This window comes from Zingiber officinale, chromosome 3B, assembly GCF_018446385.1.
Source record: "Zingiber officinale cultivar Zhangliang chromosome 3B, Zo_v1.1, whole genome shotgun sequence".
In the NCBI taxonomy this organism is placed as follows: Eukaryota; Viridiplantae; Streptophyta; class Magnoliopsida; order Zingiberales; family Zingiberaceae; genus Zingiber; species Zingiber officinale.
This window is the reverse complement of record NC_055991.1, coordinates 13,591,539-13,663,627: the sequence shown is the minus strand read 5'-3', so window position 1 is coordinate 13,663,627 and position 72,089 is coordinate 13,591,539. Positions and strand designations below refer to the sequence as shown.

The following is a 72,089-nucleotide window of genomic DNA, read 5'->3' as shown; positions in this document are numbered from 1 at the left end:
TGTATCAAACACATCCAAGTCAATTTTGATGTGAGATATGGGTTTAGGTCATCTTAAGCTAAGTTCTCATGCATTTTCTAAACAACAATTAGATCTCCATATCAAATTGTGTTTTTATCCTTAAATCAATTTAATTGATCATAAATGCAAGAGATGATGACATGGCATAAAATAATATCATAAGTGGAAACATGTGCACATGTCATGATGTCATGTCATCAAGTATGAAACTTAAATAAGGTATGACATATAACTAAACTAAGCATTATCATGACATTTCAAATGATAATAAAATAAATATGATGTCATGACATGACATATGACAAACAATGTATGACAAATAACATATAAAGGTATAGAAAATACCTAATTCTAGCCTTAGTTGTCATTTTTGATAATTTTGATCATTTTACCATAACTTCTATATTCCTAAGTGTAATAGACCTAAAATCATATACTAAATATTTTTAGATCACTATGTGCCAATTAGATTGACCCTAGAAAACTCCTCAAATGTGGTTGACACATCCTAATCACCTTAGGAATAATTTTTAATTTCATTTTCAAGGCTTGATTACACCTTGAAAATTCCTAAAATGCCACCTTTTGCCATGAGTAGGTTAACTACCTATCCAATTAAGGTTGGCACACCCTAAACCATCTAGCGTGAAGGAATCACGCTCCTAGGAACCCAATACCTATTTGAGCTCATTAGGTTCACTAAATATTCACTAGGGATGACTTCCCTAGCAACCCTCCTAATGACCCACCTAGGCTTTAAAGCCTTGGTCATTTGGGATTCATCAAGATCAACTCTAGGGGTGACTCCCCTTGTGACCTTGGTGATGGTCTTCTTAGCCCTAGGTCTTGTTCCATAATCGAATGGAACATTATGATAAACGGGCTTGACCACTTGAGACTTAGGTTTGTGACCCAAACCTCTCATGTCCTTGGGATTTGATTTTTGACCCTTAGACCCTAGAATTGACTTCTCCAAATTCTTAAGAGCCTTTTCTAAAGTGTCAAGTCTTGACCTCAAGACTTGATTTTCCTTCTTTAATACCTCAAGCTTTAATTTTCCATTTTTCTTTGAGGTATTCCTAGGCATATGTCTAGTTGTTTTGGGATTCCTATCTAGGTTTTCCTTAACCTTAGATGAGTTAACTCTAGGGTTGACATTTCTAACATTTTCCTTATCTAGGCTAACATGTTTGGCACCTAAGCACATGTATCGGTTTCTATGGTTCTCATGCTTATCATTATTGACAATTGCAATAAAACTACTAGCATGTGTCTTATTAGAATTGCAAGAATGTGACTTAAAGGATACCTTAGGGTTTGCCTTAGCTCCCCCCATAGATGTGCTTGGTCTCTTGTCCTTGTGAGGTTGCCTCCCCCTTGGACATTGACTCCTATAATGTCCCCTTTGCTTGCATTGGAAGCACATCACGTGCTCCTTGCCCTTGCGTATCGGGACTCCGGCTTCCTTGACTTTTGGTGACGGTGGAGTCTTCCTAATCCTCTTTAGACATTTACTTTTGTAATGCCCATATTCCCTACACTCAAAGCACATTATATGTAATTTATTTGAAATTAAGTTGCTTGAGTTACCTAGGGTTGAGGATGGATATAAGCTCTCTCCTTCATCTCTTCCGAAGGTAGAGGCTTCTTCTTCTTGCTCCATTCTTGAAGAAGAACTCTCCTCCTCTTCTTCCTTAGATGTTGAGTAGCCCTCAACTTCTAATTCCATACCTCCATGATGTGAGCTACTTGGCTCACTTGACTCCTCTTCATGACTTGAATTGGAGCTCTCCTCATGGAACTTAGCCAAGTTGTTCCACAATTCCTTGGCATTATTGTATCCACCTATCTTACACAAGATATCATTAGGTAATGAAAATTCAAAGATTTTCGTTACCTCGTCGTTGATTATGGATTGGTGGATTTGTTCCTTCGTCCACTTCTTCTTCTCGAGAGGTTCTCCTTCTTTATCCATCGGAGAAATAAAACCTACTTGTACACAATTCCAATTTACTAGGTTAGTCATAAGAAAATACTTCATTCTTACCTTCCAATACGTGAAGTCGTCGCGATCGTAGAAGGGTGGAATCGTGAAGTCTTCTCCAAGTTGATTCATTCTCTAGCTCGTGCTCCCCCGGGTGTTAATCCAATGAAGAGCGACCTCGCTCTGATACCACTTGTTAGGACCTTCGGATGCGGCTAGAGAGGGGGGGGTGTGAATAGCCGACCCCAAATTCACGTTTCTTCCTACAATTTTAGTTAGCGCAGCGGAAATAAAAGATAGAAACGAAACAGGAGAATATCAAACCTCAAACGCGACGATATAACGAGGTTCGGAGATGATACTCCTACTCCTCGGCATGTCCGTAAGGTGGACGAATCCTATCAATCCGTCGGTGGATGAGTGGTGTCGGCCTTTTAGCATGTCACGAGGCGCTCCAAATTAATTAAATTTGACACTCATTAAAATTAAAACAATGTGTTGTAGTAACGAGTCCCAAGTCGTATTTTTCTCCAAGGATGACTAGTAAGTGTGTTCAACTTTAGAATTGGTTTCAATCAAATTACTACATCAACAAGATCAATTAAACTTCTCCATTTGATTCACATTGCAAACCGAATTCTTTTACCATCAAAAATAAAATCAAAGAAGGTTCCTTCTCATCTAAACTTGATTTCATTCCACCTCATCAAGTTGTCCACAATTAAATTCGGATTCTTAAGTTTCATCTACTAAATGAGTCAATTAATAAACCTTCTATTCAAATCACAGTAACTAAGCATTCAACTCTCATATTAACAGTAGCATTTTAAATCTCAAGTCAAGCATTCATTATACTAGCATGTTCACAATTACAACAACTTCAACATTTGACTCAATCACACATCTTCAAATCATTCTCACCATCAACAAAAATGATACAAAGGTAAATCATGAAGCCCTTCTCGTGATCAATTCAACACCTAAACTACTTTACAGTCACTAAAATTAAAAGTCAATCCAACACTATTAAAGGAAAACCTAGTTAGTAGCTAGAAATTCAAATCAAAACACTAGCTAACACTTGTTAGTAACTAAACATTAATTAGTTTGAATTGAAATAAGGAAATCAGAATAGGAGATAGATTGAAAGACTAAATTAGTAGCTGAACATGGGGTTGAGAATGTAGAAATTCAAGAAATCAAAACTATAAGCAAGAAAACAGAATTGCAGAAAACAAGAAGTAGGAAAGAAATAGCTAGGAAAAGGAATCCGAACACAAAATCTGAAGAAACAAAAATGCAGAAATAATAAATTGCAGAATTAAATTCTAAACCATCTCTAATCTAATCTACTCTTCTAATGAGTCTTCCCTTGCCGTCACACAAGGAATCTGAATAGTGAAGGATCTCTCGATCACTGACTCGGTACCATCTCGTCCAGCACCGAAGAAATGCTTCCCGGAAAAGCTGGTTAAGATTAACACTGCCGAGCTTGAAATTCTGCAGATCTGAGGAATGCAGTCTCTGGATCGATGCTCTCTGATGGAGGCGAGCCACTGTCACCAAGGAATTCCTCCGATGATGGCTGAAACAGAGGAAATAATCGCACAGATCTGAGCTCCGGAGAGGAAATCGCTGGCGCGTGCAGAAGATCGAGACTTGGAAGCCAATGGATAGAAGCTCCAACGCCAACGAGAATCACTGAAAAGTAGATCTGGAGAAGGATGGGGAGGCTGCGGCGTTGCGCAAAGAAGATGACACTGTGCTGGAAAAATCGCGACGCCGAGCTCCCTGTAGCTTCTCACGCGAAGCCCCTTTTAAATCTCCTCAGTTCAGATCCAACGGCCGAGAATCATCTGAGCTTGATCAACGGTGGAAAATGTCTCAAATCTGGATCCAAGTGTACTGATCTTCATCTACGGTCCAGATATGCTTGATCTTCAACGGACGGTCCAGAACACTCCAAGGCTTGATCACTTCGTTTAGCCCTAGATTTGAGCCCAAGTGTGGAATGATCTGATCTGGTCCATGACCCTTTTGATGCCTACAAAATAATACACAAATATTAGCACCAAATACCATGAAATTAAACCAATTTGCAATTAAGTCCAAGATAAAATGAAATTATGAAATAAAGAATGAATATGAATTTAAGATATAAAAATACCATTAAAAACACGCATTACGAATCAAGATAATATAGCCAAAATCATGGTTATCAATGAGACCCCGGAAAATCGGCTAATAAAAACTCCTTCTGGGTGGAGAAACCTCGCCACAATCTCTCTTGCAACAGCAAGATCAGCGTACAAGAAATACAGCAAGAAGCCAAGAACAATATGAATGTAAAAATACTAGTTTGCTTGCCTTCTTGTCGACTGTTGATGAAGCAGTAACTTCACGGATGCCAACCACATCAGCAACTGATCAGTTGGAGTCCAGCCGAGGGAAGCTCACACGAAGCTTCAACAGTGGAGAGCTCAACAAAGCTCAGATCGCAAGGAGGAAGAATAAGTCAACATCACTATTGATGTAGAGGCCCTCCACATCGATTTATATCCTGAACCTGCGAAGAAGACAAAGAAGAAGCAGAAATCTAGTCGTTGTGACTCAACGGCTAGGTCTGGACCGATCAGGCTCCACCCTGATCGGTCCAGGGCGGATCTGATCGGTCAGGGGACCGATCAGGTCCTACGCTGATCGGTCAGGGGACCGATCAGGTCCTACGCTGATCGGTCCCCAGACCGATCCCAACTCTCACAGAGAGTTGGTTGTGATCCCTGATCGGTCTGTGGACCGATCAGCCTATAGATGGATCGGTCCACAGACCGATCCCCTATTGTTTTCTGAATCTCATCGCTTCCCCTATTGTTTTCTGAATCCCATCGCTTCTTACTAATCGGTCACCAGACCGATCAGATAACCCACAGAGAGCTACTGTGTGGTTACTGATCGGTCACGAGACCGATCAGATAACTAAGGTATCACTGGATCGGTCAACAGACCGATCCAATGCCTCTGTTGGTTTTAGAGCTTCCTAGCCCTAAACCCTAACGTCTTCCTAGTCTAGAGAATGGGCTACCGAGCCCTCTCTGACCTAGTCCAGAGAACGAGCTACCGAGCCCTCTCCGACTTCATCCGGGTCAGAGAACGAGCTACCGAGCCCTCTCTGACCTAGTCTGGAGAACGAGCTGCCGAGCCCTCTCCGACTTCGTCCGGTCCAGAGAACGAGCTACCGAGCCCTCTCTGACCTAGTCCGAGAATAAGATCTGCAGACTTATCAGGTCAACATCAACCCACAGACCTAGTTCGGAGAACGAGCTGCCGAGCCCTCTCCGACTTCGTCCAGTCCAGAGAACGAGCTACCGAGCCCTCTCCAATTCCATCCAGTCCAGAGAACGAGCTACCGAGCCCTCTCTGACCTAGTCCGGAGAACGAGCTACCGAGCCCTCTCCGACCTCCCATGCCAAGCTTCCACACTTGGACTTTTCCCCGTGCCAAGCTCCCTGCTTGGACTTTTCCTGTGCCAAACTCCCTGCTTGGACTTTTTCGTGCCAAGTCTCCATACTTGGACTTTTCCCATACCCAAGAAGGCCTAGAGCCTCGCCCTGACATGGGAATCAATCTTTGAAATATTTATTTAATTGACTAATTGGAAAACCTATTTTTAACTCAAATGTAAGTTAATCCTTAGAAACTATTTAAATCAAGGATAACCATCTCACAAAAATACGTAAGATTACCTGTTTGATAACTTAGAATCGGGTGAGATGGATCTAGGTTAAACTTAGTCTTAAACAAATTCAATTTAATCGAATAAAACGACTTAATTATCTTAAAAATCCTTTGAAAAATTAATTTCAAAATTATTTTAAAAATCCTTTGGAAAATTAATTTCAAAATTATCTTGAAAAAACCTTTGAAAAATTAATTTCAAAATTATTTTAAAAATCCTTTGAAAAATTAATTTCAAAATTATCTTGAAAAATCCTTTGGAAAATTAATTTCAAAATTACCTTGAAAAATCCTTTGAAAAATTATTTTAAAAAACCTAATTATTTTAAAAATCCTTTGAAAAATTAATTTCAAAATTATTTTAAAAAACCTTTGGAAAATTAATTTCAAAATTATTTTAAAAATCCTTTGGAAAATTAATTTCAAAATTATTTAAAAATCCTTTGGAAAATTAATTTCAAAATTATCTTAAAAAAACCTTTGAAAAATTAATTTCAAAATTATTTAAAAATCCTTTGGAAAATTAATTTCAAAATTATTTTAAAAAACCTTTGGAAAATTAATTTCAAAATTATTTTAAAAATCCTTTGGAAAATTAATTTCAAAATTATTTAAAAATCCTTTGGAAAATTAATTTCAAAATTATTTTAAAAAACCTTTGAAAAATTAATTTCCAAATTATTTTAAAAGCATTTAGAAAATTAATTTCAAAATTATTTTAAAAATCCTTTGGAAAATTAATTTTAAAATTATCTTTAAAATCCTTTGAAAAATTAATTTCAAAATTATCTTAAAAATAATTTGAAAATTAATTTCAAAATTACTTGAAAAATCCTTTGAAAAATTAATTTCAAAATTATCTTGAAAAATCCTTTGAAAATTAATTTCAAAATTATCTTTGAAAATTAATTTCAAAATTATCTTGAAAAATCCTTTAAAAATTAATTTCAAAAGTACTTTTAAAATCCTTTGAAAAATTATTTCAAAATGACTTTAAAAAAAATATTTGAAAATCATTTTAAAAAACCCTTTGAAAATTAAGTTAAAAAATTACTTGAAAAATACTTTAAAAATTAATTTCAAAAATTATTTGAAAAATACTTTAAAGTAATTTCAAAAATTATTTGAAAAATCCTTTGAAAATTATTCCAAAATAATTTAAATCATTTCTTATACTTAGAATTTAGAAGAAATTTTGTTAAATTTTTTTAAAAGAAATACTTAGACTTTGATGAAAAGCTATGTGTTTACTTCAGTTCTCATTTTTTTTTCCTTCTTCCCTCTTTATTTTGATATATGGCAAAGGGGAAGAGTATAAGGAAATTCAAAGATAAGGAAATTCATAGGAAACCAAAAGGTATCAAAAATTCAAAACTAAAAGAAAACAGCTTAAGGGGGAGCTTCCATTAAGGGGGAGCTTCAATGTGCTTAGATTTTATTTACCTTTACTGCATTTTTACTTAACTTTGAATTTCGGTTGCCATAATCAAAAAGGGGGAGATTGTTGGTGCGGGAAGCATCCGACGATCGAACCTTAGTTTTGATAATGGAAAAGGGATTCAAAGTTAAGTTTAATTGTTATCTAATGTGTATGACTGAGTATTTCAGGAAAGTCCTAGCTGCGGTTAGGCAAGGTGAAAATCGTAGGGGGTGGTAACCCTAGGTCATAGGGGGTGGTAACCCTAGGTCATAGGGGGTGGTAACCCTATGCGGGAAATCTTGGCGGGTCGACGCTTCGGGCAAAAATCCTAGGGGGTGGTAACCCTAGGTTAAAATCCTGGCGTCGCGAACCAGGTAGAAGTCTGGATGGGTCGAGGACCGGACATTCAGCATGAAGACCGGAAGCATCGGATGCTGAGCAAAAGTCCAGTCGATCTGGAGGATCGCACTGGCAAAAGGTAAAATCTCCTGAGTGGAGTAGGTGAGGACGCGTTCCCCGTAGAGGGAACAGTAGGCGTCGGGTCGACCTAGGGTTTCCGGTCGGAAACTTAAAGTCAGACCCGGTCAGTCCGATGACTGACAATTATATTTATCGTGTTATCTTTTTTGTGTTCTAACTCTGTTTTGCAAGTAACTAACAGTTTTATGCAGGGTTAGAACTGACCAGGATCGGTCGACCGAACCTTGGGATCGGTCGACCGAACCTCCAAGCTACCAGATCAGATCTCCAGAAGCAGGACCGGGTTCGACCAGGGATCGGTCGACCAGACCTCGGGATCGGTCGACCGAACCTGGGATAGGTGTCGACTGGATCAAGCCGAGGTGTGCGGGTCAGAGGAGACTGATCGGTCGACCGAACCTGGGATCGGTCGACCGAACGCAGGGATAAAGTTTGACCAGATCGAAGCGGAGCGACGGATGGACGGACCAGATGAAGTGGAGATCATCTGATCGGTCGACCGATCCGCTTCGGGTCAAATCTGATCCCGAGACTTGGGGATCTGGATCAGACCTTGCAGAGCTATAAAAGGAGGCCTCGAGGTGCAGCTCAGATCATCGAACTTCGAACAGAAAACTCTGCTCTTCCGTGTGCTGCTGCTAAACGCCTCAACAACGCTCTGCTACTCCAACGAATCACACCAAAGTTCTCTATTCTCTTTTTTTGTTTGTATAGTTTTCTTTACTGCACTTATTTGTACTTATTCAATTGTAAAGATTTGCGCTATATAGTTGTTGCCCACCGAAAGCGGTCAAGGACCGCGGGCCTTCGAGTAGGAGTCGAGATAGGCTCCGAACGAAGTAAAACACTTGTGTCTTTTGTGTTTGCATTTACTTTCCGCTGCGTTTCTACTTTGTGTTTTAAATCGTTAAAATAGCCACGAGCGTTATTCACCCCCCTCTAGCGCTTTCGATCCATCAGAAGTTATTGTAAAAATGCATATATGTAGGAATGATTTTGTGCCAAATTACTACAATTGGTACTGTCACGAAGAACCTTATTTGTATGAACCAATTGAGTCCTCCAGTGGTTCATCATCTAGCACAACTTTTACTGTGCATGACTCATCAACTTATGATATTGGAATGCAATCAATGGTTCACGATGCAATGAATACCGCAGTTGATTATTCCAATATAAACGAAAGACCAACACCTGAATATTAACAGCTATATGAAATGTTAAAGGCTAGTGAAAGAGAAGTGTAGGAAGACATTCCCTCAGGTCACTCGCAATTATCAACTACTACAAGATTATTGAATATGAAAGCAGAACATCATTTTTCTGAAAGATGTTATGATGATATATGTCAATTGATGTTAGAGTTGCTTCCTACTGACAACATAATGACAGATAATTTTTACAGTACCAAGAAATTGGTTAGAGGTTTAAGTTTGCCTGCAGAGAAGATTGATTGTTGTGTAAATAACTGCATGATATTTTGGAGTATTTGTTATCATGATATGGATTTATATATTTGAGCACGGAAATATTGTGATCTATATATGGATGCTTTGTTTATATTATGTTTGTTTCTATATGTTTTATATGTTTGGAGTGTTTGTTTCTATATGTATGTATTGTGTTAGTTTGTTTGTATCTATATATGACTTGTTACGATTTGCATTATGGTGATTGTATGAATTGTTAGTATATGTAAAATATGATTATGCGTATGGATTGTATAATAGATGTTTATATGTATGAAACACCATTAATTGTGATGGTTTTATATGGATATATAATTTGTATACACGGTTGAATGGGAATACAATTAGATACTGTCAATTTTTTTTTTATTTTCTGACGGAATACCGACGGAAAATGTATTTCGTCGGTATTTTTGTATCATAAATTACCGACGGGCTTAGCTTTTCCGTCGGCAATTGCCAACGGAAATACCAATTCCATCGGTAATTTACGATACAGGGCCGGTATTTTTTTCGATACAGAGTACCCCTGGCTTCGACGGAAGTTATATTTCCATCGGAAAACTTGGCGACAGCTGTCCCACGGTATTTACCGACGGGATTATAATTCGTTTTATTTCCATCGGAAAAATAGATTCCGACACATATCCTCGCAACCGATTATTTTATGTCAAAAATCCATCGGTAAGACCTTGTACCGACAGATCTTTCTGTTGGTAATCCTAAAAATTTTTGTAGTGGAATAAACACTACGACCAAAATGAGATACTCAAATGATGGATAAAGTTGCATAATTGTAGTTAGTTTATTGATTTGCAATTGGACAAGAGCACAAGCTTGTAAACCATTGTCGCTCTCAAAAGCACACATGTAAGAGAATTTACTCGAGTACGTACAAAAATAACAATTGTGTGGTCAAACAATGAAAAATCATTCACATGCAAGATATATATCGTACTTGGTAGAGCCCATAGATGAACAACAAGAGTCCATATATATATATATATACAAAAGTGATATTTTGCAGGACTTAAGATGTGCGACTGTGCGTGACGTCGACGCGGCATGCCCTCTGGACCGATCAGGACATATCCTGATCGGTCTGGGAGGCTTCTGATCGGCCTGTGGACCGATCAGTCTATAGGCTCCGCATGCCGCGTCAACGTCGCGATCCGCCAACGAAGCAGGCGCGCATCTTAAGTCCCGCAGGATATCACTTCTGTATATATATATATATATATATATATATATATATATATGGTGCTATGCTGCGGACAAAGCCGTGCGAACCGCTGCGGACATGCCTTCTTGATCGGTCACCAGTCCGATCAGGGAACCTCCTGATCGGTCTCTGGACCGATCAGGGAACCGATCATTTTCTGATCGATCCAGAGACCGATCAGTCGGTTCCCTGATCGGACTGGTGACCGATCAGGAAGGCATGTCCGCAGCGGTCCGCACGGCTTTGTCCGCAGCATAGCACTTCTATATATATATATATATATATATATATATATATATATATATATATATATATATATATATAATTTGTTCATCTCAAAATCCTCGTTAATCCGTCTTTAAGTTAAGGCAGAGAAGATAAATCATGAATGACTACTGATCATTAGTGCAAGCGACCAAGGCATAGAGGAATGCATGCTCAGACGAACCGAGTTTAATTCGATCCCAAAATCTCATATGGCAACACTCTATATTTTAATTACCGTATCATCCCGAGGGGACGACAATGAGAGTCCACATGATTCTACTCTAAGTTGCACGAGTTGATCATTTTACAACCCTTGGTTGCCATGCAGTCTCTCGACCCATGAGGTATTGAGTGAGAGTGATTTCTCTTTGGAAAAGGCATTTAAATCGCCTCTTTAACTTGCACATTGACGAGAGAAAATGATACCTTGACTTCCCTCTTGAAGTTTATTTCCCATTTAAATTTGAAATAATGGGTAACATTCTTTTAGTTGTGATTTTTTTTACTATATTCCATCCCTATAAAAAGGAATCTTCCTCTTGCATCTCATTCCATCAAAAAAGATTAAAGCAATTATGCATCTCCTCTCCTCCTGTTGAGTAGTCTCTTCGCTTATTGTGAGTTTTGAGGAAAAAACAACTTGTTGATCTATGAAATTTAGAGTACTACTATTCTACAAATGAGATTATTATATAATAGGAGATAACTATATACTACTATTCTCCTATTGAGTAGCTTTTGAAGTGGTTGAAGTCATATAGGTACAATCGATTGAAAGAATCTTTCAATTTACGGTAATTTATCAAATCATGTACCTAGACATCTTAATTGACCAAAAAGTGTATACTACTTTGGTATTTATCAAAAGACACACTTTTTCAAATGCACTTCCCTTTTTATCCTTCTGACAAATCAAATTTTTTTTTTTTGTCATTTTTCTTTTCTCCCTCTTCTCTTTCCTATCTCCTCTTTCATCAACGACATTTAAAATTGAGTTAATTTTTTGATAACATTTTAATACATTAGAGAAGCTAAAATAAATTATGAATAGCAAATTTGAACTCCTTGCAACATCAGGAATCCACAGGAACTTAAATGGGTGTAATCTGAGGTCTCTAGGTCCATCAGTGGATTTCGGTCAAAACCCACTGATGGACCTAGAGAGTTCCGATTGCACCTATTTCAGTTTCTATAGATTCCTGGTGTTGCAAGGAGTTCAAATATGCTATCCATTATTTATTCTGACTTTTAGAAGGTGTTAAAATACAAGAAGAAAGAATCAACAAACAAATTTCATATCAGGCCTAACGTGGAGCATTTTTGCTGATTCTTTCTTCTTATATTTTAACACATTCTAAAAGTCAAAATAAATAATGGATAGCAAATTTGAACTCCTTGCAACATCAGGAATCCACAGGAACTGAAATGAGTGTAATCTGAAGTCTCTAGGTCCATTAGTGAATTTTGACCGAAACCCACTGATGGACCTAGAGACCTCAGATTACACTCATTTCAGTTCCTGTGGATTCTTGATGTTGCAAGGAGTTCAAATTTGCTATCTATTATTTATTTTGACTTTTAGAAGATGTTAAAATATAAGAAGAAAGAATCAGCAAAAAGGCTCCACGTTAGGCCTGATATGAATCATATCAGGCCCAATATGGATCTCACTCTGTTAGGAATGCTCAATTGTTTTAGGAACTCTTCATTTTCAATGTAGCATTTTATTTTGACTTAAATCTCAGTTCATGATGTATGTCTTTGTTGGGGGTTTGAAAAATTATGCACATTGGAAAAGCCTTAACTGCTGAATACCTCTTCAAATATGTTGGATTGAATATTGAAAAGTAATGATTTTTGCAATTCCTCTGCCTTTTGCTTGGTATCTTTTTCCCATTTAAATAATTGACACACTTTTCTTTCAGCCTTCAGAATTTGGAGTGGTGTCTCTTTGTCCTTTTCCCTTATTTCTCGTAAGTGATCTCATTTTCTTGATTAATTTTCTTTTACAAAGAAAGAAGAAATAAGTGAGTCATGACTTATTTGCAGTTACATGCTATTAGAAGAATTAGGTCTATCTGGTATTATGTCAATTCTATTTATTGGAATTATACGTATCTTCTCTTTTTTTTCAATAACTATACACTATGACTATTTGTTCTAAGTGTTTGCATATGTATTTCTTACAGGTAATGAAGCATTATACATTCTCTAATTTGTCAGAGAACTCTCAACGTTTTGCTACTGCCTTTTTCCACTTGATTTCATCACTAGCTGAAACATTTATGTAGGAGGATATGCATTGATGCCCTTATCTATTTTTCTACTTAGAGCAATCATAAATACATCCATTATGAAATGAAGAGTTCCTAAAACAATTGAGCATTCGTAATAGAGTGAGATCCACATTGGGCTTGATATGGAATCATATCAGACCCAACGTGGGCTTAATATGATTCATATCAGGCCTAACGTGGAATCTTTTTGCTGATTCTTTCTTCTTATATTTTAACATCTTCTAAAAGTCAAAATAAACAATGGATAGCATATTTGAACTCCTTGCAACACCAGGAATCCATATAAACTGAAATGGGTGCAATCAGAGCTTTCTAGGTCCATCAGTGGGTTTTGACCGAAACTCACTGTTGGACCTAGAGACCTCAGATTACACCCATTTCAGTTCCTATGGATTCCTGATGTTGTAAGGAGTTCAAATTTGCTATCTATTATTTATTTTGACTTTTAGAATGTGTTAAAATATAAGAAGAAAGAATCAGCAAAAAGACTCCACGTTAGGCCTGATATGAATTTTTTTTGTTGATTCTTTCTTCTTATATTTTAACACCTTCTAAAAATCAAAATAAACAATGGATAGCATATTTGAACTCCTTGCAACACCAGAACTCCATAGAAACTGAAATGGGTGCAATCGGAGCTCTCTAGGTCCATCAGTGGGTTTTGACCGAAATCTACTGATGGACCTAGAGACCTCAGATTACACCCATTTAAGTTTCTGTGCATTCCTGATATTGCAAGGAGTTTAAATTTACTATTCATAGTTTATTTTATCTTCTCTAAATGTATTAAAATATTATCAAAAAATTAACTAAATTTTTAATGTCGTTGATGAAAGAGGAGATAAGAAAGAGAAGAGGGAGAAAAGAAAAACGACAAAAAAAAAATTGATTTGTCAGAAGGATAAAAAGGGAAGTGCACTTGAAAAAGTACGTTCTTTGATAAATACCAAAATAATATACGTCTTTTGATCAATTAAGATGTCTAAGTGCATGATTTAATAAATTACCGTTCAATTTATTGATACCGAATCAACTAGGCAGTCAACTCAAATAGAATGTCACATAATATTTCTATTCAGGGGTTTCATTCTACTGATGCCTAGTTAGTCTACCAGTGTTCCAAGTTATTTGACAAATGAACAACGAAAAACTTGGAAGAGAACTATTGATTTGACATCAATAGGCTACAATAGTACTCAAGTGATCTACGAACAATCATCAATCGACAAGGTTGTTGTGGTGCAATAGGCTGACGATTAATTGTCAACACTTGATTGATTAAAGATTGGAAAGTTGTTTGAAGGGTGAAAAAGAGTTCCTTGTGCTCATTTCTCACAACTCTTTTTCTTCTTATATTATTTTTTTTATAAGAAGAGAATAAGATATTTCTCGACAAAGCTCATTGAGAAAAATAATGGTTTGCAAAGGACAACTCACAGACAAGTCCTAGGTTGTGGAATACACGAATTGGTGGTTCTGAATCATGTTAAAAGTTCTTGCTTAATTTCTTTGATTTGTCTTTCCTATTGTTTTTATATTTCTACTTCACTAACTGGATTCATAGAAGCAAGGATGAAAATAAATAATTAACTATTTTCAAATCTTTTGTAATAAAAGAATAAGATATTGTTAGAAAAAAAACAATCTACGGAACATATTTGGAACTTTATCGAATTTAAATTATATGAAATTAAATTCAACTTATATGTAGAGATGACCTGAGCAGATAATCTCAAGCAATTAGTAGGGGTTGATTTCTGCTAATTGCTGAGTGCAGACCGAGCTCCGAGTCCGAGCAGCAAAGTCTGAGTGGATTGAAAGACCGGGCGGGCAAGCAATAGATTGGCCGACTGGGCAGATAGGTCAAGTGGACAATTAGCCTTATAGTGAAAGGCAGGGTGGCCTAAAGGCAGAGAGGCCGAACGGTCTAAGCGAGCGGTCAAGCGAGTGAGAGACCTCGTTGGGCGAGTGAGCGACCGGACAGGCGAGTCACAAACCAAGTGACCGAACTGCCAAGTGAGTAAGCGACTAGCCGAGCGAACTGACCAAGCGAGCAGCTGAGCGAGTGATCGGTCGAGCGAACCGAGTGGCTGAGTGAGTGATCGGCCGAACAGACTGAGCCAACGGTCGGGTGAGCAAAGGGGCGAGCGAGTGTGCGACTGGATGGGAGAATTGGGCGAGCAATCGACTGACCAGGTGAGTGAGCGGTCGAGCGAGCAAACTAACAAGTGGTCGGACAAACTGGGCAAGCGGCTGAGCGAATTGAACGAGCGAGCTATTGCCGATCGATCGTGCGGCCATATGGACAAAGAGGCAGACCAGGCAGTGGGATCGGGCGGGTGAGCGTACTGAGCCTGCACTGGACGCGATTTCCTTGAAACATATTCGCTCCACCTCTGGTTGTGCTTCAAGATTTCCTCAGGTCGTCTATTTTCTAAGATACAACGATGAACCGTGATTCCCACCAAGCATTGATGGTCACATCGAACTGAGAGACACCCGATTGTTATCACAGACTTTTCGTCGAGCAAGATATGCACGACAGAGGAGAAGGAGAACGTAGCTGGAGTGCTTCAACTTCTTGAGCGTGTAACCTTTTGGCTATAATCGCAACCTCCTTATATATGAGCTCAGACCAATGACAGTCTTTAATGCATCTGTTACAGAAACAACAAAAAGGTTTTCGCACACGAGTCAACTTGGTTCAGTGCAATCCGGTCCCTGGATTTACACTCCTCCCCTGTGCACCCATGCGTAAGAGAGAGTCTATCCCCATGCATTTGTTCATATTATCAAAACATATGAATCAATTTTGTTGGATCGTAAGTGTTCGATAGAGGGGGGTGAATATCGATTAAAAATTATCGAGAATACGCAGCGAAAAATAATAAAGCGAATGAAAGAGAGACACAAGTAGTTTGACTTGGTTCGGAGCTGTGTCGACTCATACTCCAAGACCCGCACGCAAGGGTACTTTTGATGGGCAATTTACTAGTAATTCGGAATAGTTGTTTACAAATGAAGTACAAGAATGCTAATAAAAAGAAATAATAGTGACAAAAAGAAGGAATTAAAGAAACAACACTTTGTCAGAATATCTTCGCAGCGTCGCAGGAGCACAAGAGAGCGAATCGTGAGTTGTTGTTGGAGCTTCAGGCTTGACCCTCCTTATATAGGAGGTTCGGAGCACCTGGAACCTCCAGGGCGCCCTGAATATGACATAGCCGAGCCAACCAGGGCGCTTCGCATGGCGAGATGACGTTGTGGATAAAAGTTCACCTCCGGGCGCCCGGAACCATCCCGGGCGCTCGAACCCTCATTTTTCAGCAGATTCCTTCCTACAAGAAAACGTTAGCCCGGAGGCAAATATAAGATATATCCTGCAACATAGAGTATTAGCACAGTTTAAAATTAAGCAGAATATTAATTAGATTCCGTCTCTCTGAGACAGGAATCTAGTCAGGATCTTGACTTAGAGTTCCAAAATAATTTTAAGTCGGATCGGCGCCTAAGTTCCCTTCCCAAGAACACGTCCTCACAGTCACTCTCCTCCAGTAACTTACCTTCACTTACCTGCCAGACGTCCGGTCACCCCTTCGACCCGTCTGGGCTTCGTACCAGCTATCCGGTCAGTCGTCGACCTAGTTGGACTTCGTGCCAAACGTTCGGTCAGCCCGTTGACCCATTTGGACTTCGTGCCAGCTATCCGGTTGGCCCGTCGACCTAGCTGGGCTTCGCGCCAAACATCAGGTCAGCCCGTCGACCTGTCTAAGCTTCTCCTGCACACTCGATCAGAGTGTTAGATAACAACAAAACTAACTTAACCTATTTTGTTATTCATCAAAACTTGAGTTACACCGTTGTGCTAACCTGACCAACAATCTCCCCCTTTTTGATGCAATCACAACCTGATTAAGTTAGTGAAGAGATATGCAAGTAAAAAATAAGCATAAGGTTGTTAAGTTTAGCTTTTAAATTTTGTTCTGTTTGTTTAACTAATTTAACCACCTAACCTCCTCCTTTGGTATTCATCAAAAGATTAACATAGAATAACTTGAAATTGAAAAATGCAAAGTAAAAGCAATCTAGAAATGTAAGTCAGATTGTCTTGGGAGAGTATAGAAAAGTGACTTACAAAGATAGTAAAAAAATATTAGGGTTAAGTTCAATTTACAAGTCAAGTTTTTAAAACTAAGTAGAATTAAGTTTGAGTTTGATTTGATTTTAAAAGAGGTATTTTTCAAAAATTAATTGAAAGTAAGTATAAAAAAATAATTAACCTCCCCCTGAACCTGACATTACAAAATCTATCTAACCAGTTAGTTACTCACTACTATTAGAGGATAACAGTTTTCACTTGGTTAGTCAAGTTAAGCCTAAGCATCAGTTAGTGTTTGACTACACTGAATGACTTAACTTGATTAATATCTGTTTGATATTTAATGCCCAAACTTATATTGATGCACTGACATAAGCATCTTAAGTCTAGGCAATTTGCCTACGCATCTCACCCCTTTCTATGTTTGACAATCACAAACAAGGGAATCCTAAGGTGTTGGTGAGATGCTCAAGTACTAGCCCTAGGGGAACATGCTTTCTAAGAGATTATCCTAGTCTAAGGCTAAAATTGTTTTTGAAATTCTAAAAATAGGAAATTTTGAAAACATAAAAGCATTTTACCTTAGAATTTGAAAATAACCACTTTTGAAAACAATTTTAAAATCCTTAATCTATTAGACACATCCCTAATTTTCTACGTAGATTGCTAAACTCACTTTCAGGGAGGAGTTTAGTAAATATGTCAGCTAAATTAGATTTTGACTCAATGTACTTGAGTTCAATATCTCCTTTAGTGACATAATCCCTGATAAAGTGATGCCTAATTTCAATGTGTTCGGTTCTGGAATGATGCACTGAATTTTTTGTTAAATTAATTGAATTAATATTATCAATTAATACTTTTGCATTTGTAAGGTTTAAGTTAAAATCTTTTAAAGTGTGCATCATCCATAATAGTTGTGCAATACATTCTCCTATGGCTATATATTTTGACTCAGTTATAGATAGAGCAACACAGTGTTGATTTCTACTAAACCAGCTGACAAGTGATGTACCTAGTAGTTGATATCCACCACTTGTGCTTTTGCGGTCTAATTTACACCCAACATAATCTGAGTCAGAATACCCTATTAATTCAAAATTATTAGTTCTAGGATACCAGATACCTACATTTGTTGTTCCTTTAAGGTATCTAAATATTTTTTTGACTTCAGTCAAATGAGATTCTTTAGCACAGGTTTGGTATCTAGCACACATACTAACTGCAAATAAGATATCGGGTCAACTTGCAGTTAAGTACAGTAAGATACCTATGACACTCCTATAGTATTTTAGGTCAATTGATTTTCCATTGGTGTCGTCATCTAGGATTGTGTTTACTGCCATAGGTGTTTTTATTTCTTTAGTATTTTCCATTCCAAATTTTTTAAGTAATTCTTTAGTGTATTTTTGTTGATAAATATAATTATCTTCATTTGTTTGTTTGATTTGTAATCCTAAAAAGTAAGTTAATTTGCTTACTAGACTCATTTCAAATTCTTGCTCCATTAGATTTGTAAATTCATCTAAAAATTCTGAATTAGTTGAACCAAAAATTATATCATTTACATAAATTTGGGCTATAAAAATATCCTCGTTTATTAACTTAACGAATAGGGTTGGGTCAATTTGACCTTGGTTGAACCCTTTGGATATTAGGTAAGAAGTTAGCCTTTCATATCATGCCCTAGGTGCTTGCTTAAGTCCATATAAAGCTTTATTTAATTTAAATACGTAGTCAGGATGTTCTAGATTTTTAAACCCAGGTGGTTGTCCTACATAGACTTCTTCTTTTATTAATTCATTTAGAAAGGTAGATTTAATGTCCATTTGATGAACTCTTTATGGGCTGCATAGCTGAGCAATATTCTAATAGATTCTAATATAGCTACTGGGGCATAAGTTTCATCATAGTCAAATCCTTCTACTTGACCAAACCCTTTAGCAACTAGCCTAACCTTATTTCTAGTAATTTCTCCAGTTTCACTTAGTTTATTTCTAAATACCCATTGTTTCTATTACTTTTTTATTTTTGGGTGGTGGTACTAAATCCTAAACTTTATTTCGCTCAAATTGAGCTAGTTCCTCCTGCATAGTTATGACCCAGTCTAGGTCACGTAAGGATTCAGCTATGGTTTTAGGTTGGATTTTTGAAATTAAAGAAATTTGACTTAGGTTTCTAAAGGATGACCTAGTCTAAACCCTTAGGTCTGGATCACCAATTATCTGGTCAATTGGATGGTTTAGGTTGACTCTTATGGTTCTAAGAGGTTAATTTTCTTGAGTTCTTACTCCCTCTTCATAATTTAAGTCTTGATTGGTTCTTTCTTGATTACTATTGCTTTGAATGAACTCAATTGGTTGAAGTTGGGTTTGATCTAAGTTTGGTTTGGATTCCTCAAATTTTGCATTGGTGGTTTCTTTAATTCTTAATGTAACCTTATTATATATTCTGTATCCCCTACTGTTGAGTGAATATCCCACAAAAATTTCATTTTCTACTTTAGAAGTAAATTTTCCTAAACATTCCCTTGTGTTTAAGATGAAGGCTGAACACCCAAATACTTTAAAATATTTTATATTGGCTATAATAAACTTCGAAAAAGGTTTTATTATGTACTTTATTTAGAGTTGTCCTATTTTGCACGTAGCAAGTTGTACTAACAGCTTCTGCCCAAAAATATTTGGGAAGATTATATTCATTTAACATAGTTCTAGAGGCTTCAAGTAAAGTTCTATTTTTTTTTTTCTACAATCTCATTTTGTTGAGGAGTTTTAAGACACGAAAATTCGTGATGATAGCCATTTTCAAGATAAAATTTATTAAAGTTATGATTTTTAAATTCTTTCCCATTATCACTTTTAATTCTCTTAATTTTAAGATCTTTTTCGTTTTTAACTTGTTTACAAAAGTTTATAAAAATTTCAAAGGTTTCATCATTATTTTTTTAAGAATTTTACCCAAGTGAACCTAGAGTAGTCGTCTATTATTACTAGGCAATATAAAATGCCATTTATTGATTTGACTCCATGAGAATCAAATAAATCTAAGTGTAGAAGTTCTAGTATTGAGTTGGTTTGAGTTTGATTAGTTGGTTTGTGAGTAGACTTTGTTTGTTTACCTTGTTGACAAACATTACATATTGTTGAGTCTAAGTTAGGTAACTTTAGTAGGCCTCTAACTAATCCATTTAATTTGCTTATATTTCTGAAATTTGTGTGTGACATTCTTCTATGCCATAACCAAGTTTCTTCTTTTTGTGTTAAATAATACTTAATTGAAGAAGTGGTTAAGTTAATTACATAGATATTGTCTTTTCTAAACCCTTTTAGACTTACCGTAGGATTATCTAGGTGTTTGATTAAGCATTCTGAGGATAAGAACCTAACATTATACCTATTGTCACACAATTGACTGATACTTAAGAGATTATATTTGAAATTTTCAACAAGTAGAACATTTGTAATAATAAAGTCAATTTTAAGCTCAATATTACCTATACAAATTACCTTGAGTTTGCCATTATTTCCAAAGGCAACTGTTCCTAAACTTTTGTAGGTAAGTTGAGTTAACTTGGTGTGATCCCCAGTCATGTGTTTGGATCAACCACTGTCCAAGATCCACTTTGTTTCCTACAATAATTAGGGGCTGAAAGTTAGTTTAAGTTTTGATTCTAATTTTGTTTAGGTAAAACTACTTATAAAATTTTAAAGTTTTTAAAATGATTTTTAAAGTTTTTAAAAGAATTTTTAAAATAATTTTTAAAGTTTTTAAAAGAATTTTTAAAATATTTCAAACAAATTTTTAAAATAATTTTTAAAGTTTTTAAAATAATTTTTAAAGTTTTTGAAAGAATTTTTAAAATGATTTTTAAAGTTTTTTTTTTAAAACAAAAAAAATTTAAAATAATTTTTAAAATGATTTTTAAAAGAATTTTTAAAAGAATTTTTACAGTTTTTTAAAAGTATTTTTAAAAAGAATTTTTAAAGTTTTTTTAAAAAGAAATTTTTTTTTAAAAGTTTTTGAAAGAATTTTTAAAATAATTTTTAAAGTTTTTAAAAGAATTTTTTTTAAAAAGTTTTTGAAAGAATTTTTAAAATAATTTTTAAAGTTTTTAAAAGAAAAAAATAATTTTTAAAGTTTTTAAAAGAATTTTTTTTTAAAGTTTTTGAAAGAATTTTTAAAATAATTTTTAAAATAGTTTTTAAAAGAAAAAATAATTTTTTAAAAAAGTTTTTGAAAGAATTTTTAAAGTTTTTAAAAGAAAAAATAATTTTAATTTAATTTGATTTGATTTTAATTTAATTTAATTTAATTTAATTTAATTTAATTTTAATTTAATTTAATTTTAATTTAATTTAATTTAATTGAGTCCTTAGTCATCTCACCCGATCTACGTTTTCAATCAGGAATCCTATAATTTTGTGAGATGGATTTAGTTCAGTTTTAGGGTTTGGTTTAACTTTGTGTTAAATTCAGGTTTAGTTTTGGACTCAACAAATAAGCATTCTTTGGATAAACTCTTGGGCTATGGGGAGTCACTTGGATATCATTAGAGTAACCATGCCTTCGAGATTTTCCAAATAGTTCTATCTACTGAATTTAATACAAAACCTTGATTTAACTGGTTAGGATCCATAAAGGGTAGCTTCGGTCAGTTCCACTTAGCCAAATGCACCAGGTTGAAGCCATATCTTCCTAGACATGCATAGACTAAGTTTCCCTAACGTACTATCATCCAAAACTTCACCAGTACCATAGGTTAAGTTAAACTTGGTCCCTTTTCTAATTAGTCCTAGTTACCCTGCCGGGTATGTTAGTTTGGGTTACCCTGTCGAGTAGGTTAGTTTTGGAGGTGCCAGCTATTCTGGAGCTTCCCCCTTAATTATTGGCCTTTATTTTTTTATTTTTAGTTCTTGGTTTATGTCTATTCTTTTTATAGTTATAATTTACTTGATGATATTCTAAGTCTTGGCGGGGTTTAAAATATTTGGATTTTGAATTTGTTAGTCTAGGTTTATATTTTTGTTTTTGAGTTGATTTATTTGATTTTATATAATATATATTTTCTTTGGGTATGTAGTATCGGTTAAGTCCTACTTACATGGTTAAGCACGCTTTTGGAACCCAAGCTTTACTTGATTGTTTGTGTTGAGTTATTAATGATTTAAATATTTTATTCGAACTTGACTTGTAGCCAAGTCCGATTTTGTTGTAAATTACTTTTTAATTATTTAATATTAGATCTAAATTCTTAGATCTAAGTTGTAACTTTTTCTAACATTTCTTTTAATTTATTAACTTCCATTTTTAAATTTTCTTCCTCAAGTGTTGGGTCTTGAGTCAGATTTGAAATTTTGATTTATTCCTTGAGGTTTTGATTTTGCTCAAGGAGCAATTTATTTTCTTTTTCTAATTTAACTAATTTACTATTCAGACATGCAACAATTTTAAAAAATTTTCTATTTAAATTAAAATTTACCTCGTCGGGACTTTCGGAAACGAGTACGGACTCGTGGCTCGATTCGGGTTCGGATCCGTCTTCCGATTCTTCGTCCGATTCTTCTTCGAGGGCCATCAGTGCGAGGTGGCTCTGGTGCTTCTGATCTTCGGCCTCCGATTCCTCCGAGGAAGAGTCGTCCCAAGTTGCTTTGAGAGCCTTCTTCTTGGATGTCTTTGTCTTGTCGTTCTTCAGTTTCAGGCACTCGTTCTTGTAGTGACCCTTATTGTTGCATTCGAAGTACGTTACGTTCTTTGGTTCGGGGGAGTTGATCTTTTGCAAGTCCTTGCTGAAGCTCTTCTTTCTCCTGGTGAACATTTTCCTTAGCAGGTTCACCAGGTACTCTTCATCTTCAATCTCCTAGTCAGACTCTTCTTCGAGTTCATGCTTGTTTTTAGATTTTTCCTTAGAGGAACTTGCAAATAAGGCAACACCTTTCTCGGATCCAGCGTTAGTCTACTCATGTAACTCTAACTCACAAAATAATTCATCTAATTTTAATTTGGATAAATTTTTCAAAATTTTGTAGGCATCCACGATAGATGCCCACAAAGTGTTGCGTGGAAAAGCGTTTAACGCGTACCTGATTAGATCTCGATTTTCCATCTGGTGTCCTATCGCGTGGAGTCCGTTGAGGATATCTTTAATCCTCGCATGAAGCTGACTCACCGTTTCTCCTTCCTGCATTTTAATATTAAATAATCTATTTAATAATAGATCGCACTTCGTTACCTTGGCGCCCCTTGTCCCTTCATGTAGTTAGATCAGTTTGTCCCACAATTCCTTTGCGTTCTGGTGCGGTCCTACCTGGTTCTATTCTTCCTTCGTCAGTCTGCACTGGAGCGTGTTGAGTGCTTTGAACTCCGTTGATGCTTTCTTCTTCATATCCGGAGTCCACTGTTCTGGGTCCAGTGGGATTCCGGAGTTGTCGACTGGTGCTTTGTAGCCTCTTGTAATGCTGAATCATTGGTCGAAGTCCGTCTTCAGGTAGACCTCCATCTGCTTCTTCCAGTACGAGAAATCATCCCCGTTGAACAGGGGAGGACGTACTGTGTTGAAGCCTTCAATTTGAGACATCCTGAACACAAGTAAAGAAAAGGACAAAAAAGGTCCCAAGACTAGGTCTTGGATTAGTAGTGCGGGATAAAATAGAAATAATTTAAAAATTGAATTAGTGTTGCACCAATTCAGATTGATTGCGACGAAAAAAGTTTCCAAAAAAGTAATAGTACCAGTTTGGAAAATTACAAAAATCTGAAAACCGAGGAAAGAAAGAAAAAGGAAAAAGAAACTAGTTTCACGAATATCTTCGCAGCGTCGCAGGAGCACAAGAGAGCGAATCGTGAGTTGTTGTTGGAGCTTCAGCCTTGACCCTCATTATATAGGAGGTTCGGGGCGCTTGGAACCTCCAGGGCACCCTGAATATGACGTAGCCGAGCCAACCAGGGCGCTTTGCGTGGCGAGATGACGTTGTGGATAAAAGTTCACCTCCGGGCGCCTGGACCCTCATTTTTCAACAGATTCCTTTCTGTAAGAAAATGTTAGTCCGGAGGCAAATATAAGATATATCCTGCAACATAGAGTATTAGCACAGTTTAAAATTAAGCAGAATATTAATTAGATTCCGTCTCTCCGAGACAGGAATCTAGTCAGGATCTCGACTTAGAGTTCCGAAATGGTTCTAAGTCGGATCGACGCCTAAGTTCCCTTCTCGGGAACGCGTCCTCAAAGTCACTCCCCTCCAATGACTTACCTTCACTTACCTGCCATACGTCCGGTCAGCCCTTCGATCCGTCTGGGGCTCGTGCCAACTATCCGGTCAGCCCGTCGACCTAGCTGGACTTCGTGCCAAACGTCCGATTAGCCCGTCGACCCGTTTGGACTTCGTATCAGCTATCCAGTCAGCCCGTCGACCTAGCTGGACTTTGTGCCAAACATCCGGTTAGCCCGTCGACCCGTTTGGACTTCGTGCCAACTATCCGGTCGGCCCGTCGACATAGCTGGGTTCGTGCAAGACATCAGGTCAACCCGTCGACCTGTCTGGGCTTCTCCTGCACACTCGATCAGAGTGTTAAATAATAACAAAACTAACTTAACCTATTTTGCCATTTATCAAAACTTAAGTTAGACCGTTAGTGCTAACCACACCAACAAATATAAACCAACTAAAATACCTTAAAATTCCTAATGTGGGACTAAAGTCCTATTCACAATAGAGTTTTTTCCTTTTTCCACCTCTTCTCTATTTACATATATCTAACAGATAATTTTTCACCTCTCAAAGTCCATTGAGAAGGAGAAAAAAAATAATGAATTGCAAGGGGTAACTCATGGTGGCAAAAGACGATTATGCTCGCCCTTCTTCCCTCTTCCACATCTTCTCTATTTACATATATCCAACATATAATTTTTCACCTCTCAAAGCCCATTGAGAAGGAGAAAAAAATAGTGAATTGCAAGGGGTAACTCATGGTGGCAAAAGACGACTACGCTCACCCTTCTTCCCTCTCTATTTACATATATCCAATAGATAAAGTTTCACCTCTCAAAGCCGATTGAGAAGGAGAAAAAAATAGTGAATTACAAGGGGTAACTCATGGTAGCAAAAAATGACTACGCTCGCCCCCAACGCCCCCATCAATCCATCCCAAGGTCAACACGGAGGAGGTAAATCACGGGTAGCTACTAATCTTTGGAAGAGTGACTAGCACATGAGGGAGACATTTACCTTGATTGTGTTAAGATTCGAATTTCAAATCTCATGATGATAATATTTCATGCGCTAGTCACTAGACCGTTCCGAGAGGACCGAGAGGATGACAAGAGATAACTCATAGACAAGTCCCAGGTTGTGGAGTACGAATTGATGGTTCTAAATCACGTTAAAAAACTCTTGCTTAGCTGGCCTTTTTTTTTTAAATCTTTACTGCACTAACTCGATTTATAGAATCAAGCCTGAAAATAAGGCAATCAGCTATTCGCCTCTCCTCTTTAACTTCTTAAAAATCCAACATAAGTTAATAAGTGAAAAATGAGTTACATTTAGCATAACACATCAAAAGAAGTATTATATACAGTTGACTTAATTAGAACGTTATTGATTGATGGGTTATCTATCGTGAGTGCTTTCTAATTTATTTTGATGATGAATAAAAAACTTTGTTAATTCAGATGGATCATCCTTTAAATTGATCGGCGTGAGTTAAGTATCCAATATTAATTAAGTAACACAAAATGCAAGATTAATGAATTAACTGAAAAATACAAAGGGTAAATAAGGTCAAAAGGTACTCTGATTCCTAAATAAGGTTCACTAGCATCTCCAAATGCACTTATTAATAGGAAGACAATCTATTTTTTTTTTTTGTTTGGGTGTGTTTTTTTTATTTTGATAATTCAAATATTTAATTTTTCAAACTGATTAATTTTAGAGATGGTCGATTTAGATCCATGAAAATTTCTTACATACTACTAGGCTAAATCAAGAAGAGCTCATAGATGCCCATCCAAGCGACTAATATTTTTAGATTTATCGTCTCCCTAGAAAAAGATTCTTATAGTACTCTACAGCTAAGATTTTAAATCTTAGATAAGGAACTAATCATTGTATTGTAACCTGATAGTGACAATCTGCCCTTTAAACTACTTAAAGGATAACATCAATAGTCAATTAAAAAAATTAATACGGTAGTAAAAAATGGAATTCATCATCCTAACGATTTCACACGATTAGTCCCATGACCATTTAAGAAGAAGTAAGTCAAAAAGTTATTATTACGAGAGGATATTTTTCTCAGATTAAAAAAATTGATATTGTTTTAGTGATAGGTCACAATGTTTTAATAATTAAAATATCAAGGAATGAATCTTAACTTTATTATCCATTTCTTAACAAGTTATTCAAGATGAAACATGGCAAAACAATGTTTTTCAATGAAATACAAATATAATTCTAACTTTTATTTTTATTATTTTTATTATTTTTCTTATGTTTTTATAATTCTAACATATTGGAGCAATAAGTTAGAATTATATAAATAATAATAATAATAATAAATTTAAATGGGAGAGTCTCATTGGGAATTTTATTATATATTATTCGAGTTAACTGGTACAAAGGTAAATGTCACCGGGGTTGCAACGAACGCGGAGAGGCCCGGAACTCCCGCCGGCTTTAAATAGAGAGAGGAAGAGCGAGATTGAATCAGAAGACGTTGATTAAATTTTAGCAAACTAATTAATTCTTTTTTTTTCTTTTTTCTTTTTTCCAATGCCCATTCTTTGATCTCCCTTCTTTTTCTTTGCTAGTCAAATCTGCGGTTTACTTACAGTTGTTCTTGATTTGTTTGTTCTCTTGATTTCTTTTTTTTTTTTAATTGATAATAAGCGGGAAGTAAACGCTGAGGACAGATTCCAATCGCTAAAGAAAGGCGGATTTCGGTGTTGTCAATGGAGGTAATGCGACGCATTTCGTGGATTCTTTATGTTTTCCGTTGATGATTGATGGGGGAAAAAAATTCAAAGGGAGTCGTTGTCGATCGTCGTGGTTTGTATTTCGGCTCCCACGCGATCTATTTGATGAAATTCCCGCGATGCGATGCAGCAGGGTGGTGGTGCCGGTGGCAACCGCCGTGTTAAGTTCGAGGCCGTCAAGGAGATGGAGTCGCCGCGCTTCCGAGCCGTGCTCCGCGCCACCAGCGGCCGCCGGAAGCGGACAACCGATGTCAAGAGTTTCTCCCATGAGTTGAATGGCAAAGGGAACCACCACCACCAGATTCCCATTCGTAAGCTTCGAGGCCTCAGCCCGGAGGTAATCACGCATCGCTCCTCTTTTCTTTGCTTTAGCTAAGTTGGGATTTTGATGTTTTGGTGCACATCTTAGGAAGTAATGAGCGTGATTCGGTCAAAATTTAAGAAATTGAAAGAGGAGATTAACGCAGAATTGGGCATATTTGCTGGCGATTTGGTTGGGATTCTCGAAAAGGGCAAAAATGAGCATTCTGAGTGGCGGGAACCTTTGGAGGATCTTCTGATTCTTACTCAGAAATGTGCCGAGATGACACCGGATGAGTTCTGGTCATCTTGTGAGGGAATAGTTCAGAATGTGGATGATCGCCGCCAAGAATTGCCAATGGGCTTGCTCAAGCAAGTCCATACCCGCATTCTTTTTATCCTCACCAGGTGCACTAGACTGATTCAGTTCCAGAAAGAGGGGATGTGTGGAGAACAAGAACATATTCTCGGGTTCCACCAACTGAGTGACCTGGGCTTTTACTCGGGATCAGGAGACGGTCTCAAGATCTCATTGAGTGCCAAAGACATGAAAGAGAGGATTATCATGAAGAGGTTGCAAGACCATAAATATTTTAATCAAGATGGTGGTCGGCACATGGATTCATCCACCAGACCTAGGATATCATCCTGGAAGAAGCTTCCCTCATCTAATGAGAAGAATCAGAAAAAAATTCACGATGAGAATGATCAATCCCCTCCAAAGAAATTGCTAGATCCATTCTCACAAATAGATATAACTAAGTTGGGAGCTTCTGGTGGTTCTTCTAATATTAGTTCTAAGATTGATGATAGTTCAAAGCCACAGTTACCTAAGGAAGACGATACTTCTGTAGATGATTCTGAAGTTCAACAACATCAAATTATTGGAAAGCCAAAAATGATTTGTAGAATATGTGATTATGAAATACCTACAATATATGCGGAAGGTCATTTTAGAGTTTGTACGATGGCTGATAAATGTGATTCAAAGGGCTTAACTCTTGATGAGAGGCTGGAGAGAGTTGTGGATGTTCTTGGGAAGATTTTATCATCCATTACACAGAAGGGCTCAGATGGTGTAGAAGTTCATAGTGAGGTTGTTAAAACTTGTGCTTCATGTTCAGCTGAAGGGCATGATTGCCTGTCCCCTGGTCAGAATAGATTATTCTGTCCATCATATGCAGATATCTTGGATAGGGAAATCATTGGCAATCTTGTAGGAAATAATATGAATGAACTACAAGCAACTATGAGCAATTCATATAGTGTTTTATCATCTGGAAGCATGACACCACAATCACCACTAATGACACCACGAACCAGCCAGATTGATTTTCTATTGCTTGGTATCAAGTCATTTATTGATCATGAAAATGTTCAGCAGGTATGTTTCTATTAATCATTTTATCATTCTCAAGACTGACATTTGATATGGTACTTTAATCTGCAAAATTAGTCATGATGCAACTAATGTAATTACAAACTTTCATATTCTTTTGCTATTGAACATGAAACATGATGAGGAACCAACTCCCCAAAATTTGATAATCTGTCATTTAATCATTTAAGTATACTGTTTGCTTTCCTGAGTTTTTTCTTTAAAAGAGATGGTGTTTCTCATTCTTTGTCATCTTCCTAGCTATTAGTGTTTACAGCATAATCCTTCTTTCTGTTTCTTGATTGAACTAACTTCCCTTGGGCTTTATTCAGGATTGGCTATAAGAATAAAAAAGAGTGTAGTTATTCCTTACAGCTAGTCATTAGTTATTAACCTTGTTTTTTTTTCATATAAAACTTTGAGGAAGTTACTGAATATTTATCAACAATCTCATTTTACAGAATAGTAATACTTCAAAAATACAATTTGCTAGAAGAAATTAGCCTAAAGGTTATTTCATACACTTTTTGCATCAAGAATTGATTTCTTTATCAGTGCTGAATTTTTCCCTGCTTATAATCTTCAGATGTCCTTTATGCCTTACGCTTTATCAATAAGTTATCTGCAAAATCACCTAATTTAAAACACTTTCCTATTGCGTAGAATCATTGTAACGAAAAGGGACTAATATACATTTCAATTACTCATAATACAAGATCTACTCAGTCGAAGAGATCTTCGCTGTTTCTTATTGTATGTTTTGGTTATAGGGATTTCCATCCCCTTGTTATTCTAGATTCAAACTTGGATAAGAAGAAGATAAGCAGTTGTTCATAAGAAATGCTTCTGTAAATTTTTTGAACTTTACACTATCACCCTCAGTACAGTGATTAACATTCTTTGTAGCTGGAATCACGAGTAAGATTATTTGATATGAAGACGAGAGAGTAAAACTATTGGAAAAATTATACACCATGGTTTGAGGCAAAATTAAGCAAAAGTCTTTTGTTGCTCATCATATGTTGGTCAAGGAGAATAAATAAATCCACGTCAAATACAAACTATTTCATGCACATTTTATCACATTATTATTACATGCACAAAATATGTACAAAACCCCTATTATGTGTAGCTAAAGTTTATTTGATTTATTAAGATACTTAATGGCAAGGCTTAATGTACCTTCTGTATTAGATCCTAAGGGAATGTAGGTTAGCTCCCTGAGAAGTAGCAAAGCCATCAAAATTGATTTTTAAAATTATAGAAGATGGAGGAAAAGTGGGCTTGTATAATGGTAGAAGATTTATGGTAGAAGTGTTAGGATCACTCGTAGATGAACCAGAGGGCTTGAGTGGGTAATAGTGCTTAACTTAAAAAATGAAAACCTTTTTCCCTTGCAAATATTTTGCAAGGTCAAACAAACTAATAAAGTGCTGTCAAAAATATGAAACAAGAAAAGCAATTGTTAATACAATGAGATTTACATGGTTCAGAACTCTCAAGTTCCTACTCTGCGATGTATGACTTGTAAGGAGAGTCACCTATGAATTCTGATGTATTTTTTCTTTCCTATGGGTATAGAAGCCTCTTATAAGAGAACTTCTTACAATGTGAGGAGAAGCAAATCAAACTTGTAAGAAACAAACAACAATAAAATAAAACTTAAACAATAAGAACAATAAACGTTATCTTTAGCTTTTTCTTAAGCCTTCTCATCACTTTTCACCAACTTAGACAGCTCCCCTTACCCCTTTGTTTATATCTTTCAAGTTGCCTTAAAACAAGCTTTAGTCTGTTGTTCTACATAGATCCAATCGTCTTTCATTCGACTATTTTTTGATTGCAAAACTTGATTTTAGTTAGCCGATTTGCAAGTCCATGTAAGCCATTAGACAATTGTTGCCTTCCTTTGCCAAATCAACAATCTGATTTTGACTTTTATTGAGATTCAATCAACTGCACTAGTCGACTCCCAATTAGAGAGCAAGCAATCCACATAAGATGACCTTCAGTTAACTGCGCAGTTGATTGAGTCGCCAATCGAAACATAACCCTTTTGTTTGCAAGTACAACATCTTGAATTGATTCCCCAATTGACTCAACACTAGTCAAATGATATCAACCTCTAGTTGATTGGATCGTTGACTACAATCAAACTATAGTTACTCCTTGCCTAAGTGAAAGTCTACTTGAAACCCAAAATACAAGTCACTTGTGTAGACTCGCACAATTCACTAAGATTTTTACTTGTTGTCGTAGCTTTACTTTGCCCAAGAGTTCATCTCCCATTACGTCCTCAATCCTATGGATGTTCCAAGCCTTTTGCTCGTTTCACATATCATCCTTTGTTATACGCCTACATAGTCCACCTCTTACAACTCCCATTAAAGCTATGGAACCAAGTTAATGATCCTCATCCTATAGTTCTTTAGATGTCCTATACCCTCCAATGATCTCCTAAACCTTTAAGTTATTAATCCAAACCCTCTTAGCCATGCCTAGTTAAGTTTTGTGAGCTCTACTAACCCAACCTAATACTTCTCGTCCTGTAGTCCCTCGGATGTCACACGCCATCCTTTGCCGATTTCTAGTGGGCCTTTAAGCCATTAGGCAACACCAATTTAGCAACACCAAGTCATCGACCACAACTTGACCTTGTCGAGTCACACCTACTTGGCTGCGCCAAGTCACCAAACATGAGTCAACCTTGTTGAATCATAAGCTTTGTGAACTTTGTGTGCATCTTGTTGTCCCTACAAAACTTCATAGATGCATTGGTCTGGCAAACCTAATTTAAACTCTTTTCCAAACATATCAAAACACTCTAATCGAACATGATAATTTATGGTTTGATTGCATTAACATGAACACTAGGTTAGAACTTATCAGATTATGGAAAGTTCAGATACACTCACTAAAGTTGAGTGGTGTGTGTGCATGTAATGTTTGTTATGCATACAATTGCCTTTTAAGGTTTGCAACATCACATAAGCTCTTCTATAGACACATAAAACTTAAGTTGTATGCATTGTGAGAACAAGAAAATGATGGTTTATTTGAGGGTGAAAGCTTAAATGCAACTTATTGTCTAGGCTTTGCCTCCATTGATACAAGCCATATCTATATCTTCTCCTCTTCTTTATTTGAGATCTTCCTAATCATGCTATTCTCCCTTTCTTCCAATCAAATTTATCTTCACACAATATTTGTGGTTCAAATTTTATCCAACTCTTCTTAATTATGCATTATATTGTTTTATGGGGTAATGACGTAGGCAATTCTTGCGCAATTAAATTTAGGAGTATTTGGATTTTGATATATCATTTTATTGCTGTTGTCATTCTCCTAGAAGCAGAAGGAAAACATATTACTGCCTATTCTTGATCTCACAAAGGACATTATTCTATGAATTTATGGTTGAAGTTGGAGTTCCTATACATGATGAATAGTTTTGAGGGAAAAAAATTCAATGTGAACACAAAGTTGCAGTAATATATGAATATTAATACTTATCTTAATAGGTTTAAAAAATATTCCTGTAGATTTGAAAATTTTAGAGGTGAGCTATTGCTAGTGTATGAGGTTACATGAACATACTAGTTCCACATAGGAGAAATATTTTATGATTGACACAATGACTTAGGAAACATTGAAACTTCTTGAATGACCTTGTTGCCATAGTCGGAGTTGAGAAAAGTTGTGTAAGCCATTTATACAAATTTTGAATGACCAACTTCATTTAGTAAGTCAAGTTATATTTATATCTGTTTTAAGCTCATAGCCATATCATAATAGATTGTTTGTTTATTTTATTTTTCGAGACAAATTATAAAACAGTAATATAGGAACATGTCCCGAAATTCATAGTCTGACTTGACTATAGAGTCTTCATTTTTTAAAGCTTCTATTGCATCACATATTGGCAGATTGAGAGTCTATTGGATATTGTTCGCGGCATTGCAAAAATGAATACCTACAATTACAGCTCCCTTGAGGATTTGCACTCATATTTAGAAGATTTGAACGCAGTCCTAGATACCAGAAAGATTGATGCTCTTGTTGTTGAGACATTTGGAAGAAGAATTGCAAAACTATTACAGTAAGTTGCAGCTGCAAAATCACATTGCATATTAGATTGTGGCAATGAAATTCAGATACTTTACAGTTTTTCATTAATTGTTTTATGAATTTATTTGTATCTGTAAGAAAACTATTTCTTTTATTGGATGATATAATGTTGTTTAATGATTGAATTAACAGGGAGAAGTTTATACATCTATGTGGTCAGATAGATGATGGGATTAAAGATGTCTTGAATGTGATGGTAGATGAAGATGGTTCTGTAGGAAATTCAATAACCTTGGGATCCAAGATCAAGGATCGAACTTCCATCGAGGATTTTGAAATCATAAAACCAATAAGCAGAGGGGCATTTGGACGAGTTTTCCTTGCGAGGAAAAGGATTACAGGTGACATTTTTGCAATAAAGGTAATAACAACCTACTTGTGCATCAGAATAACATTATTAAAGAAATTTTATTTTCTAATTGAACTATGTTTGTTCTTTGGTCTTTGTCTACACCATTTTCAATACTCCAGCATACTGTATAGAGACGCTTAGTTCCTTTCACATGAGTATCTCCATCTAAACATAATTCAACCTTATAATACCATCCCTAGTTGTTGGGTATTTTATCGAAGAAGAGTCATGGTGTATATTTATTCTTAATCATGTTGTTCCAGTTTTATTAGTCAATGATGGGTATTTACCACTTCAATTAAATTACCTAATGCAATCACTTCCATTTCCCATGCTCTTCTATTTTATGAAAGAAAAGTCTTGGTGTATATTTATTCTTAATCATGTTGTTCCAGTTTTTACACTAATTATGGACGAACTCACTGCACACATTCAAGATACAGTACCGTGGTGCATGTTGTTTGCAGATGATATTATTTTGGTAGATGAGACATGTGAAGGAGTGAATGGTAAACTAGGATCTTGGAGGGAAACACTAGAAGAGAAAGATTTTAAACTTAGTAGATTAAAGACAGAATATATGGAATTTAAGTTTAGCAATATTAGAAGTAATGAAACAATTGTTAAGATAAGAGAGGACGAGTTGCCTGGAACCGAGAGATTTAAATATTTAGGACCATTTTTGCAAAATGATGGAGGGATTGAGAGAGATGTCTTACATAGAATACAAGCAGGATGGGTAAAATGGAGGGGAGCGTCGAGTGTTTTATGTGACCGTAAAGTACCTATTAAACTTAAAGGTAAGTTCTATAAAATCGCAGTTAGACCTGCTATGTTATATGGAGCTGAATGTTAGGCTATGACTCGAGCACATGAGTAGAAGATGAGAGTTGCAGAGATGAGGATGTTAAGGTGGATGTGTGGACATACGAGGATGGACAAAATAAGAAATGAGAGCATTAGAGAGGAAGTCGGAGTTGGATCTATTGAGAAAAAACTCCGTGAGACACGTTTAAGATGGTACGGACATGTACTTAGACGACCAATAAATGCTCCAGTTAGGCGATGTGAAACTATGATAAACATGCATATCAAACAAGGAAGACAAAAAAAGACTTGGTTAGCAACAATAAAATAAGATAAAATTTATTTAAATATACATGATGATATAATAGGAGATAGAGCTCAATGGCGTAAAAGGATTCATACAGCCGACCCCACCTAGTGGGAAAATGCTTGCTTGTTGTTGTTGTCATGTTGTTCCAGTTTTATTAGTCAATGATGGGTATTTACCTCTTCAATTAAATTACCTAATGCAATCGCTTCCATTTCCCTTGCTCTTCACTAATTGTATTTCATGGATTCATAATATGTTACATGAATTCATTGCGTTTTGTTGTGAACTATGTATATCCTACTGGCCCCAACATTATTCTTATATATTTGGATATTTCATATGTTAATCATGTAAAATATTTTAAGGTATGGATAATTCCAATGTCCATTATTGCATAATGACAATGATGAACATCTGTATTATGTTCCTTTCCGGTTGACATTGGTAAAACTTATCATTTCGCCCATCAATAGACATGCGGCATAATTTGTGCTTGTGTACAAGAGCAATGCATTAACTTGTTTTTAACATAATACTTCTCTTTGACAGTTATTCATGGGTAATTATTAGTACACAGGACAGCCCCGCTTTTGCCGTATTATATTTCACATATACATCCTTTTTGCATATTTACAAATGACCCTCAATATACCCCTAACAATAACAACAACAACAACAACCAAGCCTTATCCCACTAGGTGAGATTGGCTATATGGATCCTTTTACGCCATTGAGTTTTCTATCTCCTACTATATTATCATTTATACTTAAATGAATTTTATCTTGTTTTATTGTTGCTACCCAAGTCTTTTTGTATCTTTTTCTTCCTCTTCCTCGTTTGATATGCGTGTTTGTCATAGTTTCGCATCGCCTAACTGGAGCATTTATTGATCGTCTAAGTACATGCCAATACAATTTTAAACGTGTCTCTCAGAGTTTTCTCTCAATAGATGTAACTCCGACTTTCTCTCTAATGCTCTCATTTCTTATTCTGTCCATTCTCATATGTCCACACATCTACCTTAACATCCTCATCTCTGCAACTCTCAACTTTTACTCATGTGCTCGAGTCATAGCTAACATTCAGTTCCATATAATATATCAGGTCTAATTATGGTTTTGTAGAATTTTCCTTTAAGTTTTAGAAGTACTTTACGGTCACATAAAACATCCGACGCTCTCCTCCATTTTAACCATCCAACTTGTATTTTATGCAAGACATCTCTCTCAATCTCTCCATTATTTTGCAAAAATGATCCTAAATATCTAAAGCTCTCGATTACAGGCAACTCGTCATCTCCTATCTTAACAATTATCTCATTATGTCTAATATTGCTAAACTTAAATTTCATATATTCCGTTGTTATTCTACTAAGCATAAAACCTTTCCTTTCAAGTGTTTCCTGCCAAGATTCTAGTTTAGCATTTTACTCCTTTACGTGTTTCATTTACCAAAACAAAATCATGTGCAAATAACATGCACCACGGTATTGGGTCTTGAATGTGTGCAGTGAGTTCGCCCATAATTAGTGTAAAAAAGATAAAGACTTAGAGCTGATCCTTATGTAACCCTATCTTTATTGGAAATGCTTTAGTTACTCCGCCTGAAGTCTTTACTCTAGTCGTTACATCCTCGTACATATTCTTAATTAGTTCAATATATGTTACACTCAAGGTTTAAAATTTCGACTCGTGCCGAGGTTTCGGTCTCAGACCGGAACGATACGGTTTCGGTATCGTATCGTACTGTGCCGATACAGTTTATTTTTTATTTATCTATAGTAATTATAAGATAAATATGTTTATCGTGTATATAAAAATAAGTTGTATATTGATTTATTATAAGTTCTCAATTATTAAATAATTTAATATTATTAGAAAAAATAATTAAAAATAGTTTTATTTAAATAGAATTGATATATCAATAATTTAAATTAAAATGGAAGTATCTATAATAATAATAATAATAATAATAATAATAATAAGTATATAAATTAATACAAGATATTACTTTATATTAATAATAATTATATAAATTAACTATTTATTCATTTAATTAATTATTAATTAAATAATATATATTTTAAATAGCAAAAAATATCAAGTAAAAAAATTTAAAAAATATCAGAATATAAATATAATTTATTAGAATTCTTTAAAAAAAAATAGAATTTTTAATTTTTTTTTAAATTTAAATGAAATTTAAAATAATAAAGAAAATATTAGAATATAAATAAGAATTATTATATTTTTTAAAATTTTAAATTAAATTTACAACATTATTTTTTTCAGAATATTAATTAATAAAATTTATTAAATTTATTTTAATTTTAAATATATTTTTATATGTTTTATTAGGATAATTTAATTAGGGTTTATAAAAGCCTCTTCGAAATATCCATGTCCTCCTTAGGAATTGTTTAATTTAATTAATTAAATAAAACAAATAAATATTAAAAAAAGAAAAAAATCGTGGCGTACGCGAGATCGCCCGCGATCATCGCGGGCGATCCCGCGGGCGGTGTCCGGCGGCGCCGAACGCCTCCGGCAGCGCCGGAAGCGTCCGGCGACGCCGGTAGGGTGCCGGAAACTTTCGGCATCGCCGAAGGCGTCGCTGGACGCCACCGGAGGCGTCCCGCGTCTCCTCCGGCGCTGACGGAGGCGTCCCGTGTCTCCTTCGGCGCTGCTGAGACGGGGACACCTCCCGTGCCGGTTTCGGCCGCCCGGTGGAACGGTAAAAGCCGCCCGTGCCGGGCGGCACGAAACGGTATTTCATACGCTGGTTACACTAACACCTTTCTTTTCTAGAATTCTCCATATAATTTCTCTTGGACTTTATCATAAACTTTTTCTAAGTCAATAAATACCATGTGTAGATTTTGTTTTTGCTCTCAATGTTTTTCAATTAATTGACTAAGAAGATGTATAACTTTTATTGTCAACCTTTCAGGCATGAACCTAAATTGATTTTCTGTCACCGTTGTCTCCTTAATTTTTTTTCTATTAGTTTTTCCTAAAATTTCATGGTATGACTCATTAGTTTAATACCTCTATAGTTTGCACAATTTTGTATGTCTCCCTTATTCTTATATAAAGGAACTAGAGTACTTATCCTCTATTAATATGGCATTTTTTTTGTTTTCAATATCATGTTAAATAATTTTGTAAGTCATTCAATACCTTGTTTCCCTAGGCACTTCCAGACCTCTATCGGAATATCATCTGGTCCAATGACTTTTCCATTGTGCATCCCATTTAAAGCTTGTTCTACTTCTGAAGTTTGAATTCTACGATAAAAATTTAAATTTCTATGCTCGTTTGACGTACTTAAATTACGTAAGTTAAGTTGGTTACATAAACCTTCGTTAAAAAGTTGATGAAAATACCTTTTCTATCGCCTTTTTATTTCTCCATTGTTTACTAGTCCCTTATTACATTCATCTTTAATACATTTTATTTGGATAAGATCTCTTGTTTTCCTTTCTCTCACTTTAGCTATTCTATAAATGTCTCTTTCCCCTTCTTTTGTATCCAATTTTTAATATAATCATTCAAAAGTTTCATTCTTTGCTTCATTCACTACTCTCTTAGCTTCTTTCTTGGCTATTGTATATTTTTTTAAGTTTTTCTCGTTTTTACAAATATATAATTCCTTATAAGTTATTCGCTTTTCTTTCACTTTCTCTTGCACTTTCTCATTCCACCACCAAGATTTCTTAGTGGCGCATGTCCCTTTGACTCACCGAGTATACTCTTAGCTACTATTTTCAACTTTGATACCATCTTATCCCATATCATATTAGAATCACTATATATTTCACCTAGTGCTTGTACTCCTACCTTCTCCTTAAATATGTTTTGTTTTCCATCGTTTAACTTCCACCACTTAATTTTAGGATTTGTATATATTTTTTTTATACTATGTTTGAGGCATATATCCAACACTACTAACCTATATTGGGTAGTTAAACTTTCTCCCGGAATGACCTTGCAATCTTTATAAATCGTTCTATTATTTTTCTTAACCATAAAAAAGTCAATTTACGATTTATTACTCTTACTTTTGAACTTAGTAGATTAAAGACGGAATATATGGAATTTAAGTTTAGCAATATTAGAAGTAATGAAACAATTGTTAAGATAGGAGAGGACGAGTTGCCTGGAACCGAGAAATTTAAATATTTAGGATCATTTTTACAAAATGATGGAGGGATTGAGAGAGATGTCTTACATAGAATACAAGCAGGATGGGTAAAATGGAGGAGAGTGTCGGGTGTTTTATGTGATCGTAAAATACCTCTAAAACTTAATAGAAAGTTCTACAAAATCACAATTAAACCTGCTATGTTATATATAAAGCTGAATGTTGGGCTATAAACAGAATATGCGAGTTGCAGAGATGAGAATGTTAAAATTGATGTGTGGACATACGAGGATGAACATAATAAGAAATAAGAGTATTGGAGAGAAAGTCGAAGTTGCATCTATTGAGGAAAAACTCCGAGAGACACGTTTAAGATGATACGGACATGTAACGACCAATAAATGCTCCAGTTAGGCGATGTGAAACTATGATAAACATGCATATAAAACGAGGAAGAGGAAGACCAAAAAAGACTTGGTTAGCAACAATAAAATAAGATAAAATTTATTTAAATATAGATGATGATATAATAGGAGATAGAGCTCAATGGCGTAAAAGGATTCATACAGCCGACCCCACTTAGTGGGAAAAGGCTTGGTTGTTGTTGTTGTACTCTTACTTTTGAACGTGACTAAGTCTTCTTCTCTTTTCTTAAAAAACATATGAGCTAATATAAGGTTATATGCTATCGCAAAATCAAATATAATTTTTCCTTCCTCATTTCTTGTTTTAAACTCATAACCCCATCTACCCTCTCACATTCCTCATTTTCACTCCGATATGCTCATTTAGATCATCTTCTATTAAAATCATTTCATTTGGCAGAATGTTTTGTAATATTTCATCTAAGTCAGTACTAAAATCTCTATTTGGTAGTTTTATCTAATCCTACTTTGGTGCATATATGCTAATTATGTTCATAGTTTCTTTCACCACTATTATCTTAAAGGCTATAATTATATCCCCTTTTCTAACTGCTATAATTTCATCCTTTAACGAACTATCTATAACAATACCCACTTCATTTCTTGTTTTACTCTTTCCACCATAACTTAAAATCCAAGTTCTCTATCAGTTTTGCCTTCTCGCCTATCCATTTTGCATGTACACACAAAATATTAATTCTTCTCCTAATCATCTTATCTACTACCTCCATTAATTTACCAGTGAGGGTTCCTATCTTCCATGTTTCAAATCTTAAATTATTAGTTTTCCTATCATATTTGTTTTTATTCAACCTATAGTGTGAGAACTCTTGCCTATTTAACACTACACCTAAGTTCTCATAGAGATGTAGTGGTCCTTACCAATACATTACAGTCGAATCCTGCAACTCGAACTCTTGCATATTTAGCACTACACTTGAGTTCTGGAGATATAGCGGTCCTTGTCGAGACGTTACAGTCGGACCCTGCAACGCATTTCTTCTGAGGAATAACCTAGCATTAACACAATAGTTTAATGGATCAATTTATTGAATATTTGTTATAGTTTTAACGCTGGTCGGCAACCTAATGCAACCCTCCTTTATTCGGGCTTGGGACCGGCCATGACTAGTTTGTCACGGGCGGAGTTCAATATACCCCTAAGTTGGTTTAAAAAATTATAAAATCCAATTTATATTCAATTATAGAACCAGAGACTTAACTATTTAATGCTAACAGTCATTAGAATTGATATAACAAATAATTATCTCCTTTACCTTTTCCATGACAAAGTAGGAATCAAATTATATGTTTTTATCTTTTCATGAAATAGAAGGGGAGCCTTGGCGCAACGGTAAAATTGTTGCCATGTGACCAAAAGGTCACGGGTTCGAATCTGCGTACAATGAATCCTTTCCCGGGACCTCGTATGGCGGACGCCCCTATCTTTTCATGAAATACTAGATGGAAACAATTTACATGACAGCTTGATATGTAGCATTATAGTTTCATCTGCTCAGTGGAGCACTACCTAATTTAATCATCAATTGCTTGAGGTAGATAGGCTCACATGCTAAGAACTATGACCCTATATTGAGTTTCTGCATTTGGTCATTACAATGGCTCAATATAGATCACTTATTTTGCAAAAACCAGCCCGATTTACATCCAAGCAGCCTACAATATAGAAGAACCTTCACTGGAGTTAGAGTATCACAAAATCTTTTGGGTGTATTTAGTTGGGGGTTATCAATGATAACCTTGGTAGGTTATCAACGACAACCTTGTTTGGTTTAAGTAATCAGTGATTCCCGGTAATACAACATTCCCGCCACGTCAGCAATCAGGGAATATAATCCGGAATCAGAAAACCTTGGAAAGCTTAGGTTTTTCACGATTCCGGGGTTATCAATCTTTTTCTTCCAAAATTACCCTCAGATCCTCTCCTTGGTCGCTGGTCGGCATGGCAGTCACCGCCTTTGCTTGCAACCAGCTCCGACACCAACCGCACCTTCGCGCCTCCTCCTCATCTTCGTAGTGGGAAATAATGGCTACGGCCCGTAAGCCCTTCATTCTTCTCCAACAGCTGATCAAAACCTATCCGATCTTCGACCCTTCCACCTCCGCCCTCGTCCTCCGTCACCTCGTCGACTACCAAAGACTCATCCCACGATCCTCGCCCGGCCGCCCACTACCTCCACCACATGCTCCGCCTCACCCCTCATCCCGCCACCTTCAACCGCCTCCTCCGCGCGCCTCCTCCTTGATGCTGACCTCCTCCACACCGCCTCCTCACTCTTCCACAAAGCTAGGACCCAGATGCCTCACGATGAACACAGTTTAGCCTCTGCGACGCCGGACTCTTCAACTAAGCTTCCATTTTGCTTGACGAGTTCGAGGCCAGCTGCGAGGCTTCCAGTGTGGTCATCTATACCAGCTTGATCGACGGGTGCTGTAAAAGAGGCAGCTTTGATGTCGCAAAGCGATTGTTCGACCGGAAGAAAGGTCGGGGCATGTCCCCCAACGAGTTCACTCACCGTCATGATCAACGGCTGCTTCAGCAACGGATTCCCTACTCTTGGTTTTGAGATGTACAACGAGATGAAGCAGAGTGGAGTCTGTCCCAATCTCTACACTTGCAACGTTTTGATATCGGAGTGTTGCAGGGAACAAGACTTCTGCTCTGCATTCCAACCGTTCGACGAAATGTCTCAGAAGGGGATTCTGCCAAACATCGTGACGTATAACTTCTCCGATTGGTGGGTTTTGCAAGCAAAGCAAAGTAAAGGATGATGGAAAATTGTTCATTAAATTGAAAGCTGATGGATTGCGATCGAGTCTGATTGGAGAGGAGATGAGCAGGGATGTCGATCGCGGCATCACTATGCCTTCTCTCCCCACCGAGCTCTGTACCTGTTCGTTCTTCGTGGAAGAGACTCGTGATTGGAGTTCGGAAACAACGGCAAGGAAGAAGAGAAGTCACGGGAGAGAAGAGATAAAAAAGGTTTTCATTCAATTAAATTAATTCAAAAAGTTAAAGGGTAAATTAGTAAATGTAAGACTAAGTAATTGCATAATTTTAGTTGAACCAAACACCTAATAAGTTATGTTGTATTCCCCATAACCTTGGTTATGTGATTACTTGGTAATCACATAACCAAGGTTATAGATGATGACTTGAACCAAACGCACCCTTAGTGTTTCCTTCCAATGATCATGACATGGAGTTTTAAGAAAATGATTAATGTGTATGCCATGTTATACACTGCCACTTAAGAGAGCTGGATTATGCACATGTCTTATAGTTTTTAGTAAATGCATGGTAGTGACCAAGTCCATGGTCTAGTATTTGACAATTGCAAATCCTATAGATTCTGAAATATAGGCTTCTTTCCTCAATGTTTGACAATTGCAGATCCTCTATGTTTTGATTTTTTGGTTTTTTTGAAGCGCAAAACTTCTTTGGCTGATAATATGCTTTGCTTTTCATGCTTGTCTAGGTACTTAAAAAGTCTGATATGATACGCAAGAATGCAGTTGAAAGTATTCTAGCTGAACGTGACATCTTAATATCAGCTCGTAACCCTTTTGTGGTAAGCACCTCAATTAATGTTTGGGCATTCCAACTGCTCTAGAGTCCCTCTATTCAGCATTTCATTTATGAATGAACAGGTGCGCTTCTTCTACTCCTTCACATGCAGGGAAAATCTTTACCTTGTAATGGAGTATTTAAATGGAGGGGATTTATATTCCTTGTTAAGAAATTTACATTGTTTGGATGACGATATGGCACGCACATATATGGCTGAATTAGTAAGTAATACTTTTTGATAGTTATATGTTAATGGTGCATAAGGAAAAAAGTTGTTTCTGAACTTTAGGGGATATGATTTTGGAAGTAATATTACAGGTTCTGGCTTTGGAATACTTGCACTCCATGAATGTAATTCATCGAGATCTTAAGCCTGATAACTTGTTAATTGCTCGGAATGGTCATATCAAGGTCAGTACTTTTTTCATGGTTTGTCTCATCTTGGAAATGACTATTGTTCATCACTGGTAGAAATAATCTGGTTTAGAGAATTCTTCAGTGTTAATTTGTTCTATCAAAGGTATGATAAATAAAATGCATTGAAGGCTATGGGTTTTTCAACATATGTATGAAATGGAAGATCTACTCGGTAAAATCTTTGATTTTGACCAACTGTTTTAAATTCTTGTGGATATAAAGGCTCACCTACATCAGTGAGAAATTGCACATAAATTGGCATTCCTCTGCCATAGTCTTCAATAATGCAAATTCATTAATTTTTGATAGAAATCAAGCTTTCACTAGAACCTTCCATGGTTTCATTTATTACTTTTTGGACATGAGATGAGTACAATCTTAATAAGCATAGATATATGAGGAAATTGGAGATGAACTTTTATTCAACTTAATTTGTATAACTCTACTTATAGATGATGCCACATCTAGAAAATATGAGAAAAAAAAAAACTTATTAGATCTCACACACACCATTTATAATTAGGTAATAAATGGGCATATGATCTTCTAGGACATGAAGATATTAATTAGTTGATTAACAGTTGTAACTATATAAGAAAGGAAGAATATTCTACAATATTATAGACTCCTCGAGCTGGGTTGTAGATGTTGACTAAGCCTAGCTTGGATTTTAAATCTTCAAAGTCCTTCGTCTTAGTGAGGATGCCCCTTGTTTGAAGACTGGTTGGCAAATGCAGTAACTTGGGTCAGCAACAATTCTTTAACTCCTTAAAAAGTCTTCGTAGCAACATCCCTTCATATATACCATGTGCCATTGCTCTAAATTCAGCTTCTACACTACTTCTCGATACACCAATTGATTCTTGCTATGCTATGTAACTAAGTTTTCCATACATGTGTGCAGTAGTTGAAAGTTGATCCTCAATCTATTATTGATCTTGCCCAATCAACATCACTATATATCTTTTGGTTGTTGATTTCCCAAAATATAGCTACTTTCCTGGTGTTAGTTTTAAATATCTTAAAATCCTATAGATTGCCCCATATGCTCTTCAATTAGATTGTTCATAAATTGCTAACCATATTAACCATGTAGAAAATGTCGGGTCTTGTGTGGGATAAGTATATGACTTTGCCCACAAGTCTTTGATATCTACCTTTATCAATTGTGAATAATCTTTTTTTGGTTCCTTGTTTCATTATTGAATCCATGGGAATGTCTCGACTTGCATCTAAGCATTCTAGTTTCTTTCAGAAGGTCCACAACATATTTTTGCTGAGAGACTAAAATTCCTGCATTTAACCAAGTTATTTCCATTCCAAGAAAATACCTAAGATTCCTAAATCTTTGATTTTGAATTCCTTGGTTAGTAGGCTCTTGAGTTTGCATATCTCTTACATATGATACATATGATCTCCTGATAGAATAATGTTATTCACATATACAATAACTATGACAATTCTCCTATGAGTTGCATATTTAACAAAGAGTGTGATCTTCCTGACATTATAGATAACCATATTGCTTGATTATTCTAGTAAATTTGTCAAATCAAGCTCTTGGGGATTGTTTGAGTCCTATAATGATTGTTTTAACCAACAAAATTTGTTGATTTTTTCTCGCAACTTTAATCCAGGAGGGATGCTCATGTTAACTTCTTTTGCCAAGTCTCTGTTGAGGAAAATGTTCTTGACATCTAATTGATGAAGTGGCTAATCTATATTTGTGATCAAAGATAGAAGAACTCGATTGTGTTTAATTTGGCTACAAGAGAAATTTTTTTTGTAATTGATTCCATAAGATTGGTGAATCCTTTTTCAACGAATCGAGACTTGAATTAACCAACATTCCATCTTCTTTGTATTTAATTGCAAAGACCATTTGTAGCCAACAAGATGCTTTGCAGGTGGCAGCTCACTGATCTTCCATGTTCCTTTCTTCCTATTGCTAAGATTTCTTCTTCAACCGCAACTTTTCATTTCGATATTGTGAGAGATTCTTGTATTGATTTAAGAACTTGTGTTTGATCCAAACTTGCCGCAAAACTCTTGTACTTATTATATAGCCCCTGAAATGAAACAAAGTTATAGATCGGATGTTTTGTGTATTCTCTAACATCCTTTCATTTTTCAATAAGAAGATGATCATCTTTAAAAGACTCAGGATTGGAGTTACCTTGTGGGATCTTTTAATCTTGAGTCTAGTTCCAATTCTTGGATTTGCTCAAGGAGTGCTTGGTGCTCTATCTTCCTTTAGTTTTTTCCTACTAGAATAGGTGATAAGGTCATTGTTGTTTTCAAATTGATTAGTGTCAAGGAAATGAAGACTAGTGAGACTTGAGATTTTGTTTGGAAGAGGAAATGTGGGAAAGAAGCATTTGGAGGTTCCGACATTTCTATAAGTGAGTCAAAGCATTTGGAGGTTCCGACATTTCTTGTGTGAAACTATCCTCTCCTAAATGTTAAATTTTGGTAATTTGGTTGATGTTCAAAAAATGTAACATTTATGGAGTTATAGAAATTTCTTGTAATTAGAGAATAATATTTGTACCCTTTTTTATGAGAAGAATACCCTAAGAAAATACACTTAATATCTCTAGGATTAGTTTTCCCTAGTGTTAGTTATGGATATGCACAAAAGCGGAGCAGCTAAACAACTTAAAAAAGATAGAGGATATGAGATATGTCGTTGGGTTTATTTTAAGTAGGATCTACATGGGGATTGAAATTTTAAGACTCGAGAAGGCATTTTTATTTTATAAGAAAAAATATCATATCATAGTTCAAGAGTACAAAAAATGGCCTATAGTGGCTACTTACTATTGGTGCAATCATTCTGGGGTCAAGGTTGACCAGGTTGGCTAAGTTCAGATTGACTCGAGCTTAAGTTTCGATGTTTGACAATAGGTGAGAGAGAAGTCAAGTAGGTCAAGGGAGGACTGAATACTTGTCTGGGAAGTCTTAATTGGAGGTTAGACAACAGGAAGTCCTAGCAGGGCTAGGCAGTGGAAGATCTAGTTGGGAACTAAGCAGTGCAAGTCCTAGCGGGGCTAGGCGGTTGAAGACCTAGTTGGGAATTAGGCGATGGAAGTCCTAGCGGGGCGAGGAGTTTGAAAACCTAGTTGAGAACTAGGCGATGGAAGTCCTAGCGAGGCTAGGCCATTGAAGGCATAGTTGGGAACTAGGCGATGAAAGTCCTAACGGGGCTAGGAGGTTGAAGACCTAGTTGGGAACTAGGCGATGGAAGTCTTAGCAGGGCTAGGCAATGGAAAAGTCCAATTAGGTCAAAGGTGGACTGAACGCTTGGTGAAAAAATCCTAGTGGGGCTAGGCAAACTGAAAAGTCCAAGTGGGTCAAAAATTCATCGGACACTTGGCGGTCGGAAGTCTAACATGGAGTTGGTATGCAATGAGGAAGTTTCGATATAGCAAACTTTCGAAGGGCATAATTTTTTATTCGGATATCAGAATGAGGCGATTTTTATTGCAAAATGAAGCTCGTTCAGAGATCTATGTTTGTTTAAGTCAGATATCAGTCGACTGATAAGTTTGATCAGTCAACTGATGGCTTTAGCAACCAAACAGAAGCAAGTCGATTCAGTTGCTAGACTCAACTGATGGAATCAGTAAACTGATGGGTAAAATCAATCAACTGATAACCTTAGAAAGAGAACAAAAGCAAGTGAGACTCGCTTGTTCTGTTTGATTGATGAGATCAATTGACTGATGTGGGACATTAGTCGACTAATGCACTTGTTTTGTTTGATTGATAAGATCAATTGATTGATGTGGGACATTAGTCGACTAATGTGGGACATTAGTCGACTGATGTCGAATTGAAGAGCACAGAAGTGAGTGGGACTTGCGTGCTCCATTCGACTGCTGTGATCAGTCAATTGATGTTTTCATTAGTTGACTGATCTTCAACTTGTGCAAAACCAGACAGGTTTTAGAAGCATCAGAGGTCGTTCAATGGTCAGAGACTGATGGATAAGATCAGACGACTGATAGGTAAAAATCAGTCCCGACCCAATGGCTTTAAAGGTGGGGTTTCGAGGAGTTTTTCAACGCCAGTTCTTGGATGATTCAGAGTGAAGTGTTGTTGCATTTCTGAGTCTACAAGAGGCTATTCCAAGCAAGAAAAGAGCAAGCAAATCAAGGTTTATAGTTGTAATCGTTTTCAATTTCTTGTGTAACCTAGTTTGTATTTTTTGTTGCATTTTCTTGTTGTGAGCTTGTGCGAGGCTTCTCTGCCTCCGGATTATTTTCGAGGAGTGCGTTCATAGTGGAGTAGTATGCACCGTGTGGATCCTTAGTAGCTAGGAGTTGAGAACTTTTACTTTTTGTAACGTCATGTTACTCTACATTATAATCAATATACCTGATGTTTGCTTTAGAATATTATGACTGCATACGCATCCACATGCACATTATTCAGTGGTTCAAGAGTTTATATACACTTTTAAAACCTTGGTTAAATTCAGCCTATGATATTCAAAAGTGGAAAAATGGTTCCATAGTTGTAGAGGACAATTTACCAATCATCATGCAACATCAAACTTGGGTGGTCAGGCTCTTGTTCTGGCCTACAGATAACAATCAAAGCAAATCGTATACAATATTAGAAATCCTACATCTATCATAACTAAAAACTTAAAACCAATGATAATAATCCAATATTCAATTTTCCTGCTGAACTTGAATATGAAAGCTGAGGGTCAGAACTAGAACATATCCCAAATTGGGCTTTTGTTACCCTAATAAACTTTATTGTATGGTGCCTGCATATTTCTTGAATTTGAATATATGAGTGTTACTTTTACTAAATACATTGTTTGATATTTGATTTAATGAAAAAATCAGGTAACATTTTGTGCTATGTGTCTAATATTGAACTTAATGGATGGTCTTGAGGATAAAGATCACAATAGGGCCGTGTGTATATGAGGTGAGGCCAAAAACAAACTGGACTTAGACAGGTTGAATGGTCCATGAACTCTATGTATCATGTGCTACTAAGATTAATGTCCTTTGGACAATTTCAGATCCTTTACCTTTTCCTTATTTTTAACTTTGCTTTCCTTTTGCTGTTTAACTGTGTTGCTAAGACTTGTGAAGTATTTATAACTAACACTTGCTTCTGATCTATTACTATGTATCAACTGTGTTACAATAGCATTCTGCGTGAACTCATACTGTCTCTTTCTCATGCAGTTGACTGATTTTGGGCTTTCTAAGGTTGGCCTTATCAACAGCACTGATGATTTATCAGGTCCAGATGTAAGTGGATCTGTCCTCTTAGAAAATAATGAATCAATGCCAGCAGAACAAAGGGCATTAAAGCGGGAGCAAAGACAAAAACAATCAGCTGTTGGAACTCCTGATTATTTAGCACCAGAGATACTTCTAGGGATGCAGCATGGTTTGTCACGTTAAACTTATCATTGTTTCTGCTTATTGCTCTTGACTAGATACCAACTTATGCATCATAATTGTCATGTATGGATTGCAGGCCCAACTGCAGATTGGTGGTCAATGGGTGTCATTCTTTTTGAACTTCTAGTAGGTATTCCTCCATTCAATGCAGAACATCCACAGGTATGCAATTGTGGACTTCAGAATTTCCAACAAAAAGTTCTAGGGGTTGTATGATGTGCCTTTTAGGTTAAAGAGAAATTTATAAGATTATGGTATGATTGACAATAGGCTGTGTTAGGTTTACTAGGTTAATATTGTAAGAATGTTGTGGATATAATCCCAAGATTATGATATGATTGCCAATAGGTTGTGTTAGGTTTATTAACCGTGCCAATATTTTTTTTGCATAAGTAAAAAATTTGAATAGCATGAACCAGGAGTACAAGAACGGATCTCTGTGTTACGCATGTATGACAAAGTATCAAATCAGAGTAAACACCCAAGGATGGGTATACATGAATTTGCACACTCTTGAAAATCCTCTCAATGTCTAATAGCCCCTCACCAAAGAAACTACAATTTCTAGATCTCCATACATAATGAATAACAGATGACAAGACTAGATGATGAGCCATTGTCAATACCCTACTCCCACGGCAATGTCTCTCGAAGACTCATCGTTCTCTGATAGGTAGGCATCTTCGATCGCATATGCAGCTAGTCTCTAATCCAAAGAATACGTGCTCTTATATCTCCAGCACATGTCTTTAGAAAATGCAATGCCGATCCTCGTGATCCAGCTAGTCTCTAGTCGGAAAACACCTCTGTGCCAGCATCCATAAGGTAACCACATGGCTCGGATGTAGGTATGTCTTCCATATTATTCTGGCCCATGGCTTCTTAGGGCTAGGATGCCCAAAGAAGTCTACACCCTAGCCACCCCACCATCTTGAGAAAACCAATTTGTTAGCCTCTGTCTAGTAGCTTCCGAGGACCCAACAACCGATAGTATAAGAATATGTCAAGTATGTTAGATAAAATTTCATGATGAATTTAAATAGGTTTTACTACTTTAATCCTCTCTCACTTAGATATTCTTATTTAGCAAAACTATGTTAGCAATTGAATTAAAATTTTCATTTTCACTTGAATGTTTATTGAAATGAATTATTATAAGATTTAGTCCTACATTTTTTCTATAATAATTTTTATAGAAAAATTTAAAAATTACAAACATTACTTGAACTTATTTTAATTTGTGTCACACCATACCAAGGGGTGTTGCATATCTACACCATTTGATGTTCATTACCACTATTAGATAAACCAAATAGGAAAAGCTTTACAAGTGTCAATTAGCATAGGTGACAAAAGAAATTTATATTTGTTATTTAGTTTTGAGTTTCATAATTTACTGAAACAATATACTTCAACCATGTTGCTTGCTACTTTATAAGAGTTACCATAGGTTTGGAATTTTATCACAAGTATTATATCTATCATGTAATTTTTCCTTCATAACATCATAAATATGATACTAAGTTTGTCAATTTCTATGTGGAAAGCTTCTTTTCTCACGCTAGGGTCTTAGAGCACCCACATTGGTGTTAATGTTTAGGTGTTATAACACCCAAATGGTGTTACAACCAATGTGGGTGGGTGTTATTGCACCCACCCACACACACGCCAACGTTCAATTCTTTGAACACAGTTAATGAGCAAGAATAAAATTGAAAATATGTTTATTTATTTAATGTAAAATAAGAATAAAGATAAATAAGTGGACCGTGGATCTACAATTAATGGGTGTTAATGTTAAAATTAATGTGGGTGTGTGTTAATAAAAGAGAGATATAATATAATGGGTATGTGGCGTGTGGGTCCTATGCTTTTCGAAGAGGTGACATATATTAACGTTCACACCAATGCGGATGCTCTTAGGAAATAAATCTAATATGGAAAGAGGCCGTTGCCAAACTCAATCACCTCCCCTCTTTAAATTTATCCACACCATCATATTTGTCATCTCTTGATAGTCAAGCCCTCTATATCTTCATATTTCCTCACTACAGATTTTGCCTCCACTCCGCAGCTTCGGAAGTGAAACAACCCTATACTAAATTTAACTAATGGCACTAAATTTTTTTTCCCCCGAAAGCTAATGTTCACACAGTATTGTTCACCAAAAATTTCTATTCATCAAAATTGGAAAACTCATTATTAAAAATTTTAAACGAATTACGCCAATGAAACCTTTAAATGCTACTCGAGTCACGAACTACACCAAAATAAATTAAGCATGCAAAATCAACATTCAAAATTCTAGAATTTAAACCCTTAAACAATCTTTATTAAAAACCCTCCCCTCAAATTTTATTATCTTTGGTTTTATGCGGAAATGAAAGGTCTTCGGGAGTGCACTGCCTAGGTCCGAATCCATTCAACTGTCAGAGCCTTCTGCCTTAGTATCCTTCTCACCTGCAACCATTCAAATCTAGTGAGTCTAATGACTCAGTACATCCCAAACCAGTATTACAAGTACATAATCTTCCATTCACATGCATAATACCATAATAATATATATAACTTAAATTCAATGACAACAGGTTCATTTAACTTAAATTCAATGACAATCACCTTAATCTAAACCTTTAAAATAACTTGATGTCATCATAGACCTCTCCTCAACTTAGCATAAGCATAGTGGTGTAGTACCTTCATCGAAAGTGACATCCTCTCTCTGATGGATCCGTCTACAAAGTATATTATCGAGCTGGCAGAGTTTATTGGCCCAGTTATCGCCAAATCCCTCATGCCAACTTATAGTGAGTTTACCGTCCCCGTTTTCAATGGATTCCTTTCCTCTCGTGAGTTCACCGCCCTCGTTTTTGACGGATCCCTTCCCTCTTGTAAGTTCACCGTTCCCATTTTCGACGGATCCCATTCGCTCTTGTGAGTTCGCCGCCCCCGTTTCGACGGATTTTCCTCACTACCTCTGGTCGCATCGACTCTTTTTTATAATTCTTAAATCCCACAAACCCATTGTCCTAGCCTCTCGACTCGACCAACACTACTCTAACTCCAGCCCTCGACTCGCCCCAAAACATGATCAGACCACAACCCCACATAAACCCTAGCCTGCAAGGACAAACCCAAAAACTGTGCCTTAGAGACACCGATCCTCCCTTCTCGAAACAAACTCTGCCTTGTGACTCGACTCCGTCCCCACTAGAATTAAGTCTCGTGTCCCAGCCCTCTTTAAACCTCTTGGACTTCATCCTAAAGAATCCCAAAACACAGCAACATCCCCTGCATTTTTCCAGAAACAATACTCGACAAGAACAACAAAATCTAAAGGAAAAACTTCAGGAACTTCAAGAAACCACAATGTCATCTAATGAGGCATGCTTCTACGTATTTTCATGAAAGAATTCAGTAAGCACAAATACTATAAATTGAATGGGGAAAAAGAAGGGTTTAGGACGTGCCTTTGTGTTAACAACGGTCAAAACCAAATATCGGCACAAAGGGTCGTAGCACAATCGGGGAATGAGTTCCCTTCCCTTTCCTCCTACCAATCTTATGATTCTCTTCCTCCTTTTTTTTGATTCATGCAGCGGCCACTGCCCATTCTCCCCAATCCTAGGTTGGCCTCCTCTCCCCCTTTTTAAGACTTCGGATTTGGGTATTTATGTGTAGGGATTAATTTGGCCCACTAATCTATATTAAACTTAGTTTTTTAGGCCCAATTTAAGTAAAATAAAAAGAAAATTCAAAATTTTGGTGTACTTTACAAGAGGTCTCCTATTTTACCGAAATTTGATTTCTAGAGTAAAATAACTATTGGTTTGAAATAAACTGGATTTCGGATGCTACAATTCCTCCCCCTTAAATGAAATTTTGTCCTCGAAATTAAAGCTTACTAAATAACTCTAGATAGCGACTTCTCAAGTCAGTCTCAGTCTCCCAAGTGGTTTCCTCCTAGGATTGATTCGCCCATTTGACCTTGACCATCTTTATTACTTTGTTCCACAACTTCCTCTCTTGTGTGCTTAAAATCTGTGTAGGCCTCTCCTCGTAAGATAGGTTTGATGTAAGCTATAGTGGCTCAAAGTTTAGCACGTATGAAGGATTCAACATGTACTTGCAAAGCATAGATACGTGGAACACATTGTGTACTCTCACAAGATTAGGCTGTAAAGCAACTTGATATGCCAATGCTCCCACTCTATCCAAGATCTCAAAGGGCTCAATGAATCTTGGCCTAAGCTTGCCCTTCTTGCCAAATCTCATAACCCCCTTCATGGGTGCTACTTTCACAAACACATGGTCTCCAACGGCAAACTCGAGCTTTCTTCTTCTCTTGTCAGCATAACTCTTCTGTTGGCTCTTAGCAGCCTCATCCTATCCCGGATTTTGACTACTAAGTATGCGATATGCCGCACAATCTCTGGGCAGATCTCAGTTCTTTCTCCGACCTCATCCCAATGAATAGGCGACCTATACTTTCTTCCATAAGGTGCCTCATAAGGAGTTATACCTATAGATGTCTGATAACTATTGTTATAGGTAAACTCTACTAAAGCTAACTTTGGTTCCCAGCTTCCTTGAAAATCGATCACACAAGCCCGCAACAAGTCCTCTAGAATCTGTATCACTCTCTCAGACTGGCCATCTGTCTGAGGATGAAGCGCTATACTGAACAACAACTTAGTCCCCATAGCAGATTGCAGACTCTTCCAGAAGGAGAACGTAAACCTTGGATCTCTATCAGACACTATCGATACTGGAATCCTGAATGTACAGCTCTACATACTATGTTATGGTAAAAGTCGTCTTGACTCGCAAAAAGTGTGCTGATTTAGTGAGTCAATCAATGATCACTCAAATAGCATTAAAGCCTTTTATTGTCCTCAGCAATCCCACAACAAAGTCCATCGTAATGTTCTCCCATTTCCACTCAGGAATAGAAAATGGTCTCAGCATCCCTGCTGTTCTCTAATGCTCTACCTTTACCAGTTGACAATTTAGGTATTCAAATACAAAACGCATAATATCTTGCTTTATACCTGGCCACCAATAGAGTAGTTGCAAGTCTTTATATATCTTTGTACTCTCCGGATGTATAGAATATGGAGAAATATATGCCTCTGTCATAATCTCAATCCTAAGAGAGTTAATATTAGGAACCCAAAGTCAGCCTTTGTATTTAGCTATTCCATCCTCTACAGAATACAACATACGACCCTTAGATTCATCCCTTTGTCTCCACTTCCTCAACTGTTCGTCTGTCGACTGCCCGATACGAATGCTGTCTCTTAAGGTAGACTGTATCGTCAAAGTGGATAATCTAGGAGTGTTGCCCTTAGTATAAATCTCTAGATCGAACCTCTGAATCTCTGTTTGAAGAGGTTTCTGCATCGACAGATGAGCTATGACGTCTTCCTACTCAAGGCGTCTGCAACGACACTAGCCTTCCTCTGGTGGTAGCTAATTTCATAGTCATAGTCCTTCACAAGCTCTAACCTTCCTCATGTTCAGTTCCTCCTGGGTGAAGAGGTACTTGAGACTCTTGTGATCGGTAAAGACTTTGCAATTCTCACCGTACAAGTAATGTCTCCAAATTTTCAAGGCAAAAACAACTGCTGCTAAGTCCAAATCGTTCGTCGGATAATTCTTCTCATGAACCTTTAACTATCTAGACGCATAAGCAATAACTCGATCGTGCTACATCAAAACGACACCCAATCCGAGTTTAAAAGCATCAATGTACAACACATAGTCCCCTTTCCCAGATGGCATCGCTAGAATTGGTGCGGTAGTAAGTGCCTGCTTCAGCTCCTCAAAACTCTCTCGATAGTTAGCTCCCCATACGAACTTGGCATTCTTTTTCGTCAAGGCTATCAAGGGCACTGTAATAGACGAAAAGTCCTTAATAAATTTTTGATAATGGCCCATCAAGCCTAAGAAACTGCGTATCTCGGTTGGACTTCTCGGTACTAACCACTCTTTCACGGCCTCCACCTTAGATGAGTCAACTGCTACTCCTTCACTCGAAATAATGTGGCTTAAGAATGCTACCTTCTCCATCCAAAATTCGCACATGTTGTACTTAGCATATAGTTTCTGATCCTGAAGTACTTGCAATGCGGTCCTCAAGTGTTGTCTGTGCTCATCTCTGCTCTTAGAGTAGATCAGGATGTCATCTATGAATATGATGATGAACCGATCCAAGTATGGCTGAAATACGTGATTCATGAGATCCATGAAGATCACTGGGGCATTCGTCAACTCGAACGACACTGCCAAAAACTCATAATACCTATAACGAGTTCTGAAGGTTGTCTTGTGAACATCTGCTTCCCTCACCTTTAATTGATGGTACCCCGAATGAAGATCTATCTTCAAAAATATCGAAGCTCCCTATAACTGATCGAAGAGATCCTTGATCCTTGGCAATAGGTACTTATTCTTTATGGTCATCATGTTCAACTCTTGATAATCAATACAGAGTCTCAGTCTTCTGTCCTTCTTCACGAATAACACTGGCACGCCCTATGGAGAATAACTAGGACGAATAAATCTCTTATTTAGCAACTCTTTAATCTGGTCCTTCAATTCTTTCATCTCGGTAGGTGCTAGACGATATAGTGCCTTCGAAATGGGTACTGTACCCGGTAACGATTCTATAGAAAATTCTACTTCTCTGTCAGGTGGGATACCAGCAACATCGTCAGGAAATACCTCAGGGAACTCCCTGACCACTTCCACATCCTCTATAGGCTGATTGACTATGTCGGGTACTGAAATGATGCTGGCTAGAAATCCTTGACAGTCTCTATGCAAAAGTTTCCTCATACGAACATAAGAAATGACATACGACACCTACCTGCTCTTCACTGCCTCAAAAATAAATGACTTCCCACTGATCGGTTTGACTAACACTGACCTTTGCTGGAAATCAATCAAAGCTTCATTTAATGTCAACCAATCCATGCCCAATATAATATCGAACTTAGGCATTGGCAACACAATAAGATCTGCCCGAATAGTGTTCTCCTGCAGCCTGAGCTCTATGTTTCTAACCCAACTGGTAGATAACATCTCTTCCCCTAAAAGGATTGTCACTCTACATCCCCCTTCCACATGCTCAGGGATGATTGCTAAACGATTCACAAATGATTCAGATATAAACAAGTGCGTAGCTCCAAAATCCAATAAGCATAAGTGGCTACCCTGCAATATAAATCTTGCATGTGTCAACAGAAACATCACATCAAGTCCAAGTCTCTCAAAATCTACCACAAAATTTTTAACTCCTATGGTTTAGGCATCAATTTTTTTTAAAAAATCTTTTAATTATCCATAAATTCTGAACTCCTACCTTAGCAATAATTCTAGCATTTGGACTTAGCATCTCAATAAATTTAACGATTAAAACTTTATCGAATCAACTATAATATCTGTGATGAGTGTGGTGTCTGGCTCAGCCTGTTAGGCATGCATCACATAAGCCCTATCGGTCATTGGCTGCTTTAGCTTCAGGCAACCATAAGATTGATGCCCTTCCTCGTCGCACTTAAAGCACTTACCTGATCCCCACATGCACTTGCCAAAGTGATGATGGTTGCACTCCTTACACAAGGGTTTGTCACCTACCTTCGGGGCAACTGGCCTCGAAGGCTGCTGCTTCTGTTGTCCTTGAGGCCTTTGGGGCCCTTGTAACCTCGGTGATCCTACAAACGATTTCTTATTTGCTGTTGTCGATATTGTCTCTTTCTCTGCATCTCAAAATTGATATCCTTCAGGGCTTGCTCTTCCCGGAAGGCTCTGGTAATAGCAGAAGAGTACTCAGTCGGGTCCGCCATCAACACATCGCTGTAAATAGTAGGCCACAAACCGTCCAAAAAAAGTGCCTCAGTTTTTCCTCAACATCATTTGCAATTAGAGGCACAAAGTGACACCCCTGTCAAACTTCCGGACATACTCCACAACAATTAAGTCTCCCTATCGGAGACTTATGAACTCCCTCTTCACCCTTGACAGCACATCGGCTGTGAAGTACTTCTCATAGAATATCTTCTTGAACCCCTCCCAAGTCAAGGTGTTCAAGTCAATTGACTTCTGTGCCCTTTCCCACCACAAAGAGGCATTATCCTTCAGTAAATAGGTGGTGCAACGCACCTTGCCTGCATCTTCCATGTCCATAAACTTGAATATTACCTCTAACGATCTGATCCATCCCTCAGCCACAAATAGATCTGTAGTGCTAGAGAAATCTTTAGGGTCCATCCTCTTAAAGCGCTCATAAACTGCTTCTGGTCGAACCCTACGAGAAGTTTTAGTGTGCTACTCCAACAATTGCACCATACCTTCTAGCATACGAGTACTAGGGGGTGGGGGTGGAGGAGGTGTCTGAAGCACTCAATCTTCAATATCATCGACGGTGGTGCCTCCCCATACCCCTCCTCTCTATTCCCCCTATTCCTCCTTTCGTACCGTCAGGGAGGCATCTCTGTTCTCAATCCAAAACAAGAAAATAAACCGCATGCATTTATTCATATATATATATATATATATATATATATATATATATATATATATATTGACAAATGGCATAGCAATTAAATTCTTAATAAATTTTATCTAAAGTTACAGACTTTAAGGCTTGAATTCTTGGGCTTCTCACACTCGACAGTAGGTACATCCCTTACCAGAACAACCGCTCTGATACCAACTAAAACGACCCTATACTAAATTTAACTAATGATACTAAATGTTTTTTTCCCCGAAAGCTATAGTTCACGCAGTACTGTTCACCAAAAACTTCTATTCACTGAAATTAGAAAACTCATTATTAAAAACTTTAAAACAAACAATGCCAATGAAACCTTTAAATGTTACTTGAGTCATGAACTACACTAAAATAAATTAAGTAGCAATCAACATTCAAAATTCCAGAATTTAAACCCTCAAACCATCTTTATTAAAAACCATCCCCTCAAATTTTATTATCTTTGGTTTTATGCGAAAACGGAAGGTCTTTGGGAGTGCACTGCCTAGGTCCTGATCCATTCAAGTGTCAAAGCCTCCTGCCTCAGTATCCTCCTCACCAACAACCATTCAAATCTAGTGAGTCTAACGACTCAGCACATCCCGAACCAGTATTACAAGTACATAATCTTCCATTCACATGCATAATACCATAATAATAATTCTTTTTTTTCCTACAAATTCATTTAACTTAAATTCAATGGCAATCACCTTAATCTAAACCTTTAGAATAACTTGATGTCTATCATAGACCTCTCCTCAACTTAGCATAAGCATAGTGGTGTAGTACCTTCATCAAAAGTGACATCCTCTCTCCGATGGATCCATCTACAAAGTATATTACCGGGCTGGCAGAGTTCATTGACCCCATTATCGCCAAATCCCTCATGCCAACTTATAGTGAGTTCACTGTCACTATTTTCAACGGATTCCTTTCCTCTCGTGAGTTCACTACCCCCGTTTTCGACGGATCCCTTCCCTTTTGTAAGTTCACCGTCGTCGATTTTGATGGATTCCATCCCCTCTTGTGAGTTCGCTGTTGGTCCCGTGCATCCGACAAGAGGGGTGAATTGCCCTGAAAAGACAAAAATACCCCTTCCAAAACTTTCGACTTTGATTAAGGCAAACACTTTAATAAGAGAAACTAAAATGCATAAAATAAGTACGAGACAAAAAGATTACTTGGTTTGCAACCGAAGAGATTGCTAATTCAAGGTAAGTGTAGCTCAACTAATCAACTTCTTCTTTGACACCAGTCGGAGGAGGAGAAGCCTCTGCAAAACTTTGAAAGCACAGATTTTGAAGAAAATAGTGAAATAACTCAAATACAGAAAGTGTTGTTCTAAACTGACTGAGTCATGGCTCTATTTATAGTGTTCTGGTGAATTTTATCTGTTGCTGATGTGGCACGGTCCGGGCACCCAAACCCTCTCCAGGCGCCCAACGAGGTAAACTCTATCTCCTCACAACGGCCGGTAGATAGAGTTTTTTCATATCCGAGTGCTTGGACCATGTCTGGGCACCTTAACCATGTCTGGGCACCCGAACCATTGCTGACGTGAACCCGAAGAGTGATCCACTGCGATGTGGCACCCTTTGGGCACCCTGGTGATCCGGGCGCTCGGATCCGTCAACTTCGTGTTGACTGTCCAACGCCTTCTCCAGTCACTACATTCTTCTCTGGTCGCCTGGGTGATCCTCTGGCTTTCCAGAGTCAAACTCACCCGAACCCAACTTCGGCCTTCTCTCCTCGAGCAATCTTTCGCTCCGATTTCTAGTCCCTCAAAAACTTTGTGTGCTTCCTTCTCATCTGCCAACATACTTTTCTGCAGCACCTTGTCCCTTGGATGCACTGAACCCGTCGACTCCCTTCCCGTGCCATCTTTCACGCTAGTTGTGTCTTCCGCTCGACTTCTTGTGTTCCTAAGCTCCTGCACACTTAGACACAAGGATCAAATACACAAGACCTAACTTGACTTGGTTGACCACATCAAAACCAACACGATGCACTTACAATCGCCGCACCCATTCTTGATGGATTTACCTCACTACCTCCAGTCACATCTAATCGTTTTCAACTCGTTGTCCTAGCCTCTCAACTCGACCAACACTACTCTAACTCTAGCCCCTAACTCGCCTCAAAACATGATCATACCACATCCCCATGCAAACCCCAGTCTACAAGGACGAGTCCAAAAACTACGCCATTGAGACATCGATCCTCCCTTCTCGAAACGAACTCTACCTTGCGACTCAACTCCCTCCCCGCCAGAATTAAGTCTCACATACCAGCCCTCTTTAAACCTCCTGGACTTCATCCTAGAATCCGAAAATGCAGCAACATCCCCTACAGTTTTCCAACCACAATACTCGACAAGAACAACAAGATCTAAAGGAAAAACTTCAGAAACTTCAAGAAACCACATTGTCATCTAATGAGACATGCTTCTACGTATTTTCATGAAAGATTTCAGTAAGGACAAATACTATAAATTGAATGGGAAAAAGAAGGATTTAGGATGTGTGCCTTTGTGTTAATAACGCTCAAAACCAAATACTGGCATGAAGGGTTATAGCGCACGATCGGGGAATGACTTCCCTTCCCTTTCCTCCTATTGATCCATGATTCTCTTTCTTTTTTTTTTCTTTTTGATTCGTGCAGCTAAGTCTTGGTCGTCGCCCACTCTCCCTGATCCTAGGTTTGCCTCCTCTCTCCCTTTTTAAGACTTCAGATTTGGGTATTTATGTGTAGGGATTTATTTGGCCTATTAATCTATGTTAAACTTAGTTATTTAGGCCCAATTTAAGTAAAATAAAAAGAAAAATTAAAATTTAGGTGTACTTTACAAAGAGGTCTCCTATTTTACCGAATTTGATTTCTAGAGTAAAATAACTACTGGTTTGAAATAAATCGGATTTCGGACGCTCCCAGAAGTTTCTCAAGCCACTAGCACCACTAACTTCACAAACATTCGCTTTCAGTGCCATACATGGTTTGCAAAATCGCTATCCGGATCGTGGGATCGTACGATCCTACGATCCGGATACCCAAAATCGATCCAGGATTGTGCAAAATCGATTTTTGCAGCAGGATCGGTAGGATCGGAATAGAATCGATAGGATCGTAACATGATCGAAGCAAAATCGGAGCAGGATCGGTGGAAGCTTTAAGAGGTCATAACTTTTGACTTGGATTGAACCATGGGACCTATAATATATCAAATCAATGCTCGTTTGAAGATCTTTAATAAATTTCAAAGTTTATCTTTAACCGCTCTATTTCAAACCCAAAAAATATCATTTAAATCTTTTTCGGATATCCAAAAGATTTTAGCTTTTTTTATTATCTTTTTTTTTTGTCTTATTAGGGTTTTAAATTATTTAAACATATGTTTAATTATTTTTGAGTTAGTTTTTTATCAATAATATTTTGTCATTTCTTTTTCCCAAAATGATGAGTTTTGGATGCTTATTGTCTAGTATTGTGTGACATCAACCAATCTTTAGAAGATTATTTTCGGCATTCATATTTGAATCAAAGAATTCAATAGCTTCTGTTATGTACGTTAGGTGCTTTGTTGGCATTTAAATTGGATCGTCTTATAAACCAAGGAAATATTTTTGACGTTGAATGTGTATTATTATTGTGTTAATAGAAATTTTATATTCTTTCATTTTATGATACAAAAATATAAATATTATTACTATGCAAGAATGGTAGTTAAACTACTAGTTAATTTAAATTTGTACATGTAGTAATGTAATCTGAGGTGTTGAGTGTAAATGATTGCATATATATGCAAAATTAGTTATTTATTTATATGTAAATGAGTTTTTAGGTATTTTTTCTAATTATTAATCATGTATGATAAGACTTTGAAGGTTTTTGGTAGGATCGTACGATTCTACGATCCAATCCCTACCGATCCGATCCCGATCCTAAATCGATTCTGCGTAGGATCGTGATTCTACAAACTATGGCTCTTCCATTGGTTATCAAAATTTGTCTCCATGTCACCTCTATCAATTTGTGATGCCACCCACTAAACATTAGAGTCATTGATTTCTTCCCTTCATGCTTGATCTTCAAAATGTTGTCTCTTTTGTTCTGCTTAAGATCTGCACTAGGTTGGCAATGCCAGCTACCCTCAATGTCTAATGCTTTGGGTAGTTTCTATCTCTCTACCTTCTGATTCCTGCCTGCCCCACCTCCTGCACCTAGATGTTTCTCTGATTTCATAGATGATTGTCCTCCAAATCCAAATTCAAATCCTTCTAATTCTATTCCCCTATTAGCAGCTATACTACCTACCAACTTATTTTATCAATAGCACTTCTTGATATAGAGTTCTGCATAAGTGCTTCCCTCCCTACAGAGCTTCTCTTATAGGGCTTGCATTGGTGAAAGTTTCATTCCTCCTGAGGTGCTTTCTTCAGCACTTCATTCTGCTTTCAGATCTTTGGCTTTCTTTAGCACTTCATTCTTGGTTTCGTTTGGGCTCCAGCTGTCTTTTCTATGTCACTATATCTCAATCAACCTCTCAGCGTGTTCACTACCCTTATCTCTACACTTCTTCCCAGTGTCCTTGATTGTGCCAGACACTAGTCTCCCTCTCTCTCAAATCATTTTCTAGAGGTAGAATCCCTCTTTTCTAACAAGCAAAACTTATTTCCTATCCTTAGCTTGCTTCTTCTTCTTGACCCTTCTTCCAAATTTTCTTGTTTTTCCTTTCCTACACTCACTGTGTACCATAATACACAATCCTATCAGCTAGTTATAGGATTTGTCTACTGCTTCCTTCTCCCTTTTCATCAATTTGTCAGGTGCTGTTGTATGAGGCACGACAGGTAGAAGCTCACCCAAGAGACTTTTCTCCTGTGGTCTTTCTCCATCCTCTAGTCGTCCCTGTAAACCTCATTGAATGTTTTCCTTCTCTCTATCCATCTTTGTACACACCAGTTAAAGAAGAAGCACACGTGAGAGACTTGTTATGTGGCCTTTCTTCATCCTTTCTCTATCAACTTATTGATTGATATGAGGTCAAGGAATCAATACCTATGTGATCTGCAACAACTCTTTCAAGCTTTGTTCATATGGTTAATTTTGTGAACACCAAATGGCTATTTTTTCTTACAGCGATACTACTTCGTTAGAATGTCTGAGGAAACAAAGATTGATGAAGTTTACTCTAATTAGAAAGAAATAATTGAAATGTTTGAGAGGAATACAAATTAGCATTGCCCTTTTTAACCCTTTGAAATATACTTTAGCGTTGTCACTTCTCAAAGGAACAGAAGATGGAAAATACTCAAAAGGCTCTTTCAACTAAGAGTAGTAGCATTCTAGAGTACTTACCAATGAAGGTAACAAAGTATTTAAAATTATAACACACTTTCAACACACACACAAAATAAAAAATCGTACCATTCTAAAATATGCATCACCGAAGCTGACAAATTATTTAAAACCAATAGTTAAAGTTCATTGGCTAAAACTATTTTCAAAAACTTGAGCTATTAGGAAAGCTCCAATTTATATATTTGTATTGTAAATAGTCTGCCTTCATGTGTGGGTCTGGGTGACACTCTCTCTTCATGTGTGGGTTGGATACTTGATTTGATTGACATGGCCTCATAACATATACAACAATAATAATCAAGTCTTATCCTACTAGGTGGGGTCGACTTTATGAATCCTTTTGTATCATTGAGCTCTATCTCCTATTATATCATCATCTATATTTAAATAAATTTATCTTGTTTTATCGTTGCTAATCAAGTCTTTTTTGGCCTTCTTCTTCCTCGATTGATATATGTGTTTGTCATAATTTCACATCACTTAACTGTAGCATTTATTGGTCCTCTAAGTATATGTCTGCACCATCTTAAACGTATCTCTCGGAGTTTTTCCTTAATAGATGCAACTCTGACTTTCTCTCTAATACTCTCATTTCTTATTTTTTTCATCCTCGTATGTCCATACATCCACCTTAACATCCTCATAACATATGAATGATTCAATTTTTTTAAGATAGGTAGGATTTGAATTTTTATAAATAATTGTTAGCCAATCAATTTTAAAGAGGAATGCTAATAATATAATTATATAAATTGTTTCCTTTTCTAAGGATCTTCTTTTGGGACATCTGGTTTACCAATCAGACCCTATATATCCAGACATGCTAAGAAGGGTGTTGATGTATCTTTTTGAACACTAGCAAGAAATGAAGATTGGACGTGCTCACTTAATTGCAAGACATACACTCTAGATTCTAAAGATTAGATAAAATGTGAATAACTTTTTGTAGATTTTGTAGGTTAAGATAACCCATGAGATTATTTTGGAGTGGAGAAGAATCAAGCACTAGAGAAGATAAGTGTTTAGCCACCACCAACTGATATAATGCTTGAGATTTATGCCTTATTTTGCTCACTTTTCCTTAAATCATAATGGAAATAGAATCAATATTAGAGGTTACCAAAAAAGTGATTTAGTGTGTTTACATGTAGATAATAAGTTCAAAGGATATCTAGGCGTATAGAAGACAAAAGAAAGTAGTATTTGATCAATACACCGATAAATAAGGATATTAATCTATCAGAATGGTGCAAAAGCAACTCATTTCATTATTGTATCGGAGTTTTAGTTTTTAACTGAAATGATATGGTGTTGGTACCGTATCATGTCATACCGATATAATTTTGATATTTTTTAAATATAAAATATATTAATTAAAATTAAAATTTTTAACTTAAATATTAAAAAATTAAAAATGCAATAAATAAATAATAATAATAATAATAATTTTTTTTTTAAAAAAAATTGAATCACGGAGCCACCACCGTGATCCCATGATGACCTTTGCGGGGCCACGAAGGCCTTCGCGATCCCACCCGTGACAACCTCTGTGGAGTTGTGGAGGTGCCACAATCCCATGACGGCCTCCTCAGGATCATGGAGGCCCCTTGCGATCTCATGGAGTACCACATGATCGTGGCTCCTTTGTGATCCTATAGCGTCCTGTGGTGTCGGGCAGCAGGTACAATGGTAAATTTTGCCCATTTTGACCAGAACAGTTCAAAATTTTAATCCATGATTTTCACATTGTCTTAAACTTTGACATTAGAAGTAAAGCATAAAAGTATAGTAGGTTTCATTATAAGGATAGAGGTGTCAATGTTCAAGAATTGGAGATAAAATTATTGTACTAAAGTGGATTTCAAAAACTGAGATTCTAAATGTTACAAGTTCAGATTCTAAGTAAGATTAAATGATGAAATTGAAGGTAATTTTACGAGAACCAAGACAAAATTAGGCATGGAATTGTTACGAATGAAAACTAAAAGAATTTGGTGAGACTTAAATGAACAGGGACAGTCTATGAAAAATTCAAAGATGTCTATCTTTGCCTTGTTTTAAGACTATAAGGCTAAAGGTATCTTTCCAGTACTAGTGGCTCACATTTGATGTCTGCCAAATATGGGAGGTTTATGATAGTTAATTAATTCCAGGGTAAAGATCATTTCCACTAACCCCCTATTGAGGTAGGTCATCAACGTTGAATACTAAATTCTTTTATTAAATGCACTCAACGATCCTATCCTATATAAGTGCTGTATCAAATGACATCCCAAATTGTGATATTCATTCATTTGAAATTGGCTGGCTGCAAATTAATATTTTGTAGTTGTTTTGTTTAATTATGCTTATCCTTTGGTTACCCATGTCTACTTTTACTCATTATACTTTAGGATAAAGTTGTGTCTTTTCATAGTTTTATAATTTTTTAAGCAAAGTTGAGTATCTTACTAATTGCAGAAAATTTTTGACAACATCATGAATCGGGATATACCCTGGCCACAAGTGCCTGAAGAGATGAGCTTTGTAGCCTATGATTTGATTGGCAAGTAAGATCTGAGATGTAATTAAACTTTGGTTATTTTCTTGTTTGGCAATGCTCTAAATATTATTACATTACGTTTTTCTGGTTGGAGTAGCATAGTGGGTACATGAGTCGTAATTGTGCTCTATACTGTAAAATACATTTCTCTGACCCTAAGATGTTTTACGTATGCATTTAAAAAAAACTCAAATTAAGTAGGCAACCAAACTCATCCTTTACTTGTTTTTCAGATTGCTAATTCAAAACCCAAGCCAACGACTTGGAGCAACTGGTGCTGGGGAGGTAAATATCATTTAGAATGATCAACATCTTTAATTAGTGCAGCAAAACCTGACATTAGTGTTTTACACTAGGACAGGTGAAGGCACATCCATTCTTCGAAAGCATTAACTGGGACATGCTCGCTTTGCAAAAGGTTACATTTTTCAAGTCTAGACTACTTACGCGATCCAAGATTCAGTTTCTTTTTCAAACACAACAGAAAGAAACATGACTGAATTAAGTTTGATTCTCTCTTCACAGGTAGCATTCATCCCCTCACCTGAAGGCGAAGAGGACACAAGCTATTTTGCTAGCCGGCATCAATGGAACCGAAGTAATGAGCTGCTTGCGGCAGCATCACATGACTATGATGACGGATCAGACACATGCAGTATGAGCTGCGGCAGCAGTCCTCACAGCTCCAGCCAGGATGAAGATGTACACTGATATATTTTCCGTTTTTTACCATGGAATTGGTCATTCTTGGAGATAACATTCTGTTTAAAATTTTCCGTGAACAGGGAGATGAATGTGGCAGTATGGCAGACTTTGGGCCATCGCATTCTGTGAAATATTCCTTCAGCAACTTTTCTTTCAAGGTAGGAGTTTCACTGAACCATAGTAATTGTGGTTATGAAAGATTATGCTGTGAATAAAATCTCATCTCATCCTCCTGCAAAATCACTCTCAGAACTTGTCGCAACTGGCTTCAATCAACTACGACCTGATAACAAAATGCAACTCTAGCAAAGATTCAGCAGAAGCTTCTCATCCCTGAGACCAATTTTGCGTCAGCAACTCTTTTCATTTCATGTAACTTGTTTTGAATTGTCAAGAGTCAGGCTGTCAATGGTGGCTCCTAATTAGTCCATGCAAAATATTTGTGGATGTGTATATATAGCAGCATGAGTGTGAGGAATACATAGAAGTTTAATCCTGCCGACTCAGATATGAAACTTGTAGACGAGGTGAAGTTTTCTTGAAGAATATTTTACTGTTTCATATTTTCCCGTTTTGTTCGAGTTTTATTAATTTTTTCCTTCAGGCTTTTCAGATCAAACTGTAATATCAGTAAAGAAGTACTTGGTGCACCTTCTATGATATATGCCTTGTTGAAGGCCTTGGAAACCCAATTTTGAGGTTCCTAGGCCACCTGTGAATTGTATTCAGCTTACAAAATGATTGATTATCCATCACTTCACGTGATCATGCCTTCAGCTTACAAAAATGGCCCCTGCCAATTTCTGTTTGTTCATCAAAATGATTGATAATCTTGTGATGGTGATTCAGTGGTGGTAATTCAGCTTGGAACTCAGTCTAGCCTAAATCAGCATACATTCGAGTAAAATGTCTCCTCATTGTGTTGAATAAACAAAAAGGCGGTGAGTCAAAACATATTGGAGGATATGCGTTGCTTTAATTGTATTGATTACCAGAAAAGGATTGATTAAAACGTAATTGTATGTTCAGGTTGCAAGCCGATTTAATTATGCCCATGAATTCAATTTTTTTTTCCAAAACACTTTTAGAGATGCAAACTCATATAAAGATTGTATTTAAACACCTTGTAATCAAATTTCAAGAAATTGTGAGATTTTTTTTTTTAGAATTTGGCTTTCACACAAGTTATAAAATGGATTTGTGATTAAAAATGTTGAATTTAGGGGGCATGACCTCATTTTTAAAATTGATTATCCCCTAGAACTCGACGATATGTTTGAATAAATACTCGCAAACTCAACTTATAATTAAAATTAGAGACAGGGATATTTTGTAGGTTCATGACTTTAACATAAGTCATCTTTTCGGGGCGGTGCGGTGATTAAAACATGGAGTGTTATTACATAAGGTCTTGGGTCGAAACTTAGCATGTCCGAGCATGTCTTTCCTCATATTTTGGTCATCTGTACTAATGGCTAGTAGTCATCTATGATTTATCTTTTCCGTATTGACTTAAAGACGAGTTGACGGGACTCGTCTAGAGCGTTGAGATGAACAAATCACTTTTTATCACATGACTTAAACACAAGCCATATTAATCTTGAATTTATCGACCGAGCTAATTACAAATTAGCTTGCAATCCGGATGATGCGACAGGAATTTACCACCGTAACACATAATGAGAATGAAGTTTTCTTCCATGTTCGATGGTACTTATCTGATTATTTATTTATTTATTTTGAATGAAGTTTTCTTCTTAGGACGTTATTGTTTCTGAGAGGAATAATATGCATCAGAGGGCTTCCTAGGGATTGCCCTGCCCTGATGCCTCCCATGCCTAAATTACCATGGTGTCACGAATGACAAAATAAAAAAATAAAAATAAAAAAAGGAGAGAACACATAAAGAGAGAGTCTGAGAGTCCTTTCATGAAGATTATGAGAAAGTGGAAGAGAGATCCTAGAAAAAGTAGAGATCGTGACCCATATCTACATATGGTCTGCCGAGCCCTACTAAAAGAACTCAGCCGGACTAGAGGACTCAGCAACACGGTAGGTCAAATTAGCTCGGCAGCTCATATCAACTCGGCAGCTCGGACTAGCTAGGTAGCTCGGATCAACTCAATAGGTTAGTCTAGTTTGAACTAGGCTGAACTAGCTCGACAACTCACATCAATTTGGCAGCTCGGCCAAATGGGACTTAGCAAGATGGCTAGGTAGCTCAAATTGGATCATGTAGACGCATCTTGCTGACCTTGAGTGATATTGATACGGACGGTAACCCTGAAAAGAGGCAATTCCATAACAAACTAAATCTATACAGGCAAAATGGTGATTTAAAAGCTTTGAGGTATTTTACAAAAGGGAAAAAAATATGTGATACAAAGTGTGATTTTCCCAATAATAAACGAAAATTTTGAATTCACTATGTCATGAAGTGCTAATGATCAATATTATGATCATGATATTAAATTTGATTAATTTCTTTTTTCTAATATAATTGTGATTGTAGCCCAAATAAAAATATTATAGACTCTCAAGTGAACATTATAGTCGATTGAAGGCCCCCTCCACATTCAGTTGAATCCACTTAGAGATCCCGATCTCACTTAACTTACACCCTCAAAAACCTTCTCAAAGCTATATATAGAATCAAACTCATCAATTGACTATAACTCGAGACATATTGCCTCTTAGTTGAAGGTTACATTCAATCCACTATATAATCTAACCCTACATAGATAAATACATCATCACCCAATGATGCTACTCAAAGACTCAAATCCAAGTTACATTTCACATGTAATCTATCACAACTCTCTTGCCTTTAGAGCTTCAACCTAGTTGATGCTTTTCCTTGTCCTTGAGTTCACCTCGCTTTAGTCCCTAGTCCTTTAGATGCATCATGTTCCGACATGTCATCCTTCTCTATTCCCCTATAAAGTCCCAAATCTTATCAAAATACTCTAGAATTTACCTTGTTAGTGTAACCATGCCCCAAGTGAGTGAGCTCAACCAAGTGTTACTTGGTAGATTGTTGGTGTCATCATATTCGAGTGGTCAAGGTAACCAAGCACTTTTGATGTTTAGTCAAAAGGGTGATTTGTCAAATAGATTAAGGGTGATAAGATTTTTGGCAATTGAAGAAGTCTAACATATGTTTGCAAATCAGGAGTCCAACAAGTGTTGGTAGTTAGACAAGTCCAAATAGTGACTGAGTGCATAGCAATTAGAATTATCCAAGTAGGCTAAGGTTGATCAATACTTCATGAATAGAAGTTAGATAAAATAAGGGCAATCAGTTGTTTGACAGATAAAACTTTTGGTAGGTCAAAGTTGATCAAATATCAAGTAAAAAAGAAAATCCTGAAAGTGGGACCTCTTAGAAGAAGATTGTTGATCTAATAAGAAGATTGTTGATCTAATAGGAGAAGGCAACAACCATAAGATGACTTGTGTGATAAAGCAGGTCAATTAATTGAAATTAAACTGAGTCAATTGAAAAAATATTTCAATTGATCAGAATTACTTAAAATAATTTATTTGAGTAATTATTCAATAGATTCACATCCCTAACACTTGAACAAGTAGGTGAACAAGTGAAGGATGATACATGGATCAAGCCAAGGGCTCAATGTATTCAAGAAATGATAAACCTAACACAAGATGGCCTCATGGGAGAAGATGAGTTGCAAAGTAAACTCATAAGTGAGTTGAGAGACTTGTAACCTAGGAGTAGGGGTGAGCATTCGGTCAAAATCGAACCGACCGAACCGAATAAACCGAAAATCGAATAAACCGAATTTCTTTTCAACCAACCGAACCGACCGAATTTCCCTATGAAACCGAACCGACCGAACCGATAAAATATCGGTTAATTCGGTTTTCGACCGAATAGACCGAATTAACCGAATTTTAAAACTCTATTCGGTTTTACCTTTAAAAATAAAGATTTTATTTAATTAATTATATTTTAAAATAAAAATTAATTAAAATAATATTCTTATTCGGTTTATTCGGTTTAACCGAATTACAAAATTCAAAACCGAAACCGAACCGAATTAATCTAAAACCGAATTTAAAAAAAAAACCGAAAACCGAATTAACCGAACCGAATTTCTAAATTCGGTTGGTTCGATTCGGTTAATTCGGTTTTTCCGAATTTTTGCTCACCCCTACCTAGGAGAGGGTTGTTCTCAATTTAGGCAAAGTATCAACCATTAGAATGATCGTAACTAATGATCCAATAGAATAAATGGTAGAGTTCAGGCAACTGTTGGTAGAGTTGACTAGGTAGGTAACTCAAGCTGATTGACCATTGAATAAAATATTTTTGCCCATGATTGAGTCAACTGAACTGAAGTAAGTCAATTGATGACATGATCTAGTCAATGTATTACTTATTCAAAAGCTTAAGATAGTCATTGATCAAACAAAGTTGAGTGATAACAGTTGGATAATCTAAGGGATATAAGAAAATAGTCGATTGATGGTGGAAGCTAGTCGACTAAGATAGTCATTGGCACACTAGAGCTTATGATGATTGGAGAAGTACTTGACTAATGGTGGATCAAGTTCATTGATCAAAGAGAGTATGATAGAAGAAAAAGTGAAAAGTTGAAGATATTGTAGGCTATAAATCAAGGATCAAGAGGAACATTTGATAGTTGGTGTTTAAGCTTATTGCTCTCTTTATTATAAGCTCTCTTTATGTAATATTAGCCTTAATCTTTCTAGCTTCAATTGTCTTTCATCTTATAAAGAATATTATAAAAGATTTCTCACCCCCAAAAGAAGTTCAAAAGGAGAAAAACTAGTGGGCTTTGTTAGTGCAATCAAGTCCCAACTTGCTCCTATTAGACCAAGGCAAGATGATTGAGGGGTTTTAATGTTTGTACAATATGTAAGTGAAAATACGTTAGTGAAATTATATTATGGGAAATATAATTAAAGTGAGTTTAAGTTAGGCCGATATGTCAAGTAAATCATATTAACTGGATATTTAACATTGGATAAAGTTTAAATGGGTTGAGGTTAACTAGACATTTGGCAAAGGTGAAAGCTTAATATGTGTTGGCATTAGTGAAAATGGCAAGATGAAAAGTCCAATTGGGATTTGACATATCACAAGTCCAATATGAAGTTGACAAGAGGAAAGTCTAATAAGTATTGGTAGTGAAAGTCCAAGTACATCGAAGTTAACCACATATTTGCATGTGACAAATGTTTAAGCAGGTTAAGATTGTCTAGATACTTGGTAAGTGACTAAAGACCAAGAAGGTTATAAGGTTGGCTAAATGTGTGACAATGATGGAAGTCCAAACATGTCAAAATTGATTAGATGCTTAGTAAGTGATTAGATGATGAAAATTTAAGGCTAATTGTATGCAAGGCAAGTAGAAGTCCTAGAGTAGTCTTTAAGTACATAGAAGTTTTGACTAGTAAAGGTTGACTTAAGGTTAGGTAAGTGGAAGAAGTATTCATAATTAAAGGTCGATTGACACTAGGCAAAGGATGAAGTCCTAGAAGCTACGCGTCTACCTATGAAGTCCTGGAAGCTACGCCTCTAGGTAGACGAAGTCTTGGAAGGTAGAGGTCAACTAATACTAGACAAAAGATAAAGTCCCTGAGGCTAACCCTCCTAACAATGAAAGTCCTAGTTGTAGAGGTTGATTGATACTAGACAAGGGATGAAGTTTCATATATTAAGCTTTTAAGAAGAGAAAATCATAGTAATCAAGGTTAATTGATACTAGGTAGAAGAGGAAGTTTTAGAGACATGGGATCTTTTGGCAAAATGAGGATTTGAGCTTCGAGTAGCTATAGTCAATGCTTTAGTTGAAATCACTAATTTCAATTGATTGATGGTTGAGTCGACTAGACAGTTAACTCAGACTAAAATGTAAATTAACATAATATTTCTAATCGGGATTCATTAGACTAGGCAATTAATTGATAAGTGAGATTAATCAATTGATGTTAATACACGAATCTAAGAAGAGAGTTGTTAATTTGGTTGATGACTTCATGTGCTATAGTGAATCAATTGACTCAAGCCCATCCATAAATAGGGTACTCTTATTTTGACTATACTGGAAATAAATTAAATAAAAATAATACAAGTGTAGGATGTCAATTCTATGGATCTTCTACCAAGGTCGAATATATAGTCATGGGTGGGCGTGTGATACAGTTACTTTGGATGATGCACATATTAAAAGATTATAAATTTGATTCTAAACATGTCTATTTTTTTTGTTTTAGTAATTCAGGTATCCAACTCTTCAAACAGACTAATCCTGGAGGTGACCAGCTCGACCCTATAGTGTTACTACAGTAAGTACCAATGATCAAACTTAAGTTTTGATAAATGACAAATGAATGAAAGTTAGATGTTGTGTCATCTAACCTTGTTACCAAGTGTGCATGACTTGACGGGTCTGGAGGATCTTACACCAAGCCTAAATCTAGTTAGGTTTGTTAGACCTGATAGCTGGTGGAAAGTCCAGATAGGTCAAGGAGTGACTCGATATCTGACAAGAAGTTCTACTGGATCTACGGGACCTAACATCTGACCGAAGTCTAGTTGGGTTTGTGGACCTGACACTATTAATCCCAAGATCTAGTCTTGGAAATTTTCTATAAAATTTTCTTTGTAAGAAAAATAGTGAACAAAGAAATGCGAGATGTACA

General features: G+C 36.6%; 1 protein-coding gene across 3 annotated transcripts; it reads left to right on the top strand.

Moving 5' to 3' along the window:
- Positions 1-26,647: 26,647 nt before the first annotated feature.
- On the top strand, positions 26,648-66,265 carry LOC122055945 (probable serine/threonine protein kinase IRE). 3 transcript variants are annotated; one of them, XM_042617644.1, is made up of 17 exons: positions 26,648-26,949; positions 27,101-27,304; positions 27,377-28,651; positions 32,572-32,744; positions 32,906-33,134; positions 42,312-42,404; positions 42,484-42,624; positions 42,722-42,814; positions 48,034-48,241; positions 48,332-48,417; positions 64,610-64,698; positions 64,925-64,976; positions 65,053-65,109; positions 65,217-65,393; positions 65,477-65,554; positions 65,647-65,923; positions 66,010-66,265. In XM_042617644.1, the coding sequence occupies exons 1-16, from the start codon at positions 26,944-26,946 to the stop codon at positions 65,731-65,733; spliced, it is 3,048 nt and encodes a 1,015-aa protein (XP_042473578.1). In that variant the 5' UTR covers positions 26,648-26,943; the 3' UTR covers positions 65,734-65,923; positions 66,010-66,265. The 3 variants fall into 3 exon arrangements, with proteins under 3 accessions (XP_042473578.1, XP_042473577.1, XP_042473579.1); XM_042617643.1 differs by having other exon boundaries at positions 27,098-27,304; XM_042617645.1 differs by lacking the exons at positions 65,477-65,554; positions 65,647-65,923; positions 66,010-66,265 and having other exon boundaries at positions 27,098-27,304; positions 65,048-65,109; positions 65,217-65,277.
- The last annotated feature ends 5,824 nt before the right edge of the window (positions 66,266-72,089 follow it).

Bases quoted from the DNA above. Each gene is read 5' to 3' on its own strand.
- LOC122055945 (XM_042617643.1), top strand. The intron at 33,135-42,311 runs GTAATAACAACC...ATGCTTGTCTAG, and splicing joins GTGACATTTTTGCAATAAAG to GTACTTAAAAAGTCTGATAT. The intron at 64,699-64,924 runs GTAAGATCTGAG...CTTGTTTTTCAG, and splicing joins GCCTATGATTTGATTGGCAA to ATTGCTAATTCAAAACCCAA.